Genomic DNA, 60,732 nt, shown 5'->3' with positions numbered 1-60,732 from the left:
GTTGAACATGAATGTTTTTCAGTGCCTGGGTGTTTATGTGCATGTCTTTATTATACGTATATAAAACATTCACCAGTCATCTAAGTACCCATAACACAAGCTACGCTTACTTTGGGGCTAGATGGCGATGTGTGTATTATCGTAGAATATTCAATTATTAATTTAACTAACCATACCAAAAATCACGTTGATTGGTTGCCTAACTAAGCAAGGACGGACAAAAAACCAACACTTTTGCGTTTATAATATCAGTGGGATAATATCAGTTAGGATTATAATATTAGTTGGGATGACCCTTTTACCAAGAGAGAGGTTTATCAAAAAGCGCAAAACTACATTTACAGCACGTTCATGAAGGACTGTTTACACGAAGGGCTGTTTCGACCCGGATTAATCGAGATTAGTTTGTTTGATGTTCTCATACAAACAATAATGGAGCTTAGTAGTTTGTTTATGGACACGTAGCTGTTGTCTTTAGCTTCAATGAAAATAAAATTAAAAACTGACTGTGCAAAGTAAATTTTTATTGCAAGAGATTTTTTACAACTCTCCCGGAGAATATTGCTTAAAACTACAATACTACAAGTAAGCCTTTAACTGACAATCTCAACTGGTGGTAAGTACTGATGCAGTCTGAGATGGTAGCGGACTAACCTTTTAGGGAGTATGGCAAATTAATTAAACCATCACTTGGTATATTATGAAAATTAAGCTTAATTTGCTGTAGTCCGCGAAAAGCAGGAGATTTGTATGGTGTAATTTATAATTTCTTCAACCCATATATTCCACACCAAACAGATCTTTCGGCAATTCTACGCACGTTTAGCTCCGAAACCGGAGTATCCTTAGTAGATGTTGACTTTTCAATTAAGTAAGGATTGAAGAAATTACACCATACATATTCTCCTGCTTTTCGCGGACTATAGCAAATTATTCTTAATTTTCATAATATATCATGGATTTCCGAAAAGTAACGCTTCTTCTATCCAATACCATTACGTGGGTCTACCTATCATCCCCACGTTGGGCAGATAGGTTGCTGCTCGCAGTAGATGGTAGAACTAGCAAAAAAGACGCTGTTGCATATTCTCTTAGATACCTCGTTTGACACCTTTGGGAAGAGGAGGGTTGGTGACCAATGTTTTCTGATCTACCGTCCTCACGCGGTATGACCCTTCAGGAGTTATTACTCTAAAACAATGATAAATATCCCACTGCTGGGTACCGGCCTCTATTCTTCCTCTGAATTCATAGCTGACTGTAAGGTAGTGATAAAAAAAATTAGCCAGTTAAGTTCGTTATGGTCTTTTCTCAGACGTTTGGAACCCTCGTAGCTTTAGGTTTAAGTTGGCGAATGAAGTTATCACCATTCCCTCACAATTATATAAACATATATGTAAATATATTTGTAAGTTATGTGCTTTTTAAACAATTTAAATATCTCTTGCTTCCTCGATGAAGGAAAAAATCGTGAGGAAACCTGCACACCGGAGAAATCTCCATAACTGGACAAACGTGGTGCACTACGGTCTTCACCCCTCCTCATTGTGGGGGGAGACCAGTGCTCTGTGATATGCATGAAGGCTTCATAAGTGCCTGTGATATGACTACATGAATAAAGAATATTTGAATTTGAATTCAATAGTATTTTAGTTGTTGAAATTAAATTAAACTTATTTCTGGTTAATTAGGGTATTTATTTTGTAACAATTCACGTAGTAATTGCACTGACACCGCGGATGCGTAAAAGCGGTCTGATCGACCCGCGGATAGTTGGGTAGAATGAACATCAAACAACTATTATTGTCATGGGTAGTCATAGTGAGCGGGATAACGATCTCCGTGGCGAGGGATTGGACAACGCAAACATAGACGGCCGATTGGCGCGGTGGGCAGCAACCCTTCTTCCTGAGCCCAAGTTCTTGGGTTCGATTCCCACAACTGAAAAATGTTTGTGTGGTAAACATGAAGGTTTTTCAGTGTCTGGGTGTTTATCTGTATTTTATAAGTATTTATTTTTATTATTCATCAGTCGCCCATAACACAAGCTACGCTTTCTTTGGGCTAGTTGGTTATGAGTGTATTGTTGTTATTGTTTTTCGTAGTTTATTTATTTTACTATCGGAGCACCCCGCTTCCATTTCATCTCTCACAAGATAGAAAAATGAATGTTAAAATATAAAATGTAAATTGTTGATGTTGGAAAAGAGCAACTGCTGAATTTCTTGCCGGCTTCTTCTCTGTAGAATCTGCCTTCCAAACCGGTGGTAGCGTCACTACAAACGTCTGTTTGTCTGTCTAGACTTGACGTTTCATAAGTGCTTATATTTGGCCTACTTGAAATAAATGAATTAAGAATTTTGAATTTTGAATAAACTCCAAACAGTACTTTAAACGTCACATGATTAATAGCAAGACGGATTTTAGCCTGGTCGAAAGCGATGACCTAAGTATTTATAACAAGTGGAATACAGTGTAAGACAGTTAATTTCAGACTTATATGCCTATTTGGGTTCAACGTGCAGGTCGCTTAGCAGCACGTCAAAGTTCCTATTAATTTATTACCAGCTTTGACCTACTTTATAAGCACTTTCGGAACGTCCAGTATGTCTGTTTGTAGTAAACATACACTATAAACAGACATACTTGACATTTCATGCTGCTAGTGTTCAGCGGCTCCCTGCGACGCGCTTGATGTCGTCTGTCCACCTGGTTAGAGGTCGACCAACGCTGAGCTTACCAATGCGGAACTGCAATCCGAGCATCTGGGGATCCCAACGTCCATCTGTCCTTCTAGCTAAGTGCCCCGCCCGTGGCAATTTCAGCTTTGCGACTCATTGAGCTATGTCGGTAATATATTTAGAAGTTAAAAACTCCAACATAGGCCGGGAATCAAACCCTGCACTTCCATATATAGACCAATGCTACCACCACTGTCAGGTTCACATAAACTTGACTAGCACTCTAGCGGGTTTTTTATCATTTTTTTATCATCATAACACCAACCCATTGCCAGCCCACTACAGAGCACGGGTCTCCCCACACAATGAGAAGGCCTTAGTCCACCACCCTAGCACAGTGCGGATTGGCGGACTCCACACACCTTTGAGAACATTATGTAGGACTCTCAGGCATGCCGGTTTCCTCACAATGTTTTCCTTCACTATTGAAGCAAGTGATATTTTAATTACTCGCCCCCCCGAAAGTGAAGTCGAGCTCCTACTCAATGCGCCATCACCGCTTTTAACGCTGGTCACATCCCTACAATGAAAGTGACTTGCCTAGGGCCATATTAGTTATTCATAACCACGCCTCTTCATCATACGGAAAATTGCTATCTATTTGAATATTAAATTGGGGCTGCGAAAATAGTCTGCTTTGACATAAATTATACATAGGTACATTTGATTTGATTAAAACTGCATCTAATGAATTAAAAATTTACCAGCGGAACCGCGCGACTTCGTCTGCGAATGAGCCGACTTAAAAAAAAATCGTATGTTGTCGCGGACTGTTTTATAGAACTTTAAAGAAGTTGTTTCTTTAAAGTTAAGTATATTCCGATATACTTACTACATACTTCCGTCGTTTGGCGTAACGTTTACTGCTCACGAATTCGCAGAATCTCTCAAAAAGGATATTATTTGCATTTTGCCCGAGATTCCAATATAAATGAATCCTAGCTAGATCGATATATATAAAAGAATTGCTCGTTTAAATATATAAGATATAAGACAAGATATCCGATAATACATTTCCCGCTACTTTAATTAATCTAGTGGTTGGTATGTTTCACTACAGATCACGAGTCCTCGGTTCTATTTCCGAGAGAGTTAATAAAAAAAGAAAAGACTGTATTAACCTAGAATTGAAAAATTGGCCTTGGAGGTGGTGATTGATCGTTAACCAGCTATTGTCATTCACATGTGAAAGCCGTTAAAACCCACCAACCAACATTGGATCAGCGTGATGGGTCTATTCTCATTACTATGAGAGGATGCGTGTGCCCAGCAGTGAGACATTGATGGGTAGATGATGGATATTTGAAGTATCTCTGTCTGTTTGTTTGTAATATAGCCCTACAACTTTTCCCAGTTGTAGAAAAATAGTTAGATACGACGTTTTACTAAATACTTACTTTTACTTTACTGTTCCATATCGTATCCGTATGGAACAGTCGCAAAATTTATAATTTTTGTTTGACGCACAAAGTTTACATTAATAAACCATTCACGATATTATTTGTGTATCAATTTTTAATCTTACCACGGGAACTATTTGAAAAATCGTTACAGAAAGTACATGTCCTTTTCCAAAACATACATTTTAAAGCTGTCTGCCCGCGGCTTAGCTCGTAAACAATTTAATTTTCCCTCGGGAACTACTTAAGGAATCGGAATAAAAGGCAGCCTATGTTCTTTTCCATGTCAAAGGCTACATGCTTGCCAAATTTCATCTATATCCGTTCAGCCGTTTATGCGTGGTTGAGTAACAAACATCCACACTTTCACAACTCGTAGTAGAATTAATAGGATAGTAGGATTACTCGAGTAAGTACAAAATTCAATAGCTACTCGAGTAGGTACAATAGCTAAGTTATAATTATTATAAGTGCACGGTGTATCCCTTTTCCGATTAGAATTGTAAATAATCAATTCGTGTAACAATCGATATAATGTCTGGGAGGGTGCAGCTGTCCGCAGCCTATTGAAGTCCTACTGCTGGACACAGGGCAGGCACAGAGCTGGCCTGTGTGTACATATTAATGTAAGTAAAAGTAAAAATGAGAAAATAAATATCGAAATTCGGTTTCAATTGTTGATTCGAAGAATCCGAACTAAGGTTATAAATGCGAAATTATATCTGATTGTTGGTTTATTAATTTATTTGTTTGTTTATTTGCTACATATTTTCGGTTCAACCACAGCGCTGATTTTTATGACTGGAACAGAGATAGCTTTTGTAACATTTTGTTACAAGTAGGACAAATACTTAACGCGCATAAAACCGGTGGAAATCAGCTTATACCTAATAATAATCATTTGCAAGAATGTTTGTACAATATCTAGATGTTAGTAAACTTTGAAGTCAGTTTAAAGGGCATAACAATCTAATTAGTCAATAGTCTTCAAATAGTTCATGTACAGAGATTAATTTTATATTGGGAAAATTACTTATATTAAAATACAAAATCAACATTTATTAAATGCCATCATCGCTTCTAAAAGCGATAAAAGTCCTTTTGTTTGTTTTGATAATAAATAACTTAAAATACTAATACAATAAAATGCGCATTTTAAATATATTATTGATTAAATTTCGGTATTTATGTATCCAATTATAAGATAAGATAAGATATATAGTGATATACCGCAAGACTTAATTGCTTAGCGGCACGTCTTTGTGGTCAGGGTGGTAACTAGCCACGACCAAAGCCTCCCACCAGACCAAACCAGAGAAAATTCAGAATTTATAAACTAATATATATATATATATACATATATATTATACGTGTATATATCAGTACTAATGTACGTGAGTAGGTCAGTCACGTACGTACGTACACATATTACATTTATGTAAATGTAATATCTGTTTTTTAAATTCAAATTAAAATGCATTTTTGGCACATTTTTCTGTTTTATTGGATGCAAACAAAGACGGAAGATTTAATTAAAAGTGTGCCTGGACTACGGAAACTTTTGTCGCACGTTTATTTGGCGTCGAAATCTGAAATGGTAAATGTGAAATGAACGGTTCGTAAGTTTTATTGACTTTACGTGCAGTTAACTGACGGCTTTATTTTTTTACCTTCCATACTTTCAGAATAGGTGCATACGGGATCGTCTGGCTAATACTTTTTATTTCCATCTCTACACATCCACCCATAAATTAAATTAAAGTGTCTTTTTTGGTATTTAAAAATAAAAACTTTTAATCTATTTGTACTAAATGAAAGTAGGTTTACACCATTTTTGAAGTAATAATTGACGGACCACCCAAATGGCCCACCTGATGATAGAAAACAGAGCAAGCCTTCGCAAGGCATGCAAAGAACAGCTACAAAGTGACGCACTGTGTCCACAAAACTGAAGCGTTGGATATAATCATAAAGTGCCTGTAATTAAACTGGCCACCACGCCATTCGGGACACAGCATAGAGAAATAAGCATAACGTATTACTTCCCTCTACGAGCTCATTCACAAAAAGTCTATAATGTCTTCTACTACAAAAACTATTTAACCTCCTACCCTACCTACTTACTCGTATGCATAAATTATCGGGGGTTTAAAAGATTTTATGAGGTAGATTGTAAAAAAGCTTACTAAGTTTACTACGATTCTAATTCAGTGGTAAGCGCTTTAATCTTATGAGTGTAGGTCCAAGGTTAGATCCCCGGTATGCGGTATTAAAATACAATGCCGCGTGAAAACTGATGTCAGTTCTACGCGACGTGCGTCGGAAAATAAAGAAGCGCTAAGAACGGAATACAGTAGGGTGGTATACGCCGGGCGTTGCACAAGGGAGGTGCGGCTGTCTTCCTAGGAGATACCGGAGCATCCCAATACGCGACGAGCATCGCCATCGAGGGGACTTTAATGGGTTAGAATTTCAATATAACCCACGATTTTCCTCCAGCACGGCTAGCACGGGCAAGAAACAATTATATTCCCTGGAAAAGGATAAAAATTCATCATCTCCCACAGCGTTATCAACTCTGAGAGCACTGGCACACAAGTGAAAATAATATCCACATAAATGTGTTATAATAAACTGGGGTTAACTTCTCCTACTCCATGATCCTTTGCTTTAGCTGGTGGACACGTTAATTATATCCCTTGTCAGGGGGGTAAAATCGGGGAATATAATTTATATTTCCTGCCTGTGCTAGCCCTGTAGGAAGCTGGGTATCTCCAGGAGATACCCAGTAATCGAAAAAAAAAAGGGTGGTAATCAGAAACAATGAATTCCCGCATTGCTAGTGTCAGAGTTCTGCAACAGACAGATCGACAATAGGATCGAGTCACTGGAACAAAAATTATACGAAGCCGTGCAATTGAATTGTGTGTTACAATTTTAATTTAAAAATTTCAATGCTATAGAAAATCAGTGGCCACTGCGAGCTGCATATCAAATTTTTAACCCTTATATTTCCATACCGAAAATGCTGCATTCTTCTGCCAGATTGGCAGATTATATCCACGAATAGCATTGTTGCGGCGCGGTTTTTGGGGTTTTGTACTTATTGTTATTACTAGATGTGCCCTACGGCTTCGCCCACGTAATTTAATTAGTCATATATGAGATGTTTAGATTTTTTCACAAACATTTTTTTAACTTACGTAATTTATTTTCAATGAAAAGTATACTATATTATTTTTCTTCTTCAAGAATATGTATGAAAAATTTCATGAAGATCAAAAAGAGAATGTCAATCTATTGTATACATTTGAAATGGAACCCCGTGTGGGCGCTGTAATAAGGTTGAGAGGCAGACTTATTACGGTCATCATTAAATATTCTCATTTAGAAAGTCGTTTATTTATAATAAGCTTTCTCCAGCAAATATATTTACAAAATCCTTAAAGATTTTGTAAATATATTTGTACTTTATTTTTCTCTTATACTTTCCGGGATTAGGTATATTTATATAGCTTCGCTCGTTAACAATTTTCGACTTTTCGACTTATTGCCCTTTTTCAATATTTTTAAAAGAAATTAATTACTTGAAGCGGTGATAGCGCAGTGGTTAGGACACCAGCTTCACAGTGGTTAGGTCACACAGGAGGTTGTTTTAAGCTCTTAAAAATATCACTTGCTTCCACGGTGAAGGAAAACATCTTTAGGTAACCTGCACGCCCGAGATTTCTCTATAATGTTCTCAAAGGCGTATGGAGTCCACCAATCCCCACTGGGCCAGCCCAGACCCTTCTGAGGGAGACCCATGCCTTGTAGAGGACTGGAATGGGTTGATATGACGATATACTAAAAACAATATATATAACTTATCACTACAACTATTCACCTAAATAAAGATATTCGTACCGTCAAACAACCGTCAACAATAACCGTCTTTTAACTCCCATTTTTCTCTCCGCTGGAGAAAAATTCCCGCTAGAGAAATGAAAATAATTATTACTAGGGAGTAATAATAATTTTCAATGCTATAGAAAATCAACTCAGGGGAGTACCTGTGTGAACTTCTTCTATTTGTGTTTCTATCTGGCAAACAAAACAGTAGCTGTTTCGAAACCGAATCACACAGGCGGAGATTTTTTATGTTTTTTGTTATTGCGCTTTAAATCTATGTTCTATTATTTATTTGCTAAAAAACTTTTAGTTTTGACATTACAAACGAACGCTTTAATGTTATTTATTTATAGAAATAGATACAAAAAATATCACGTCAAATATCGCTAAAAGCGGGCGGGCGAATTTTCAATCTGAAAACATTATTAATTTTGTCTCCCCTCTTTGATAAAGGATCCGTGCTTTGATGAATTGAGGAGAGGGTGTGCACCCCAGGTTGAAAATAAATATTTTGTATAGTGATAGTTATAGCAAAACATTTCATCGATCTAATCATGACGAGCTTTTGAAATGGGTATCGTATTAAAATTATAGGTGTATGAAACGGATGAAATTTAGCAATTAGTGTTAAAGCTTCGGCTTAACGGCGCTCGACTCGTTCCCCCGAGGGAGGCTGAAATGTTGACCTATCACCACTTTTTTGTAGCTTGCTTCCTAAATAATCTATACAAATATTATAAATACGAAAGTTTGAATGCACGTTTGTTACTCAGTTACGTCACAATGACTGAACGGATGGTGAAGTTTAGCACCGAGTTAAATTATAGTCTCTTATAACCCATTACCGGCCCACTACAGCGCACGGGTCTCCTCCCACAATGAGAAGGGGTTAGTCCACCACGCTGGGCCAGTGCGGATAGGTGGACTTCACACACAATTGAGAACATTATGGAGAACTCTCCCTTTATGTTAATAAAAGTGATATTTTAATTGCTTAAAAACTCACATGTGTGCTTCTATTGCATTGCTGGGATTTGAACTCGAAAACCTCTAAAGTTAAGTTGACGTCCTACCCACTGGGCTATCACCGCGTTGCCGTATAGATAGATATAAATAGATATTATTTAAAAAAAAAAAGTAAAATTAAAATCTAATGTAAGAATACAATACTTTTAAATACTTAAAAAATTTACAAATAATAATATTAATAATTCCAATATTATTTCAAAATATAAACGCTGAAATTTCAAAAACTAAATGAAATATTTCACAAAAACTATGTCTCCGCCCGGGATCGAACCGGGGACCTTCTGCGTGTTAGGCAGACGTGATAACCGCTACACCACGGAAACTTATGTCCTTTGGATGAATTTTAAGCATTGACTCTTAGTTCGACCTTAATTAGGGCATCGACTGTGTTTTGCAAGAATAACGCGACGTATCAAAAAGTGACACTGTTTTCCCTTCACCGTTGAAGCCAGTGATAGTTTAATTGCTTGTTACACATTACTTAGAAAAGAGGTACGTACGTCGAAGTCAAAGTCAAAGTGAAAGTCAAATATATATTCAAGTAGTAGACTTTTGATGCGTACGTTACACGAGAATTACACGTAGTGAGATGATGGCGATAACTATATTCGTAAACTTAAAGCTAAAGCTACGAGGGTTCCAAAGGATCTACGAAGAGGCCCACAACAAACTTAGCCGGGTGTTTTTTTTTACTATCACCTTTTCACATTGTCATGAGAAATTATTAGAAGAGTAACCTGGTTAGAGCAATCATTCACACCCAAGCATTATACTATAATAGGACTTTTGCTACTGGATGTTAGATTTGGACTGCAATCTCACCTGGTGGTAAGAGATGATGCTGTCTAAGTTATAGCGAGCTAATTTATCAGGGTATGGCAGTTATAAAGAACTCATACCACTAATCCTTTTCAACGCATCTGCGTACCGAAGCAATGAATCACGTGAGACTTCTTTATCGAAAGGGTCACGGCCATATATGGCCGTTGTATGTCGTTGTTTATATATTTATTATATATATATATGTATTTAAATAAACATATGTGTATATAAACATATATATATATATATATGTGTATATATATATACATATATATATATATATATATATATATACAACGCCAATACACACGTCGCCGTCTACCACAAAGTAAGCCTAAAGCTTATGTTATGGGCACTAAGATGGCTGATAAATATTTTTATGAATAATATATAAGCACCCAGGCACTGAAAATCATTCATGTTCATCACAAAAAAACATTATACAGTTATGGGAATCGAACCCACAGCCTAAGACTCAGTAAGCAGGGTCGGTGCCCACTGCACCATTCGGCCGTCGCCCAGATCAATCTAAGGTTGCCCTTGCCAAGCATCGAAACATGTAACTCCCTCTTCTAAGGCCACATCGCCTACCAATGCGCCAGTAAAGAATTTACAACCTCCGACTTACAGTATAGCTGTAAAAAAAATGTAATTCGCCATTCTGTGGTAACGGCCATCTTGGATTTGTAATTTGTCATATTTTATAGTATTCTACTACTAAAGCCCTTTCATTTTATACCCATATTGAGGGTGTTGTGGAAAATATGTAATCCACCTTTTTTTGGCGGCGGCCATCTTTTGCCGGTTTTCGTCAAATATAGCTAAGAAAACACCCTATTAACTCACCTTTCAAAAATAAATAGTAAAATCAAAATCGGTTCATCCGTTCGTGAAATACGTTGCCACAGACAGACACAATCAGGCACGTCTAACTTATAGCACCCCGAATTTTTTCGTGATTGGTTAAAAATTAATGACCTTGGCTAAAATTAGAAAATTGGTTGGTTATAGATTAACCGCTATGCACGCGATCATGTTGCTGGACAAAACTGCATAATCTTAACCCTTTTAATTTCACAGGATTCCGACGTTCTCTGCCCATCATGCCCGCCGAAGTGGTTGCGCAACAGCTTTGTGGAGCGACGTGCATCGGGTGACATCCGGTAAGTGCGTAGCTTTTAATCCCTACTGTGTTTTAATAGAATGTACAAAACAAACCGAACCTTATTTTATAGATCGTTACGGTATAATCTTGATTGTTAAGCTTCGGCGCACCTTAATTATTGAAAAAGGACTTTTGGTTTGGGGCGTGAATTTTGGGCATAGTTAATAAAAGTTAGTAAGTTTATTTTAGTTATTTTGGGCATGTTAGCTCCTTCGTCTTTAAAATTACAAAATTGTAATCTTAGTGAGTGTTAGTGTAATTGCAGTTCTTCAGCGGCTTCGTTGGTAAGTACCTACTATTATTTTATTTACCAACAAAATGCTAGAATAGTTTTATAATAATGTTATATTCAAGTTCTATCATTTATTGATTTTAATTTTTTTCAATTCTTAACAATCCTTAAAATAAAACAATATTAAAAATTTATAAGAAAAAACATCCACCCGCTTGCGGGGCATTTGAATGCCCAAGCAACCGGCAGTCAGGGCTCCAGAGTGAGGAACCTCCTTAGAATACGCACCGTTTCAAGGACTACTGCCTTCTGTATCCGACCCTCGATCTAATAACAAGCTTATTTCATAAGATGTTGGTCCAAGCTTTTCGCGAAACGACGATCGGAACAATAACGGTCTCAACATTCATGTTATATTATTGTTATTTATGTAAGAACTGGAGAGCGGTCCTCCACTGAAATCCTCCGAACTCAACACAAGGTATGCTAATTTTAGTGCATTTTTTCACAGACGAAGTTGCGAGGATCAGCTAGAACTCAATAGTTTTTAAGCTTGGTACAAATAATAAGCGTTACATATTTTTTTCCTTTTCAGATGTTTCATTTGTGCTGTGTGAATTGCACAAGAACTTTTCTCGACTCTAAAACGAGTGACGTTAGGTCCATTTTACTTTAACGACAACAAAGCTTGATATGATAACGATTCCCTAATTGCGAGCGAGCAAATCCTTTACGAAGGCAACTCAGTGTCTCAGATTTTTGAATGGAAGACTTATTCGTATTTTTCCGCGTATTTATGTCCCTATTGTGCTATGTTATTTGAAACGTGCATACTTGAAAGCTATTGTAAAATAAAGCTCCTTTGTACGTTTAGTATGACAAAAATAACGTCCTTTGAATGTACGTATTGCGGAGATATTCTGATATTTCCTTTCTTATAATAATTTACCAACGCGTTCAGGATTTTCAAAGCATGTAAACACTGAAGCTTTATAAACATTAGTGTATAAACGCTACTTACTATTGAATTGAAAGAATCGAGTATTGAAAGAAGTTTCTAGATAAAGATAATTGATGAACAGTAAAGTTCGGGCGATCGAGCTCCAAAGGGACTTCGGAACTCCAACATGTACCACCGCATGTAAAGCTTTCCTTAGAGCTGTTTGCTTTTTATGAATTCCTGGTAGTAGCTGGTACGTTATAAAAATATACAAACATATTTTTATAAAGGCTGTTTGCCCTCGTTCTTTATCTGCTTTATTACAGGTTTTTTTTTTAAATATCGTAGGAACCGTTTATTTACCAAGGATAAAAAGAAGCCAAAAATCAAGTTGGCAACTAAACAAAGTTAGGGCGTAAGGTAGGCTTATATGTTAATTGTGAACATATATGACTGAATGGCTATCCGCTTTACAAGATTCAGTAGTGTTCCGATGCGAATTCGCGCAGAAACCATTAGGGGTATGACAAACATACTCCCCAACAGGTTAGCCCACTACCATTTTGGTGAGATTGCAGTCTCTAACTTATAGTAAAATAAAATAATAGAAACCGCTTCTGTGAGTATTTTGGTAAGGGTCGAGTATATTAAATGATTAAATCACTTATTCAAAATTAATTATGCACTTTGCAATTTCTTGGTGCTATTTCAATTCCTCCACGTAGTCTCTGGAGGGCAAATCAGTCGTATGCACTGTTACAATGAGCCATGTACAATTAGGGCAGTAAAATTGTGGAATGATCTTCCACGTGGTATTCGTTACGCTAAATCACATAATATTTTTAAGAATATTATTAACTGGCACTGTCTTCGTATCCAACCATTACCCGCCTACTACATGGCACGGGTTTCCTCCCACAATAAGAAGGGGTTCAGGCTGTAGTCCACCACGCTGGCCCAGTGCGGATTGGTGGACTCCACACATCTTAGAGACAATTGTGTAGAACTCTCAGGCATTTCCTCACATAGTATTCCTTCACCGTTAATAAAAGTGATATTTTAATTGCTTAAAAACTCACATGTGTGCTTCTATTGCATTGCTGGGATTCAAACTCGAAAACCTCTAAAGTGAAGTTGACGTCCTACCCACTGGGCTATAACCGCGTTGCCGTATAGATAGATATAAATAGATATTATTTAAAAAAAAAAAGGAAAAGTTAAATCTAATGTAAGAATACAATTGGTTACAATACTTTTAAATACTTAAAAAATTTACAAATAATAATATTAATAATTCCAATATTATTTCAAAATATAAACACTGAAATTTCAAAAACTAAATGAAATATTTTCACAAAAACTATGTCTCCGCCCGGGATCGAACCGGGGACCTTCTGCGTGTTAGGCAGACGTGATAACCGCTACACCACGGAAACTTATGTCCTTTGGATGAATTTTAAGCATTGACTCTTAGTTCGACCTTAATTAGGGCATCGCCCTGACTGTGTTTTGCAAGAATAACGCGACGTATCAAAAAGTGACACTGAATTTGCATTTTCTAGGCATGCGCGCTACAACCTAGACCGCATAACTTCGCTTCTCAATAAGCATGATCTATCATTTATATACTCCGAGCTTAGGTATCACTGATTTATGTAGGTACATATATTTCCATGCATGCATGGGCAGGAGACACTTATGTCACCGGGGAAAGGATAAAAATGTATCTTCTCCCACAACTTTATCAAGTCTCTGAGCATTAATTAACGCATAAGTGGAAATAATATGCAAATTATGTATGTAATAGTAAACAGGAATAAACTACCCCTATTCCATGTTCCCGTGCTTTAGTTGGTGGAGACGTTAATTATATCCCCTGTCAGGGGATATAATCGGGGGATGTAATTTTTGTCTCTGGCCTATGCTAGCCGTGCAGGGGAATAATATGTATTTTATAATTCTACCAGTGCGGTTATCTACAGTTTCCGCTAGAGTTATTGTGAGCAGAGTAATACATGAAGCAAAAACTCGGTACCACCTTTTTACGAAAATTGCGCAGACACAGTGACATAAATTTTACCATACTTATAGTTTATATAGAGAAGGAGTGCAGAATGCAATTTTTTTTTTCATTATGCACTAAATTATTAAATAAATAAAAGAAAAACCATTAAACACACTACCGTGCAAAAGAATAGAAAAGAATATCTTTATTTACAAAATACAAGGTTTAAAGCTTTTACAAATCAAAAAAGTTTATTGCTATACATGGCTTGCAAAATCTAAGCAAAATTGTTAATTAACAATTATTTATTATAAAGTCAACATCTGAGGATGCTCCGGTTTCGGAGCGAAACGTACGTACGTATAAGGATTGAACAAATTACAAATTACACCATACAGATTCTATTGTTCGAGGAGTATATAGCAAATTAAGCTTAATTTTAATATATATATATCGTAGATTTTTGCAAAGTAACGCCTACTTCTATCCAATACTTCATGTATTCATGACTTCATGTATTTACTTCTTTCATGTATGTTCATATCTTATTTGTATTTATATGTAGAATATTCATTTATATATATTATAGGTATTTTTATATTTATATTTTATTTATATATTTCTATAATTTTTAAATCTTATTTATTGCACCACCTACCTCTTTTCTATGTTTTTTTCCTTTTACGCATTGGTTGCCTGGAAGAAATCGCTATGTAGCGATAAGGCCACCAAATTGTACTCTCTTGCTATGTATTTATGTCTCTGTAACTACTTTTTTTCTTTGGTATACAATAAGAGTGTATTCATTCATTCATAATAAAAGTGTATTCATTAATTCATTCATTCAATACACTGAATTCTGATGCATTTATTCTGGACAATGAATGCTCTATTTACGAGTACCTCTGTCGAGTTTCCCCAAATAATCGGTCCATATCGAAGTACTGATGATATTTATCATGATATGCTGTAAGAGCATCGATTTAATTTGTTACCATCGTAACCATGTATTTGACACATACACGCAAATATACTCTTTTTTAATATTATTTTGAATTATAATTTGTTTGAAAATGCCAGTGTTGTCTTGGCGGAATCTGCGATTAAAGAAGTATAGCCTTGCCTATTATAGAACCTTAATAATGTTAAAACTTATCAACATCACCTGCCTTCATCAGGGCATACAGGGATAAAAAAAAAGATATCCCTGCCACAAAGAGAACGGATTCAGGCAGTAGTCCACCACGCTGGCCCAGTGCGGATTGGTTAAAACTTAATTAAAATTAATTACATATTTTTATCGCGCACCGAATACTATTTGGCGACCACAAGTATACATAAAAATATTTTTATATCTATCTAACTATAAAAAAAATCATCAACTTGTCTGCTTGCGAGGTTTTGGAATACCCAAGCAACCGGCGGTTAGGGGCTCCAGAGTGAAGAGCCTCCTCAGAATACGCGCCTCATAGAATAGAATAGAATATCTTTGTTTGCCATATACACGTATTAAAACTGTGACATATATAAAAATAAATAGGTTACAAGTGCAAAATCATGCAAACAATATTACAGGAAACAGTAATTAAACTGTAAAATTTAAATCATGAATGTCAAAAGTCATAGCTCAAATGTAATATGTTATTTGTTGTGAAAAATTATAAACACATCGATTTGAAGTCGTTGCATTAACAGTATACAAGTGCTTATCTTTAAACCATTTATTGAGTTTTGGAGATGTTGACTTAATAAATGATTGTTAAGTCTTAATAAAGCGCATAAACGTGTGTAAGCGGTGTTAGCTCGGTTGGTAGGAGCTCGACTTCACTTTCGGGGGGCCGAGTTCGAATCCCAGCACGCACCTTTAAATTTTTTCTGTTTTTCTAAGTTATGTGTATTCGTTTTATGTAATTGAAATATTACTTGCTTCAACGGTGAAAGAAAACATCGCGACGAAACATGCATGCCTGAGAGTCCTACATAATGTTCTCAAAGGTGTGTGGAGTCCGCCAATTCGCACTGGGCCAGGGTGGCGGCCTTAACCTCTTCTCATTGTGGGAGGAGACCCGTGCCCTGTAGTGGGCCGGTAATAGGTTTATATGATGACGTCTAGAGCATGCCTGTTTCAATCAATTTGAAGCATAGGTGTTCAGCCTCATACGCTTGAAAACCGGCAACCACGCCCTTCAAAACGAGACACAGCATTGTAACAATGCTGCTTCGCGGCAGAAATAAGAATCACGAAAGCACTTCCCCGGACGAGCTCTATCACAAAAAGCTCGACTACAACGTAATATTTTATATATGTTTATTGTTTAACAGACATATCTCCTTTACGTCAAATATGGTCTGATAAACGTTGAGGATAGTTTTAAGCCCTGAATTCAGGTATAGTATACCTGAATAATGGGTGTGTTTTATTGTCATATCTTCGCATCTTAATTGAATGAATGGTATAAAACGCTTATGGGAGTGGTTCGGTATGCTTCAAAATGATTTTCTTGTTGTACCTCGAGTCTCGAGAGTGTAGGCAACAACACAGTTTCATCGTAACCAAGTGCGTAGTCTTAAATGGTGCAACCAGAACCAAGATTACATAGGTATCTACTGATTTTGAGACTGTTTAGATCGCGTACCTACCGAGAATAAAAAATTCAATATGAAAGCGAGACAAGAATAAGAAACTTCAAGGATTATAATATATAAAACATATATCACTGCAATATAATAAGAACTATCATACTCAATTTTCACTCCACAAGATATTTATAAACACGATTATTTACGAAGTAGCGATATTTATAGAGATAATTCAATAATTAGAGCACTAGGCAGGTTTCATTGACAGAATGTCTACCACATTCCTTAGTCGGCCTACTATACACCTACTTCAACTAAAAGATGAAGGATTTAACTTCTTTCGTATCCTTTCCTTTTGAATCCTGGAACGGGGGGCAAGCAAATAATCCTACATACCTAAATACCTATATAAAAGAGTTCAATGTAGCACAATAAACTCTTAAAGAGCATGTTGCCTACGAAAACAAGCGTGAGTGCAGCTTGTTTTACACTTCCTTCCTTCCCATTCCTCTAAATACTCTAGAATTCATCAATAAGTCTTATGTCGATGTCAGGTCTCACATTACTTTCTGTAGAATCGAGTGAGCAAAGCACGTTTTACGTGTTTTTATTTCTTCACTAATCGTCCGAAAACCAAATAATCCGCCCTGCGCGATTTAGTAATAAAAATACAAATTCCCCTTGCACTCCCTCGCGGGATAAGCCCTTCCATTTTACGAACAACATAGGCTTTCAATTGTAAACAACAACTGCAGTCAAAACAAATATTCCGCTCTCCAATATTTCAATTTGTTATCCTAGGTGTAAAAATAAAAGCAAAAACGATTTTGATTTTATGTTTTACAAAGGACACGAGGATTTATTAAAACCATCTATCTGGTCAAGTGTAATATACACACTCGTACAAGGTTCCGCATCTAATCCGAAGCGAAATCTTTAAGTTAAACTGAAATATAGCAAAATATCATCACAGAGTTCTAATGCCGTTTTTTTTTCTTCGGAAGAGAGATAAGGCTTAAGATGCTATTACTATAGGCATACTGTAAATAGAAGTAGTGCAGGAGACCTAATTAATCAACAATTATCATTTATTTTTCCAAAATAAATATGAAGATGTGACAAAATCGTCACGCAGCTAAGATTGTCATTTACATAGAATCCAATCCGGACTAATCTAGATTTAATGTAAATCATTGTTTTAACGAGTGTATAAAATAAATTTACTTAAGGATTAGAATTTTAACTATAAGTTTAGATTGTGTTTTTGCTCAAAATATTTACGTATTACGCGCGCATGTAGGTAATTCGTGAAATCAGACGGATTTAGTATAAAAGTAAATACAAAATTGCAAATTAATTGGGTTTAATAAACAATAAAAAATAAATATACTAAGACATTTAATGTGATATTATCAATAGATAATGATAAGATAAACGTCATGGAGTTTTTTTGCTGAGTGACTCAACTGGTTGTTTTCGCACGTTATACGGGACCCCTGTTCTTAAGAGTTAGGAGCTCGTAAAAATCGGAACGCTTTCCGGCACAAGTGCCCACTCGTGTTTTGATTCGAGTACCAATAAATCCTAGCAAAGATTAAATTTTCATTGGGAAACATACACGACGGGAGTTTTAATAACTGAACGTAGCCATAACATTTTATCCAGTTCACTAAGCAATAAAGTGCTTTTAAAATGCTCTTCAAAAAAACAAATATGAAAATGTTTTTTACTGAATATTATTGGCTTCCTTTTAGAAGTTCGGGCTGCGAGTTTATCTGACTACGGCAAAGGGTAATTTTTATCTTTGTCATTTATGTACCTACTTATGTATGGGTATGTATATTATAAACAAGAAAGTTTTAATGATTGCTTTTTATGAAAAGACTTTCGCCATACATTCTGAGTAAGTAACGTAGGCTGTACATTATTACAGTTAAATTATGATTTCACCTTGAAATAATAGTATTTGTAAAGCAAGTCGTAAGAAAATCTACTAAGGAGTTGATTTATCTACGTGCAATTAGTATATTATATAGTGTAACTAACGTCGATACTATGTATCACAAAAAATACTGGTCTTTAGTGGATATAAGCAAAAGTTTGCAAAGCTATTTAACGTAATGAATAATAAAAAATCACGCATTTTAAAACGAAAATAATTTATTACAATAAATTATGCTTTTCAATTATAATAAGTAGGCACAGAGTATTCATTATTCGCAGATAAATAATATACAGCTAGTGTTTAATTATAATTTGCTTAGACCAGTTCACCCTTATTGGTTTCTTTGCTAAAAGAGATAGCTCGTTATAGAGTAGGGGCTATACCCATCACATCACGATTCCCCAATGTGAGTTGTCGGCTTTCCATGCCCTTAGTACTATGATACTATTTTTAGAATATTATTATATTACATACGACATAACATTCACACCTCCAGTTATGAGAAATAAAAGCAACTTTTATACCTTTTTAACAAGCACGCTTTCATAACAGCCCACACCAATTCCGATAATATTATGCAGACATCACCATATTTACGAGTATATAACATCTGTGAATAGCGCAGATAACCTTTGCGAGACCAAATAATATTGGACCAAAAGTAATATTGGATTTACCGTTGCATATGTTAACACAGCTTAATAAAACGAATTTTTATAAGAAAAGGTTGATTGGAAGTAAACCGCAGAAAAAATTTTGGTAAATTGTAAAATGCGGTTGGGAAAAAGCAACTGCTGAGTTTCTTGCCTGCTGTCCTTGGAACATACTAGAATCTGTATTTCAAACCGGTGGTAGTGTTACTAAAATCAGATACACTAGGCGTTTTAAAAGTACCAACTTAAAATAAATTAATTTAATCGAAACCAACCTTTTTTCATGAATGTGAAGGGAGTGGCCCGATTACTGAAGTAAAGTGAGTTGACACAGAGAAAGCAATGCGTTGCGAGCTTCTCAGACAATTGTTTGTCCACACCTTGTATGACTCCGTATTAGCGTTGGAAGTTTTAGTTTTCTTATATGGCTCAGGTATGATCTTACTAGACAAGCAGTGCCTTATAGTATCGAACCAATTCCCTCCTCGGAGGAATTCATCTTCGAATTTATAGTATTAGTAGGTGCGGACTAATATTTGGTGGCATTATTTAAAGTATGATTATTATTGAGATTCTGTTATTTTGTCCTCCATCTATAATATAAATGAATCGCTGAATGTGTTGCTAGGCGCAAATCTCGAGAGCAACAGAACCAATTTCGCTAATTATTTTTTAAGTGCGAAGATGGTTCTTACGGAGAGGAAAATTTATAAAAAACGCTTATAAAGTCTACAAACAACATTTTTCTATACTCCCACACAAACGATTCGTAATAATAACTACAAGCAAATTTGAACTTTAATACCGTACCATAAAATTTAAGTGTTAGTGGAGAGGTTCCAGAAAGGCAAAAAGTTACGACGGGTAAAGAAATTTATTTGAATAAAGAAATATTTGACTTGCACTTTGAACAATAGAAGCAAAAATAAACTGGCAGTGCAATATACTAGACTACATAAAATAAATAATTCATTTAAAGGAAATTGTTTTGTTTGTTTTTACAATAAATTACCAGTTATAGCTTGGAGATGGCAAAGTTCAAAGTTTGAATTAATTGTAAGCTTATGGAAATGTCCTAATATAGTTAAGGCCTACGTCAACGAGAAAAATGTTTGGGTGTAAATTATTGCTCTAGCCAGGTTGCTTCTAAAATAGTTTTAAATAACAAAAAAAAAACAATCGTCTAAGTTTATTGTGGGCTTTTTCTTAGACCAGGTCGCGTTTGCCTATTGAATAAAGAAATATTTGACTTGACTTGGGGTGCCAGGTCGGGTAACCTTCGCGACTGCCTGAGTGCTGTGGGGGGTTGAGCCACATTCAGGCCGGTGCACCCTGGAAACATCAATTAACAATTTATCTTGTGGGATATTGTTGGTTGATGGCTAATGACCCGACAAAGTGGGGTCTCCGCGCGTTCCCCCAATGTCAAAAGGGATGCGCAGCGTATAGACCCTATAGGTGGAAGGACTGTCCAGGAATGTCAGGGCAGGGAAAAAATTGCAATTGCTTCGTTTATTATATATTGTTTGCTCTTGTTTATAAGCGTATTATCTATGGTCAAACCTTTACAAAAGCAAAATAAAAATAGTTTCATATACTAGCGACTTTGTCTGAAGAGTACGTCGTAAGCAGTCCTGCAACCCTGCACGCCACCGCAATCTGTGTTAATTGGCACGTTTTTAGCGAAATACAAATATCAGAAGCGATAATAGTATTTATATTATACACGAAATAGTTTAATTGTAAATAGATCATCCAGTTTAAAAGATTTTGACTGGGAATATATGCTGTAACTATATAAATTGCATTTGAAAGGGTTCAGTATTTCCCGCGTGTTGTGCAAACTGACTGACAGACAGACAAAAATGAAATAATATGAAATAAAGAAAAATGTTTATTATCTATATGTAAGCTTTTCCGTAACAAAATTAAAAAAAATATTAAATCTACAGGGATAATCTAATTTCAATTTTATTAAAAGTAAAAAAAAGTCAATGATATCCAAAAAAGTAAATTTCGTTTTAAACTTACCTTTTCCTGAGAATCACAAACCCAAAAAAAAGAATTATCCAATCCAGTCGTTCGGAATTTATAGGTGTACATATTTATCGGCGACTCATTTTTATTTTATAGATATATAGATTTCATAGTAGATCTACATACTTCAACATCATCATATCGACCCATACCATACCATACATACATACATACCCACCGGCCACTACAGGGCACGGGTCTCCTCCCACAATGAGAAGGGGTTAAGGCCGTAGTCCATCACGCAGGCCCAGTGCGGATTAGTGTTTTCAATTGATTGAATAAAAGAGCAACGGTAGAGTTTCTTGCCAGTGGTCTTCTCTGATGAAGACACCATTGCGAACTGGTAGTCGAGTCATTTAAAGGTAACAAGTAATATGAGCTATAGAGAAGCCTAATATACAGTATTAGAGTCGGTCCAGTTGTTTTATTTTACTCCTTGGGGAGACACGGTTATAGAGTACATACCCACAACAGTATATATAAAATTAATACTTTAATAGTATGTCATAATTAAAGAATAATAATATTCATGAGAATAAATACTTACCGCTAAGAAAATAGGTATTTAGTGTCTATAATACTATTAATTAATGAAAGATCTAAGTGCCATCCTGAACATTAATAGAATTGAAGTTAATACCTGTTCTACCATCCATCGCCCCTATTTTTTTAGCACACGTTTAGTACCTACGCTACACGACGTGTACCTAATAAAGTGACGGGAGTAACATGATTTTAATTTTGCATGCATTCGCAATTTTGTTGTTAGGTCGGTATCTAATTTCTTTGGTTTTTGGTTCCATAGATAAGTCTAAGAGAAAGTACACAATGTACCTGTAAAAGCTCGTGAAGTTTTATTTTTGTTTTACATTTACACGTTGTATATGACAGGTGGCTCCCTTTTTTCCTGACTCTTTAATGCAATGATTATTATAGTAAGATCCGCATTGCTGAGTGCTACATACACGAATGTTTAGCAGGTTAAGATTATTTTCTTCACCATATTAAATCTTTTTTGCTTTTTAGTATCAAACGAAACTTTCTTTGTTATTAAATGACATCTGCTATTTTTATGAATACATGTTTTGAAGTCCTCCTACCCTCCTCCTCTTCAAGAACCTCCCTGGCGCAACGCTGAGCGCTATGAGTTTTAGTAGTAGGTCCCAGGTTTGATGCCCGACAGTTTGGGAATTTATAATTTCTGTATTTTCTATGCTCTGGTTTGGTGAGAGGTTTTGGCCGTGGCTAGTTAGTAGCCGCTAAACGATTTAGTGTTCCGGTGCGATGTCACGTAGAAACTAATTAGGGGTATGACTACCACACACCTTAACAGGTTATTTAAATTATTTAATTTTTTAACAAATTACCAGATGAAATCCTTGAGATATGATCTGATGTTCATTATTTTTTAATAATATTATCTGTATATTATTTTATAATAATAGTAATAAGTATAGTAGTGATCGCCCAGCGGTCGAAATTCGACCTTAAATTATTTTAAATATAAGTTTGAACATTATTAAGTTTCTATTGTCAAAGAATTTACTTTTTATTCACAGAATTCACAAATGCACTGACAACTGACACTGTTAATTTGCCTATGTTTTTAAAAAGATTAGAATCCCAAAAAATGATTTAAAAACAGTATATATCAAAATGCGTGTGTGCCAAATACATGGCATTACGTAAAAAAGGGGCACAAAGTTTAAGCTCCACGTATTATTTTATAAATTATTCATAAAATATAGTAGTATATTTATTTATTTATTTTATCTACTCGGCGACATCCCTGGCACACTAGTGGTTCACCACAAAGTAAACTGTTTGTCACTTTTATAATGCTATGAAATAAATTACGTCAAAATTAGGCAACATATTGTCAGGAATAATTTCCCTTAAATATAAGTATAGATACACGGGTATTATGACTAGCCATTTTATTATGAAACGATTTTATAGATCTTAAGAAATTTACAAGGATTATAGTTAGTTAATAAAATATTTAAATATGACAACGTAAATACCCTATTAATTATTTTTTTTACAGTTGTTATTTTTAATTAAGTCTATACGAAATGTAAATTAATAATTTATATTTTTAATTGTATACAATTATCAAATATAAACTTAACCTGAATTAAATTATTCTATCTAATTATCTACAATAAATTGTGAACATTTTACTTTCATAAAATTATCTTTAAATTTTTTGACGGTCGATTGGCGCGGCGAGCAGCGACTTTGCCGTGGGTTCGATTCCCAAAACTGGAAAATGTTTGTGTGATTAACATGAATGTTTTTCCGTGTCTGGGTGCTATATGTATATTGTAAGTATTTATGTAATATACTCGTATATAATTGAAGTAAAACTTCGTTAGGCGCGACTTATTTTTTACATCAATAATAATTTGGATTTGTGTTAAGTATATGTCATATACTCCACGCTTGTTGACTTATACGCCAGCTAACGGCAAATATCAATTATCAATTAAGATTATTTATTGCCAATATTTTCAAACGGATCAATTGTGAACAGCAAAGAGAATAAAAATCAACATTTTTAAAAAAATATTTTAAATTTCAAAGTTTTTTGAAAATCTCTAAATATACTTGTTTATTTATTACTTTTGTAAGAAATAAATAATTAAATTTTCTGACGATTGCAACATTCTATAATATTCTTAATTAATTTTGCATATAAATTTGGCGCAGTGGGCAGCGAACCTGCTTTTTGAGTCGTGGCCCACATTCGATTCCCACAACTGGAAAATGTTTGTGTGACGAAGAGGAATGTTTTTTAGTGTCTGGGTGTTTATGTGTATATTACAAGTGTATTACAATTTTGTATATTATATTCATAGAAATATTCATCAGCTATCTTAGTTCCCATAACTCAAGCTACGCTTACTTTTGGGGCTAGGTGGCTATGTGCGTAATTACGTAGTATATTTATTCATTAGTTCCAATGACAAGGTTATATTTACACGTGCATCAATTTTGTAATCTCAATTATTCTGTTTAACAAATGAAAATACATATAAAATGTGAAAGTGATGTTAATGAATTTTAAATAGAATAGTAAATAAATTATTTAATATATTATGAGACTTAAATTCTATTTATTTATTCTTGAAAGTAATTGTTTTATAAATATAACCTAAAACAAACTAAATAAAATCTATAACGTCCTCGAAACCACCGCAGCGAAGCACAGTTCCTAAGACGCTGGCAGCGTTGCGCCTTTGGATGGCCAAACTAATTCGTTGGCCAAGGTAACTGCCCGCTCTAGGATCACCGGTAGACTCGATAACCCTTTTCGATAATTGAATAGAATAGTAAATGAAATAATAAATATAAAATAAAATGGCGGAGCCCCAGAAATATTTTACTCTTTCATCAATAAATAATACTAAGAGTTTTACTTCAATCGCGCGTAAAGGTTACACGCACACACTTTTTCATAAAATTATTTATCAGTTATAGTCTAGTCGATAAGTTGAAAATGTGCGATAGCTCATTGGATCCGGAATGACGCCTAGATAAATGTGCCAAAAGCGTGTCTTAGCACATAAAAAATTGCAAAAATTATAAACAATTAACGACGAAAAAAAAATACATTTCGTTTTTTGCCAATATTTCATAAACTATTAATATTTAAGAAATTTCAAAATATGATTCTGAAAAAGGAGGAAATTTCCAATAAGAAACTTTCAGCTCCCAGAACTCTTTCTCCATTATTTTTAATTTCAATTTAACGCTGAAAAAAGGTCTGCGCACGACATTTTTAGATTGCGCGCGCGGCTACAAAAGCGTGTTTGTAAATTAATTTATTTAAAGTATAAAATATATATTTTTTTTATTTGAAAAAATTATGGTGTATTTTGAACACTATTAATAATTTATTCCCGTTAGAAATTTTTCAATAAAATAAACAATGGTTAACTATCAAAATTTTCTCGAACTTCCGTCTTAATTGTAAGTGAAAAAAAAAGTTTAAATAATAGTTGTAAAAAAATTTCGGTTCGTCGATTCTTTCTAACATACATTCTCATTCTAACAAGATCGTGCCATAAAAGTAAAATACTTGAACAAAAACAAGTAAAATACAAGAAATGTTGTAAAAAAAATTTTTTTTTGTCTTGTTCATCATATTATCGTTTTTTTTTGATAATACAAAATAGTAATCGATTTTCAAAAAAAGATTTTCCCGCCATGTTGTTGAAAAATGTATATCCCGTAATGGAGCAGCGTGGTTGGAGAGTAACTTATTAAATCAAAAGGTTCAGTGACCTCATTGTAAAATGTCAGGGGTATAAAAAGAACGGTTACGGAGCTACGCCATTTCCGTAGCGCTCGTAGCAACGACCTACGATGTCGTAATTGCTCTATGAAAACGATTATTTTCATTTATATAACGCACCTTCTCCTATGGTACCACACCTGTTGATCTTCTAGCACAGCGTTATATTTAGTAGGTATTGGGGAATATGCTAGTACTTATTATTACAATTACATATTACAATTATTCATGACGTGATATAGCTCTGATGATAGGCAGATATCACCATATTAATATTCAGCGTTACGGCGGCTTTAGATTATTTAAATCAGACACATTCTTTATTTTGTGCTAAACACCCCTTTTACTATATAAGAATGAGATGTTGATAACAAATAAGCAACCCTTGTTGTTTTAATTTTAAGTCTACTAATGTTGTTATCTCCATCAACTCAATTCTATGTATATAATTTTCATTTAATGTACGCCTTGAAAGTGTCATCTTTCATTTCATTGAAGAACAATTTGACTTAGACTTTTAACTTTGATCTTAGGGACAATTTAATCGCATCTTAAGTCTTTTCGGGTCTAATGAGTTTTGATATAGAGTATCCCTACATGGGGTGCCAGGTCGGGTAACCTCCTTGACTGCCTGAGTGCTGTGGGGGGTTGAGCAGCATTCAAGCCGGTGCACCCTGGAAACATCGGTCAACAATTTCTCTTCAGGGATATTGTTTTCCGATGGATAATGACCCAACAAGATGGGGTCTCCAGGAATGTCAGGGTAGCGAATGATTTGCAATAACTCAGTGTCGGACTGCTCTTGTTTATAAGCGTATTATTGTAAAATAGTCTCCTATACTAGCGGATGCCCACGATTTTGTCTGCGTTCAATTTCTTATCTTACAATCAGAAATAGAAAAGCTGACAAAGTAAAAATTGGATCGTCGCATCATACGCTGCCCTGCCACCCTGCTTGCCACCGCTCTCTATCTCAAATAAATATAAGAAGCGATAAAGGTATTTGTTTTGTTACGAACTAATTTAATTAAGATTCTCCAATGTAAATTGTTTTATCACCCCCGGTTTCTATTGGCCAATGGCCAATGTTTATTATAGCCAAAATATTAAATAAATAAAAAATGTAATAAAAAAAATGTATAGGGAATAGAATTATACTTTATTAAATTTAATTTTAATACTAAGTTTTTAATGAAAAGAAATTTTATCGTAAGGTCCGCATCGCTAAATGCTACATACACTAATGCTATGCTGTTAGCAGCAATTAGCAGGTTAACAAATTTCTTTAATTTCTTTACGATGTATATATAATTAGTTAATACATTTATAATTCATCAGGTTGGACAAATTTACAGCAAGCAGATCAAGAATACATGTTTTTTTTTTTTAAAGGATGGCAGGCGTAGTGTGTAAGTTCAAACTACACTTGTCGTGCTTTAAAAAAATTAAATATAAATTCATCAGTATGAAGAAATATGGAGCAAGGAGATCTTCAGATGCTAAACTTCAATGGGCCCCACATATAAATAATTTAACGAACAGACCTAGATATAGTATAGTATATAATAGTGATGGTATATAGAGTATAGTGATAGTATAGATATCTTCAGTGATAACATACCTAGTGTTAAGCTTAAGTTAAGAAAAAGGTTATTGCTTAAGTAATTTTAAGTCCACAATATTTTGTTTTTTTTTTTGTTTTTCTTTTCTTAGTAATTTATATTTTTTTTATTTGTTTCTTTTAGCTATTTGCAGTAGCCTTATGTACCCAACGGATTTGCATGCTATGTTCGCATCGAGAAGGCACAATTGTATACACATGCCAAATAGTCCTATAGTTTATATTATAGTAAGCAGTTGATTGTCAGTTTTGCGAACTATAAAAAAAGACCAAGCTCTGCAGCATACACAGTTAAAAAGATACGTCGTATAACATATATAGAAACTGCCAGGCTTCTGTATTTTAAAACATTATGTCCTATTATGGGGTAATGTTGCTCATATTAATTCTAATTTTGTACTGCAGTAGAGGGCTGATGGTGCAATATAAATATATAAGAGGCACAAGAAAATTTCATTTATTTACATAATATAACAAAATTACTGTAACAATCTAAATATTGGAAGTAAAAATAAAATTGTAATCAAAGGATTCAGTGCTCTCATTAGTCATAATAAAATGTGAGAAAATTTGACAAAAAACGGTTACGGGAGTAGGTACGTTATTTCTGTAGCGCTCGTAGCTTACAATTTGTTTTTTTCTTACAGTTGATTACAATTTGTACATATTACAATTTATGACGACATATAACGCCGATGATATGCAGATATCAACATATTTATAATTCATCTGCGAAAAATACGGATATCCTTTGCGGAGCCGATTAAACGCTTTGTGTAACAATGACATCAAACACAATCACATCGCGGTCACTTTGCGACTGACAAAAAGCTACTCCGCTTTAATCACAAAATAATTGGTTAATTGTTAAATGCGGTTAGAAAAGGGAAATTGTTGAGCTTCTTGCCAGCCTCTCCTCGATAAAATCTCTCATTTACATTTAATGTACGCATCAAAAGTGCCATCTATTTGTCCATTCGAATAAAGAAAAATTTTACTTAGACTTTGACTTTAGTAACTTTGACTCTAGTCACTTCAATGTATATTATATGCATTCGAATAAAGAACAATTTGATTAAGACTTTTAACTTTGACTTTGGTGAAAATTTAATTACATATTTAGTCTTTTTGGGTCAAATGAGTCTTGATATAGAGTATAACTAAATGGGCTGCCAGGCCTGGCAACCTCCACGACTGCTCTAGTGTTGTAGGGGGTTGAGCAGCATTCAAAAAATTCAAAATTTAAAATTAATTTATTTCAAGTAGGCCTAATATAAGCACTTTTGAAACGTCAAGTCTGTCTGTGTGTAGTGACTCTACCACCGGTTCGGAAGGCAGATTCTACCGAGAAGAAGCCGGCAAGAAACTCAGCAGTTGCTCTTTTCCAACATTAACAATTCAGGCCGATTCACCCTAGAAACATCGGTTAGCAATTTATCTTGTGGGATATTGTTAGCCGATAATCTATGGACGAACCTTTATAAAAATAGTCTCATATACTAGCGGATGGCCACGATTTTGTCTGCGTTGGATGTCGCAGCCTTTTAATATTCCCTCATTTCGTAAATGTATCATAGGTATAAATGTTTCGTAGGTATCGGGTGGCGGCTTTAGTAGGGGGAATTTTTCGTTATATTCGAGAGACTTGATATTCACACCTCCACTTAAGATAAAAATAAGCAACAAAGTCCTTTTTAACAAGGCCGCCTACATAACAGCCCACACCCGCTACAACCTTGAGTTCTTACTCTAGTTTTATATAATTCATATTTCGAAGGAGTTTTTTTTTTATATACGCTACAAGTTAGCCCTCGATTGAAAACCCACCAGGTGGTCAGTGACAATGTCTTACATGGTAGCTGGCTAACCTGTTAGGGAGTATAGCAGTTATATTAATATACTTATACCTCTAATTGGTTTCTACGCGACATCGTACCGGAACCCTTAACTTTTTAGCGACAAGTCTTTATCGGTTTGGTGGTAACTAGCAGCGTCTGAAGCCTCCCACCATACGAGATCATAGTAAATTTAGAAATCGTAAATTCCCAAAATGCCCCTCCCAGAAATCGAATCCGGAATCTTTAACTTAAAACGAGTATAGACCCATCATGTTGCCACTATCAGACGGCCGATTGGTACACCGGTGAGCGCTAGTGAATATTTTATAAATAATCAAATCAATGCCTCCCAACTAGTATTGGAGCAGCATGGTGTTTCATTTCCATAGTTAACGTTCAAAAAAAAAAACTATTACTTGTCTACGCCGTTTATGTAGAGCTCGTAGCAACGACTACGATTTCAATATGTATGTGACGCGCATTCCCTTGCGGCACTACACCTGTTGCCATCTAGCCCCAAAGTAAGCGTACCTTGCCATTGGGTACTAAGATGACTGATGAACATTTTTAAAATATTTACTATATACATTATTTGAGTAAAAGTGCATCTATTTGTCTATTTTCTTTTATCTTTGGCTTTAGTGACAATTTTAATAATATTTTTAGTATTTTTCGGTGAAAAACTTGCGATTGCTCAGTGCCGCACTGCTCTTGTATGTAAGCGCAGTGTCAGCATACCTCTACAAAAGCAAAACAAAAATAAACTCATATACAAGCAGATGCCTGCGCAATTCAAATGTCTCGACAGTTAGAAGTGCTTTTGCCACGTTGTACCCAGCTCTGTCCTGCAAATTCTGTCAGCCTTCATATCGCAGTTTTGCATAATAGAGTTGTAAACATCCATCTATCTCTTCGCCCTTAAAAAACTTTCGCATACGCATATTTACCTTTTTATGCAATTACAAAAACAGACAGTTTTCTCAACTCTTTCAGCGCACTCATTCACAACTGTCATTTTCTCACAGAAGTGAATAAAAAATCACTAAAGTAATTCTTAATGAAAAATTAATTAATCTAATACAAAATTAACAAATGGCTGATTGAATTTGGTATTGGCATGCTTATCTTTTGGGAAGAGTGAGGCAAGGATTGCAATACTAAAGAAATACTAAATTAAATTTGCCATGTGAAGAATTTGGATTAGAATAAATTACTAACTTTACGCTTTAGTGGCGATCATTAAAATTTATTCACAAACCTTTTTGCTGAAATGGACAATTAGAAATTTTGCACAGTTCTAGTCACGTTTGTCAGCAAGCTCTTATAAAAAGTGATCACCCAAAGAAAACTTGCCTCTCCGAACAACAAAGAATCCACAAAGTTTTATTTATAGCGAGTTGAAGGTGAAATAAAACACACAATGAACTACTAACGCAACATTCGCGGACTTTTTTTATTGTTATTCAAAGTTAGTTTCGACATATTTAAGCTATTTTAATTTCATCATAATGATAGGTGACATGTTGGTCATTAACAAGTAATAGCAAGGTACGGTTTCGTAAAATCTCAACAATGAGGTAGGGTCCCCGCCACACCGGAGATGATGCTTTTCTTAATCTACTACTATAATTTACGTATACAAACTCACCGACTTTATATTGCAATGGCCTTTGGCGATTAATATACATGATATTATACACACTGTAATTGTTTATTTGGAAAGTATCGCAATAAAAATTAATGACACAATCGTGCGCTACAAAAAAATCGGCACCCAAAAGTCCATCACCCACTAAGCTTATTTTATTTTCATCAAAAATGTGAAATTTTTGACTTATATAGTAGGATCCGGTTTTGAATTTTAAATTGACCCATCCGAGACTTCTCATGGGGTCTTCTTTAAGGTCAACTCCATATAGAGTTAAGCTATTGCCGAATATTTTTGTAGCTGCACTTTCAATAGCAGTGTTCTTAATATAACTTATTGAACAACTCGTATCTAACAGAAACAACAGTGGTGTAGTACTAACTGAGGCAGTAATTTCAACGTATGGTAAATGTAGTCGCCTTATGTTCATATTCATTGCGTAATCCCTATATAACACCTACGCTTCAAAGTCAAAATAAAACGTCTATGTACACGAATAGTAACAAAACCGGGTTCGAAATTTGTGTACTGCTATCTAATTTACTCTAAAAATCACTATAGTCCCAATAATAAAGTCAAAATATGTTTAAATATGTCTGCACTAACTCATACACTTTCTTCTATTACGATATTTAGTTCGGGAAAGTTATAACACTCCGGGAATCAAGATCAAAAACCAATCGCACTGAACTACAATACAAGCCAGTAGCAGCTTTGAACCCGAGGCGGCATCCGTCTTAATTAGTGTTCAAATGAGGCAGTCTTTCACATCACGACACTTTAGTATTAAGCCCAATAAATTATAGGCTATAACTAAAATCAAAGAACTGACTTTTAAAGCACATCAGTTTAGGCTTTTAGAAATTCTTCGTACTAAACCGCTTCCACAGTGTTTTGTGATACTTCTAAGTTGCAAAACTTAAGAAAAATGGCAATTATTTTTACAATCAATATCTTTGTTAACGGGAGATACAACCTGTTCGAGCACTTGAACGTTAATGGCTGACTGAAGAAAATATCAGATGTAATATCTGTCCGGGAATTTTACGTCATAATACATGTATATTTGCACCTATCAAATAAGGTGCAAAGGAGCGTGGCTGAGACGGACTTGCGCTTTTAATGATGTGTGGGCGGTTCTGATTTCAATGAGTAAAAGGAAGATATTTATAAAATTTTTTCCTCTACTTTTATAAAATATTGAATCCCCATGTGAGTTATGCAAGTACTCACAAATGATACTTTATTTTTACTCAATTCTAAAGCTTACGCAATTTCTTTTTGCAATTAAATCGACTTAACAGTCTGGAGTTATGCAATCAATGTTTTATTTATTTAAATTGTAAAGGGCATAGTTTTTTTTTCTAAATAGTTATCGTCAACTTTTTTATTTATATTGTTACAATAAACTTATAACTGACTTAATAAGGTGCTGACTGCCTCATTTGAACACTAATTAAGACGGATGCCGCCTCGGGTTCAAAGCTGCTACTGGCTTGTATTGTAGTTCAGTGCGATTGGTTTTTGATCTTGATTCCCGGAGTGTTATAACTTTCCTGAACTAAATATCGTAATAGAAGAAAGTGTATGAGTTAGTGCAGACATATTTAAACATATTTTGACTTTATTATTGGGACTATAGTGATTTTTAGGTACTGTAAAGGTTAGACCCGCGTTGAATGGTACCAAGAATGATGGCTGCAATTCCACGCTGAACAGCCAGGGTGATCCTTGACGCAAAAAATAAATAAAAATTATCTTTATATATATATTTCTTGTGCGCTTGTGTACGTCACTGAACTTCTCCTAGACGGCTGGACCGATTTTGATGTAATTTTTTGAGTGAGTTCAAGGGGATTCGAGGATGGTTTAAATTCACAATTTGGTCCACTGGAAACAGTTTAAAAAAAAAATTATCCGCGGTACGAAGTTCGCCGGGACAGCTAGTAATATATACATTACGAAAACACACACATCGATATCTAGCCCCAAAATAAGCGTAGCTGTATTATGGGTACTAAAATAACAGACAAATATTTAGGAATATTTATTTAATAACATGTCTTTGCCGGTATGGGGATAACTAACCTCAGTGGGCGGTCTCAGGTCAGGCCCCGTGGTCTGAGCTGGTGGGAGGTTAAGGCTGAGCCTAGTTAGTTAGGTTAGCTTCATTTACCGGTGGCCTGAATATATCTAACCAATGTATCATAAAGTCTGCACCATTACTTAGACACCATAGTAAGACGCTTATAATATGCGCCACCAGGAAAATTAGACAGATTACTGACGTAGAAACAGCAAGACTTGTTTACTTTGCGTACTTTCATACTGTGATGTCTTACGGGATCTTAGTATCGGGCAAAACTGCTGATATTGAAACTATTTTTATATTGCAGAAAAGAGCTGTACAGTCAATATTTAGACTTAAAGAAATAGGTATACTTACAGTAGCCTCGCATTATATTTATAATAATATAATCGCTATTAAACAAAACATAAGTAATTATAAACAAAAAGTCGATATAAACAGTCGTCTAACTAGAAACGGGCATAAATTATTGCATGTTATATCTGCATATCGTCTGAGAAAAGTACAGAAATCCTTTGTTGGGGTGGGTATATGTTTTTATAAGATGATACCTAAGGTAATATTAGATCTGCCTTTACCTAAGTTTTAACAATATACACGATTGATGAATTCCTTAACAACAAAGCTGCTTGGAAGCAGGCCACTCCGCTCTCATCTCTCACAAAACAGAAAAATTCTAAAGATTGTTAAACTTTAAAATTATGTTGGAAAAGAGCAATCTGCTGAGTTTCTTGCCGGCTCTTCTCAGTGGAATCTGACTGACTTGACGTTTCAAAAGTACTTATTAATTAGGCCTACTTGATATAAATGTTTTTTTTTTGAATTTACATAAAATAACTAATTCATTTAACGGAAATTGTAAGCAACTTTACTATAATATGTTTAACTTTACTATAATTGTTGTTGATGTACTTGTTTTTCCGTACGAATATCTATCTCGTGATTTAAGGAATATATTGATTGTAATATTTATTAATAAATATCTTGTAGTGTTGTGTACGGAGGAACACATTGCAAATTACTGTTTGTATTTTTGGCCTAGTCAAGATATATTATTGTTTTTTATCCATAAATCCTAAATGTCTAACGCTAATAATACGAATATAAATTCGTCACTAGAAGACTGCATGAAGAGAAAAAGAACCCCAGAAACATTGCAAGAGAAGGCATATCAAAAAATGTGTATTCCGCGGTGCTGCGATTGGATTCTAGTTATTTTGTTTTGAGAAAGGAACCCACTCAAACTTATGTTATGTTTAGTGTGCACCAGTGTAGTTTGGAAATAAAACTGAACACTACAATAAGACAGCCTTTGCAGACAGCTGTTTAAATATATATGTTTTCTTCGTCTTTTGTGTAGCTTGTATTGTGTCCATGTATGTATGTGCAATAAAGTTCAATTGGTGGTGCTGCAAACAGTTTCGAGGTTTTTAAAGACTTTTGGCGTTTGGATGCCACAAACAATTAATATGGACAGAAAACCAGTGCGACCTCGTGAGTAGTCATACTATATAACCAAAGATCCCTAAAATTTTGCTTAATGTTTACTCACCCTTACCTATTATGATGATAATAATTGACAATTTGTACATGTATTATATTTTTATTTTAATAAAATTGTATATAATGTAGAAGTAATCTTTAATTTCTTGTACTCCTGTGCAATTTATGTTTTTGCTAATTTGTTTTATTTCATTTCGCCGCTGCGTCAAGCAAAATTGCCAAAGGCTTACAATAAGTTCTAACAATGGCAGCGTTCAAAAGTTTTTTGTTTGTATTTTCGTCTGTGCTAAGATGATCCAATTGCTTTATATCAATTTAATAATCTTTGATATAATATAATACGAACAAAATTCGTCAATAGAAGACAAATAGAAGAAAAATCGCTAGAAAACTGATATCGAAAATGTGATTGAATCTGCTAAAATTATGTTTTGTTTCTTTATAATCAACCAAAAACGTTTACATTACTTCATTACGGGAATGCCCGAAGCCGAAGAGACAAGTTCTACGGCTTTTTCTATAGAGATATATTTAGATTTTATTTCATTAAAATTTCATCTTATTTATAACAACTCAGACATAGTATATCGAAGTATATCCATACTTAATTCTCTATTGCTATACCAACGGTGGACTTGTTATGCTTTTAAGGTTATGTATCAAAACAACACAAAAATAAACAATCTCCATGCAGAATTTCTATATAATACTTACTTAACTTAACTTGGAATTTGAACGGTAAGAAAAGATTTCATAAAAATCAACACCCAAGGGGTTTAAATAGAGGTTTAAAGTTTCTATAAAAGTTTGCCATATTTCAAGTTATATCCTTGAAACACGGTAACACTTTGGCTTAGCTGGTAAATTAAAATAAAGCCTTTTTACCACAGTTTTTGTACATTCCACCCTCAATGGGGTCATATAGGAAATGATGTTTGGAACCCTCGTAGCTTTATTTTTGAGTTTACCAATGCAGTTATCGTCATCAATTCACTTCTTTGTACGTATTTTATATGTAATGCACGTGCCTATTTGAAGTATTATATTTATATATTAATCAGCAATCCTTTTAAGTTATTAAAATGTCACTTGCTTCAACGGTGAAGAAAACATAGTGTTCTCAAAGGTGTTCGAACTTAAAGTATACAAATCCGGACTGTGCCAGCGACATGAACTTCGGCCATAGATAGATGAAACGCTCGCCATGCCGTGGGCCAGTTATGGGATATGATGACGATGAATCCCTTGAGAGTGTTTTTATTATATTCCAAAGCTTTAATAAAACCTTGCTGGCTGTTAGCGTTAGAGGAATCTTTGACATCGTTTTGCTGTTGAGAAAAGTTTATTTAATCGTGCAGCAGATACTCGTAACTATTAATTCAGAAACATGTTCAAGAATCTGATTTTCAAACGTTTGGACAAAGTCTCTCACCAGACCAAACCAGAGACAGTTCGAAAATTGTAAATTCTCAAATCGTCCATGCCGGGAATTGAACATGGAACCGGCGCTCGATTCCACAGCACTCATCGCCGGCATTCCGGGGAAGGTATTCCCAGCTTCTACTATAATTGTAACTAATCATGCTTCTACATTGTTGTAACCTATCATATGCAACTCCTCACAATCATCGTTAGTACGCGTCGCAGTGAATGCAGTATTCACGAAACACATGTTTTTATTTTTTTATAAGATCCCCATATTGTATAGATATATAAATAATCAGTTTCTTATGAAATAATTAAGGCTGCGCTACATTAAACAGTCAAAACCGGGAGAGCGTACAAAGAAGACATACTACTAACCTACAACAATAACGATATTGTCTTTTGTGCTCAATGTTTTTGTTATTCTTTTTGAATTTACTTTAAGGTACCAATATTTTTACATGATAATAATTGCGATCATTCATGTCGTGTCTATCAAAATGTGCAGAATATAAAATTATTTTTTTATATGTAATGCAATGTAGTAATCTTGTAGAAATTTATTCTTTGGAATGTTTGTTTTTGCTCATTTATTTTATTTTACTTCGGCGCCGCGTCAAGCCAAATTTCAGACTAAGACAAGTGCAGTATTCACGAAACGCATGTTTTAATATTTTTATAAGATCTCCATATTGTATATATGTACAAATATACAGGATCTTATGAAAACGTTAAAGCTGCGTTACATTCAACAGTCAAAACCGGGAGGACGTACTGAGAAGAGAAACTACTACGATCCGCAAACAATACTATCCCGTGATTGTCCTTAGCAAGGTAAGGAAGGTTATTCATGTAAATGAGGAACAGAAAAGGTCCTAAAATAGTCCCCTGAGGGACCTCTATTTTCACAAATTACCCGTTAGACCGCTTTCCATTAACGTCAATTTTTGTATTCTATTGTTTAAATAGAAAATCATTTAATCGAGAGTTATGCCCCGAATTCCATAGTGGTGTAATTTTGTGACTAATGTCTCATGCTGAACATAATCAAAAGCCTTTTAGACAAATCACAGAAGACACCAAATGCGGCAGGTCAGAAGACATTTACAATCACTCCTCTACTACAGGAAACGGGCAGCAGTGTCCTCTATACTACTAATAATAAGTGCTGCAATCATCAATCCGTCTGTAAAAATGGGCAAACCCTCCCGTTGGGAGATTTTGACCTTTATCTTTAGTAATTAATTATTTTTTATTTTATATTATTTTTTAGTAATTAATTAATTATTTTTCGTTAGTTTGCAAGGTGTTTGTAATTAACAAGTAAAGTGTCTGTGTTTAATGTCATGTTAACCCTCATATATGTGCATAATACTATCCTTTTCGTATCATGCACATGAAAAGAAAAAAATAATAAATATTAAAGTAATTAAGTAGGAGTACGATTTTATTAAGTTTTAATCGTAAGAGCATAATTGTAATAGTGGAAAGAATTTACCGTAAGTGTTGTTGTATAATAATAAACAACAGTGATTTATATCCACGGGGTTCTAGTGGGTATTCTGGTAAGCCAGGAGTCCCACAGACTCTTCCGGAAGTGATGAAGATTGTTCTTTGCTTCCGGAGGGGAACTGTGCGTAAAAGCATTAGTTAAAGAAAAAAAAAATTACACCCGACATTATTATTAAAGTACACGAGAATGCGTTTATAATAGTGATCAGAGTAATTTGATTGAGAGTGAGATGAAGTAAGCTCGGTGAGTTATATCATGGACAACTGTGGCAAACTGCGTATATATACTTGGTGATTTAAATGCGAATCGTTCCGAGCGATTCCATCGAGAGCTATGTCAGTTTTGCTTGGATGAAAAGTAAGCATATATATACTCGTATTTTAATAATAATAATAGTTATTAATTTTAATGTTATTATATCTTGTAGTATTTTCTACGCAGGACATACATCTCAAAGGAATGTTTGTATTTTTGGCCTAGCCAAGATGATCTTATTTTTTTTTATCCATAATATTGTCTTGTCTACGCCAGATATACAAACAAAAATACGTCACTAGAAGACTGCATGAAGAGCAAAAGAACTCCAAAAACAATGCAAGAAAACTTATATCAAAGATGTGTGTTCCGCGCCGCTGCGATTGGATTCTAGTTATTTTGTTGTTAGACTATACAATAATCCACTCAAACTTATATTATGTTTTGGTGAGTCCAAGTGTAGTTTGGAAATAAAACTGAACCCTGTAATAAGACCGCCTTCGCAGACAACCGTTTATATATATATATATATATATATAAATGTATAAATCGATATATATATATCTATTCTTCTTCTTTTGTGTATCTTTTATTGTCTCAATGTAAGGGCAATAAAGTTAAATAGGTGGCTGTAAACAGGTCCAAGGTTTTTAAAGACTTTTGGCGTTTGGAAATACAATTTGAACTAGTTATAAATGCTTTGGTGCAAAAAATGTTGCGCGGTCAGCTAAAACTTATTCAAAAGCATAGTAGTAGTTGATGCCGCAAACAATTAGTATAAACAGAAAACCAGTGCGACCTCATGAGCGGTCATACTATAATATCAAAGTTCCCTAAAATTTTGCTCAATTTTTACTTACTCTGTAGCTATTATAATGAGAATTACTTATTAATAATTTGTATTACATCTTTATTTTAATAAAAAAGTTAATGTGGACGTACCCTATTGAAGTCACGGGCTAGAAAAATAAAGCCGTGTAGCATCATTGGAATAGCATGCTACAACTGCCAACCTGTCCAGTGTGTATCGAAGGCAGCTCTATGTCGCCAGCTCCAAGCCATTTTTGGCAACTATCTGGCATGGCAAGTGTAACTACGAACACGCGGGCGAAGCTGCAGGTTTCGCTAGTTATCATAATAATGTAAATGTATTATTGAACACTAGTGGACCCGCGCTACTTCGTCAGCGAATGAGTCGAGTTAAACCAATAGTACGAGTACATCCAATGTAAATGATTCCTAGATTCCGATATAAATGAATCCTAGCTAGATCGATTTATCGCCCCCGAAACCCCCGTCTACTTAATTTTATAAAAAACGTTGGATCCGATTCCGAGATTCCAATTCCAAGAATGGCTCGTTTAAAGACATAAGATAAATTCATCAATCGATTTTATCTTTTGTATTCGAATTACGTGGTATTTGTTTCTAGTACGAATATCTATCTGTTGATTTAAGCAATATATTCATTTAAATATTTATAAATTGTAATGTTATTATATAACTTGTAATGTTGCGTATACAGGAACTACATCGCAAGGGAATGTTCGTATTTCTTGCACATCCAAGGTGATGATATTGTTTTTGATCAATATTGTCATCATGGGTGTGTCGAAAATGCAAACACAAGTTCGTCACTAGAAGACTGCATGAAGAGGAAAAGAACCCCAGAAAAATTGCAAGAAAACGTTTATCAAAAAATGTGTGTTTCGTGGTGCTGCGATTGTATTCTAGTTATTTTGTTTTTAGACTAACTAAACGGAGACCAACACAAGCTTATATTGTATTCGCGTGGGTCCCGGTATAGTTTGAAAACAAAACTGAATACAGTAACGTTTGTCTATAAGACATTGCTTTTACCTTTGCACACAGATGTTTATATATATATATACTAGCGGACCCTCGCGACTTTTTCCGCGATGAGTCAACTTCAAAAAATAGTCGTATGTTGTCACGGGCTGTTTTCTACAACTTTAAAGAAACAATTCCGATAATTACGATATACTTACAACAAACGTTTTCGCAACATTTCTCATTAACGATAGTATTAGTCATTGGTCGTAGCCTGTTATTATATAGACTTAATTGATACTGTCCATCCATCCATCCATCCATACATCCATCTTGACAAACTTTCGCATTTATCATATTAGTAGGAATGCACGCATGCATTTGATCGAAGAGTTATGTCCTTTATCTCTGACAATATTTATGAGATCTTCGTTAAAGTTAGACAATACATGCTTGATACGCTTTCAATACGCTTTCAAATAAAAAAATAATTATCAAAATTGGTTCAAATTTAACGGAGGTATGGGAAGAGACGTTGTGTTGGTTACGACAACGGAATTGATTTTGATTTCATTGTATTTTCATTGTTCTTGCTTTATTATTTAACAAAAATTCATCAATCGAGGTCTCCAACAGCAATCCCTGGAATATAACTAGATAATTAATATTATAAATAATTGTGTTTTAAACAGTTTTTGTCTTTGAATTAAATTTTGGTGCGGTTGATTTAAAATTATGCTTATTTTTATTCATGAGCAGGCCTAATCTGTAGTATTTTGTTGATAAATTTCAGATCAAGTTAATGTTCCGAAAATAGTTTACAAAATTAGGGTTAACTTTTTTAGATGTGGTCAGTAGCTACATGTAGTGTTCTCCCTTCGGCAGTACATATACTATAATTATAACGATTGATAGCTTCCTGATATAACTAACTTTTCTTTTACTTCAGTGTGCATTATTCTACTAGTCAAGCCCTTTCATTTGATACCCATATTGAGGGAGTTGTGAAAAATATGTAATCCGCAATTTTGTGGTAGCGGCCATCTTGACCCAATTTTCATCTTCACCTTCTTAATATTTGACTTACTTAAAATGGTTATATCACGTAACTACTGTGACCATGTGCCTATGAATACCGGTGCATTTTGATTTTGTGTTACATTAGGCATAGAAAAAGTAATTTTTTCGACTTAAATCTGGTAACTTAAGTTAGTGCATAATAGGTATGGGGTGCCATGTCGGGTTACCTCCACGAGAGTCTCGAATGCCTTTGAGCAGCATTCAGGCCGGTGCACCCTGGAAACATCGGTTAACAATTACTTCTATAAGATATTGTTAGCCGGTGGCTAAAGACCCGACTTTAAATACAGTTGTACGGATTCCTTGTGGAAATTGACTGTCAATATCTACCATTGTACATATCTACTTGAATGAATACGTGAAAGAGATCGATTTTATTTAAATTAACATTATCATCATCATAGCTTCATATTACCGGCGGTACGGGCACGGGTCTCCTCTCGCAGCGAGAAGGTACAACATATGCAGGTTGCCTCACGATGTTTTCCTTCACCGTCAAAACATATGATATTTTATTGCTTAAAAGAAACAAAACTTAAAAAATATTTTAAAGTGAGAACATAATTATATTTCTTTTTGAACCGTCATCTAGTTACTTTTAGAAATTACACATTTCAATACAAGTATGTAGAAATGATCATTTCCTTTGCCAATTCATTTTATTTTACTCCGGCGCCGCGTCAAGCCGAATTTCAGACTAAGACAAGTGCAGTATTCACGAAACGCATGTTTTAATTATTTTATAAGATCCCCATGTTGTATATATCCCTATCCCTACTGATATTATAAATGTCAATGTAAGTTTGTTTGTTACGCTTTCACGCAAAAACTACTTAACCGTTCCTCATGAACTTTGTACACATAGTCTTGGAAGTGTTAGAAGTAATATAGGATACTTTTTATCCCGACATTAAGCTCGGTTCCTTTGGGAGAGGGGATGAAAGTGTTTGACGATTTTACATCATAACTCCGACAAATTATAACAGATTTAAATAATTATTTTTGTACTATAGAGCAACCTCTATAGTACAAAAATAATTGTGTTAATAATATGTGTTTAATTTTGCCCAATCCTTGTGTAGATCTGATGAATGTGGTTGGAGATAGAGGACAGAACTCTTCAGCGGACAGCAGCAAACCCCTCATTTAAGGCTTAGCGATACTGAATACCTTAATTTTTTTTGGAACTACAACTAAATTGAATGCCACATCAAAAAATAAAATCAAACGCAGACGAAGTCGCGGGCAATAGCTAGTATGTATATAAATAAACGAGGTCTTATGAAATAGATAAAGCTGCGTACATTCAACGGTCAAAACCGGGAGGACGTACTGAAACTACTACGATTCCGATCATGTCTTTTGGGCTCAATGTTTAAGTTATTCTTTTTGTATTTACTTTAAGGTACTTATATTGTATGTCCTTGTATTTTGATATGATAGTAATTGCGTACATTCTTGTCGGTTCTTTTAAAATTTGCAGATTACTATATTCATTGTTTATACATCATAAACCTTTAACAGTCCACTGCTGAACTAAAGACCTCACAACGGGAGGGTTTGCCCGTAATCACCGAGTTGCGCATACGGTTAGGTGAACTCAGTAACTCGTAGTAGTAGCTGGTACTGGTATCAAATTTTACCTTAACCTTTAGTACAGCAGTAGTTTACTTGGCTTTTGATCTATTGATTATCATAATTAATTATTTTTTGTTAGTTTGCGAGGGGTTTGTAATTCAATGTTTTGTAACTAAAGTGTCTGTGTTTAATTATCGTGAGCTATGTCAGTTTGCTTGGATCAAAAGTGGGCGTGTCTATTTTCATTAATTCAAATGTTTATCTTCTGTACTTCGTGGTATTTGTTTTTCCGTACGAATATATAATAGTAGTTATTAATTTAAATGTTATTATATCTTGTAGTATTTTCTACGCAGGAACTACATCGCAAAGGAATGTTTGTATTTTTGGCCTAGCCGAGATAATCTTATTGTTTTTTATTCATAATATTGTCTTGATTATGTCAGATATACAAACAAAAATACGTCACTGGAAGACTGCATGAAGAGCAAAAGAACCCCAGAAACAATGCCAGAAAACGTATATCAAAGATGTGTGTTCCGCGCCGCTGCGATTGGATTCTAGTTATTTTGTTGTTAGACTATGTCGCCAGCTCCAAGCAACTTTTTGTCCTGGCATGGCAAGTGTAACTACGAACACGCGGGCGAAGCTGCAGGTTTAGCTAGTTATCATAATAATGTAAATGTATTATTGAACACCAGTGGGCCCGCGCTACTTCGTCAGCGAATGAATCGAGTTAAACAAATAGTACGAGTACGTCCAATATAAATGATTCCGAGATTCCGATATAAATGAATCCTAGCTAGATCGATTTATCGCCCCCGTCTACTTAATTTTATGAAAATCGTTGGATCCGATTCCGAGATTCCAATTCCAAGAATTGCTCGTTTAAAGACATAAGATAAATTCAAGAATATCTATCTGTTGATTTAAACAATATATTCATTTTAATGTTTATAAATTGTAATGTTATTATATAACTTGTAATGTTGTATACGCAGGGACTACATCACAAGGGAATGTTCGTATTTCTTGCACATCCAAGGTGATGATATTGTTTTTGATCAATATTGTCATCATGAGTGTGTCGAAAATGCAAACATAAAATGCAAACATAATGTTATTATATCTTGTAGTATTTTCTACGCAGGAACTACATCGCAAAGGAATGTTTGTATTTTTGGCCTAGCCGAGATAATCTTATTGTTTTTTATCCATAATATTGTCTTGGATATGTCAGATATACAAACAAAAATACGTCACTGGAAGACTGCATGAAGAGGAAAAGAACCCCAGAAAAATTGCAAGAAAACGTTTATCAAAAAATATGTGTTTCGTGGCGCTGCGATTGTATTCTAGTTATTTTGTTTTTAGACTAAACGGAGACAGACACAAGCTTATATTGTATTCGCGTGGGTCCCGGTATAGTTTGAAAACAAAACTGAATACAGTTAGTTTAGTCTATGAGACATTGTTTTTACCTTTGCACACAGCTGTTTATATATATATATACTAGGGGACCCTCGCGACGAGTCAACTTCAAAAAATGGTCGTATGTTGTCGCGGACTGTTTTTTAGAACTTTAAAGAAACAATTCCGATAATTACGATATACTTACTACATACTTCCGTCGTATGGAGTAACGTTTACCGTTCACGCATCGCACGCATTGGAATCTATGAAAAAGGCTATTTTTTGCCGTTTTCGCAACATTTCTTATTAACGATAGTAGTCGTCATTGGTCGTAGCCTGTTATTGTATAGCCTTAAATGATACTTTCCATCCATCCATCCATACATCCATCTTGACAAACTTTCGCATTTAGGTATAATATTAGCAGGATGGCACGCATGCATTCGATCGAAGAGTTATGTCCTTTATCTCCGACAATATTTATGAGATCTTCATTAAAGTTAGACAATACATGCTTGGAGGTATGAGAAGAGACGTTGTGTTGGTTACGACAACGGAATTGATTTTCATTTCTTTTCTTTTCATTGTTCTTGCTTTATTATTTAACAAAAATTCATCAATCGAGGTCTCAAACAGCAATCCCTGGAATATTACTAGATAATTAATATTATAAATAATTGTGTTTTAAACATTTTTCGTCTTTGAATTAAATTTTGGTGCGGTTGATTTAAAATTATGCTTATTTTTATTCATGAGCAGGCCTAATCTGTAGTATTTTGTTGGTTAATTTCAGGTCAAGTTAATGTTCCGAAAATAGTTTACAAAATTAGGTTTAACTTTTTTAGATGAGGTCAGTAGCTACATGTAGTGTTCTCCCTTCTGCAGTACATATACTATAATTGCAACGATTGATAGCTTCCTGATATAACTCACTTTTATTTTACTTCAGTGTGCATTATTCTACTAGTCAAGCCCTTTCATTTGATACCCATATTGAGGGAGTTGTGAAAAATATGTAATCCGCAATTTTGTGGTAGCGGCCATCTTGACCCAATTTTTATCTTCACCTTCTTAATATTTGACTTACTTAAAATGGTTATATCACGTAACTACTGTGACCATGTGCCTATGAATACCGGTGCATTTTGATTTTGTGTTACATTAGGCATAGAAAAAGTAATTTTTTCGACTTAAATCTGGTAACTTAAGTTAGTACATAATAGGTATGGGGTGCCATGTCGGGTTACCTCCACGAGAGTCTCGAATGCCTTTGAGCAGCATTCAGGCCGGTGCACCCTGGAAACATCGGTTAACAATTACTTCTATAAGATATTGTTAGCCGGTGGCTAAAGACCCGACTTTAAATACAGTTGTACGGATTCCTTGTGGAAATTGACTGTCAATATCTACCATTGTACATATCTACTTGAATGAATACGTGAAAGAGATCGATTTTATTTAAATTAACATTATCATCATCATAGCTTCATATTACCGGCGGTACGGGCACGGGTCTCCTCTCGCAGCGAGAAGGTACAACATATGCAGGTTGCCTCACGATGTTTTCCTTCACCGTCAAAACATATGATATTTTATTGCTTAAAAGAAACAAAACTTAAAAAATATTTTAAAGTGAGAACATAATTATATTTCTTTTTGAACCGTCATCTAGTTACTTTTAGAAATTACACATTTCAATACAAGTATGTAGAAATGATCATTTCCTTTGCCAATTCATTTTATTTTACTCCGGCGCCGCGTCAAGCCGAATTTCAGACTAAGACAAGTGCAGTATTCACGAAACGCATGTTTTAATTATTTTATAAGATCCCCATGTTGTATATATCCCTATCCCTACTGATATTATAAATGTCAATGTAAGTTTGTTTGTTACGCTTTCACGCAAAAACTACTTAACCGTTCCTCATGAACTTTGTACACATAGTCTTGGAAGTGTTAGAAGTAATATAGGATACTTTTTATCCCGACATTAAGCTCGGTTCCTTTGGGAGAGGGGATGAAAGTGTTTGACGATTTTACATCATAACTCCGACAAATTATAACAGATTTAAATAATTATTTTTGTACTATAGAGCAACCTCTATAGTACAAAAATAATTGTGTTAATAATATGTGTTTAATTTTGCCCAATCCTTGTGTAGATCTGATGAATCTGGTTGGAGATAGAGGACAGAACTCTTCAGCGGACAGCAGCAAACCCCTCATTTAAGGCTTAGCGATACTGAATACTTTAATTTTTTTTGGAACTACAACTAAATTGAATGCCACATCAAAAAATCAAATCAAACGCAGACGAAGTCGCGGGCAATAGCTAGTATGTATATAAATAAACGAGGTCTTATGAAATAGATAAAGCTGCGTACATTCAACGGTCAAAACCGGGAGGACGTACTGAAACTACTACGATTCCGATCATGTCTTTTGGGCTCAATGTTTAAGTTATTCTTTTTGTATTTACTTTAAGGTACTTATATTGTATGTCCTTGTATTTTGATATGATAGTAATTGCGTACATTCTTGTCGGTTCTTTTAAAATTTGCAGATTACTATATTCATTGTTTATACATCATAAACCTTTAACAGTCCACTGCTGAACTAAAGACCTCACAACGGGAGGGTTTGCCCGTAATCACCGAGTTGCGCATACGGTTAGGTGAACTCAGTAACTCGTAGTAGTAGCTGGTACTGGTATCAAATTTTACCTTTAACTTTAGTACAGCAGTAGAGTGTTCTTGGTTTGATCTATTGATTATCATAATTAATTAATTTTTGTTAGTTTGCGAGGGGTTCGTAATTCAATGCTTTGTAACTAAAGTCTCTGTGTTTAATTATCGTGAGCTATGTCAGTTTGCTTGGATCAAAAGTGGGCGTGTCTATTTTCATTAATTCAAATGTTTATCTTCTGTACTTCGTGGTATTTGTTTTTCCGTACGAATATATAATAGTAGTTATTAATTTTAATGTTATTATATCTTGTAGTATTTTCTACGCAGGAACTACATCGCAAAGGAATGTTTGTATTTTTGGCCTAGCCGAGATAATCTTATTGTTTTTTATTCATAATATTTTCTTGATTATGTCAGATATACAAACAAAAATACGTCACTGGAAGACTGCATGAAGAGCAAAAGAACCCCAGAAACAATGCCAGAAAACGTATATCAAAGATGTGTGTTCCGCGCCGCTGCGATTGGATTCTAGTTATTTTGTTGTTAGACTATGTCGCCAGCTCCAAGCAACTTTTTGTCCTGGCATGGCAAGTGTAACTACGAACACGCGGGCGAAGCTGCAGGTTTAGCTAGTTATCATAATAATGTAAATGTATTATTGAACACCAGTGGGCCCGCGCTACTTCGTCAGCGAATGAATCGAGTTAAACAAATAGTACGAGTACGTCCAATATAAATGATTCCGAGATTCCGATATAAATGAATCCTAGCTAGATCGATTTATCGCCCCCGTCTACTTAATTTTATGAAAATCGTTGGATCCGATTCCGAGATTCCAATTCCAAGAATTGCTCGTTTAAAGACATAAGATAAATTCAAGAATATCTATCTGTTGATTTAAACAATATATTCATTTTAATATTTATAAATTGTAATGTTATTATATAACTTGTAATGTTGTATACGCAGGGACTACATCACAAGGGAATGTTCGTATTTCTTGCACATCCAAGGTGATGATATTGTTTTTGATCAATATTGTCATCATGAGTGTGTCGAAAATGCAAACATAAAATGCAAACATAATGTTATTATATCTTGTAGTATTTTCTACGCAGGAACTACATCGCAAAGGAATGTTTGTATTTTTGGCCTAGCCGAGATAATCTTATTGTTTTTTATCCATAATATTGTCTTGGATATGTCAGATATACAAACAAAAATACGTCACTGGAAGACTGCATGAAGAGGAAAAGAACCCCAGAAAAATTGCAAGAAAACTTTTATCAAAAAATATGTGTTTCGTGGCGCTGCGATTGTATTCTAGTTATTTTGTTTTTAGACTAAACGGAGACAGACACAAGCTTATATTGTATTCGCGTGGGTCCCGGTATAGTTTGAAAACAAAACTGAATACAGTTAGTTTAGTCTATGAGACATTGTTTTTACCTTTGCACACAGCTGTTTATATATATATATACTAGGGGACCCTCGCGACGAGTCAACTTCAAAAAATGGTCGTATGTTGTCGCGGACTGTTTTTTAGAACTTTAAAGAAACAATTCCGATAATTACGATATACTTACTACATACTTCCGTCGTATGGAGTAACGTTTACCGTTCACGCATCGCACGCATTGGAATCTATGAAAAAGGCTATTTTTTGCCGTTTTCGCAACATTTCTTATTAACGATAGTAGTCGTCATTGGTCGTAGCCTGTTATTGTATAGCCTTAAATGATACTTTCCATCCATCCATCCATACATCCATCTTGACAAACTTTCGCATTTAGGTATAATATTAGCAGGATGGCACGCATGCATTCGATCGAAGAGTTATGTCCTTTATCTCCGACAATATTTATGAGATCTTCATTAAAGTTAGACAATACATGCTTGGAGGTATGAGAAGAGACGTTGTGTTGGTTACGACAACGGAATTGATTTTCATTTCTTTTCTTTTCATTGTTCTTGCTTTATTATTTAACAAAAATTCATCAATCGAGGTCTCAAACAGCAATCCCTGGAATATTACTAGATAATTAATATTATAAATAATTGTGTTTTAAACATTTTTCGTCTTTGAATTAAATTTTGGTGCGGTTGATTTAAAATTATGCTTATTTTTATTCATGAGCAGGCCTAATCTGTAGTATTTTGTTGGTTAATTTCAGGTCAAGTTAATGTTCCGAAAATAGTTTACAAAATTAGGTTTAACTTTTTTAGATGAGGTCAGTAGCTACATGTAGTGTTCTCCCTTCTGCAGTACATATACTATAATTGCAACGATTGATAGCTTCCTGATATAACTCACTTTTATTTTACTTCAGTGTGCATTATTCTACTAGTCAAGCCCTTTCATTTGATACCCATATTGAGGGAGTTGTGAAAAATATGTAATCCGCAATTTTGTGGTAGCGGCCATCTTGACCCAATTTTTATCTTCACCTTCTTAATATTTGACTTACTTAAAATGGTTATATCACGTAACTACTGTGACCATGTGCCTATGAATACCGGTGCATTTTGATTTTGTGTTACATTAGGCATAGAAAAAGTAATTTTTTCGACTTAAATCTGGTAACTTAAGTTAGTACATAATAGGTATGGGGTGCCATGTCGGGTTACCTCCACGAGAGTCTCGAATGCCTTTGAGCAGCATTCAGGCCGGTGCACCCTGGAAACATCGGTTAACAATTACTTCTATAAGATATTGTTAGCCGGTGGCTAAAGACCCGACTTTAAATACAGTTGTACGGATTCCTTGTGGAAATTGACTGTCAATATCTACCATTGTACATATCTACTTGAATGAATACGTGAAAGAGATCGATTTTATTTAAATTAACATTATCATCATCATAGCTTCATATTACCGGCGGTACGGGCACGGGTCTCCTCTCGCAGCGAGAAGGTACAACATATGCAGGTTGCCTCACGATGTTTTCCTTCACCGTCAAAACATATGATATTTTATTGCTTAAAAGAAACAAAACTTAAAAAATATTTTAAAGTGAGAACATAATTATATTTCTTTTTGAACCGTCATCTAGTTACTTTTAGAAATTACACATTTCAATACAAGTACCTATGTAGAAATGATCATTTCCTTTGCAATGTATGGTTTTGCCCATTTATTTAATTTTACTTCGGCGCCGCGTCAAGCCGAATTTCAGACTAAGAAAAGTGCAGTATTCACGAAACGCATGTTTTGATTATTTTATAAGATCCCCATGTTGTATATATCCCTATCCCTACTAATATTATAAATGTCAATGTAAGTTTGTTTGTTACGCTTTCACGCAAAAACTACTTAACCGTTCCTCATGAACTTTGTACACATAGTCTTGGAAGTGTTAGAAGTAATATAGGATACTTTTTATCCCGACATTAAGCTCGGTTCCTTTGGGAGAGGGGATGAAAGTGTTTGACGATTTTACATCATAACTCCGACAAATTATAACAGATTTAAATAATTATTTTTGTACTATAGAGCAACCTCTATAGTACAAAAATAATTGTGTTAATAATATGTGTTTAATTTTGCCCAATCCTTGTGTAGATCTGATGAATCTGGTTGGAGATAGAGGACAGAACTCTTCAGCGGACAGCAGCAAACCCCTCATTTAAGGCTTAGCGATACTGAATACTTTAATTTTTTTTGGAACTACAACTAAATTGAATGCCACATCAAAAAATAAAATCAAACGCAGACGAAGTCGCGGGCAATAGCTAGTATGTATATAAATAAACGAGGTCTTATGAAATAGATAAAGCTGCGTACATTCAACGGTCAAAACCGGGAGGACGTACTGAAACTACTACGATTCCGATCATGTCTTTTGGGCTCAATGTTTAAGTTATTCTTTTTGTATTTACTTTAAGGTACTTATATTGTATGTCCTTGTATTTTGATATGATAGTAATTGCGTACATTCTTGTCGGTTCTTTTAAAATTTGCAGATTACTATATTCATTGTTTATACATCATAAACCTTTAACAGTCCACTGCTGAACTAAAGACCTCACAACGGGAGGGTTTGCCCGTATTCACCGAGTTGCGCATACGGTTAGGTGAACTCAGTAACTCGTAGTAGTAGCTGGTACTGGTATCAAATTTTACCTTTAACTTTAGTACAGCAGTAGAGTGTTCTTGGTTTGATCTATTGATTATCATAATTAATTAATTTTTGTTAGTTTGCGAGGGGTTCGTAATTCAATGCTTTGTAACTAAAGTCTCTGTGTTTAATTATCGTGAGCTATGTCAGTTTGCTTGGATCAAAAGTGGGCGTGTCTATTTTCATTAATTCAAATGTTTATCTTCTGTACTTCGTGGTATTTGTTTTTCCGTACGAATATATAATAGTAGTTATTAATTTTAATGTTATTATATCTTGTAGTATTTTCTACGCAGGAACTACATCGCAAAGGAATGTTTGTATTTTTGGCCTAGCCGAGATAATCTTATTGTTTTTTATCCATAATATTGTCTTGGATATGTCAGATATACAAACAAAAATACGTCACTGGAAGACTGCATGAAGAGGAAAAGAACCCCAGAAAAATTGCAAGAAAACTTTTATCAAAAAATATGTGTTTCGTGGCGCTGCGATTGTATTCTAGTTATTTTGTTTTTAGACTAAACGGAGACAGACACAAGCTTATATTGTATTCGCGTGGGTCCCGGTATAGTTTGAAAACAAAACTGAATACAGTTAGTTTAGTCTATGAGACATTGTTTTTACCTTTGCACACAGCTGTTTATATATATATATACTAGGGGACCCTCGCGACGAGTCAACTTCAAAAAATGGTCGTATGTTGTCGCGGACTGTTTTTTAGAACTTTAAAGAAACAATTCCGATAATTACGATATACTTACTACATACTTCCGTCGTATGGAGTAACGTTTACCGTTCACGCATCGCACGCATTGGAATCTATGAAAAAGGCTATTTTTTGCCGTTTTCGCAACATTTCTTATTAACGATAGTAGTCGTCATTGGTCGTAGCCTGTTATTGTATAGCCTTAAATGATACTTTCCATCCATCCATCCATACATCCATCTTGACAAACTTTCGCATTTAGGTATAATATTAGCAGGATGGCACGCATGCATTCGATCGAAGAGTTATGTCCTTTATCTCCGACAATATTTATGAGATCTTCATTAAAGTTAGACAATACATGCTTGGAGGTATGAGAAGAGACGTTGTGTTGGTTACGACAACGGAATTGATTTTCATTTCTTTTCTTTTCATTGTTCTTGCTTTATTATTTAACAAAAATTCATCAATCGAGGTCTCAAACAGCAATCCCTGGAATATTACTAGATAATTAATATTATAAATAATTGTGTTTTAAACATTTTTCGTCTTTGAATTAAATTTTGGTGCGGTTGATTTAAAATTATGCTTATTTTTATTCATGAGCAGGCCTAATCTGTAGTATTTTGTTGGTTAATTTCAGGTCAAGTTAATGTTCCGAAAATAGTTTACAAAATTAGGTTTAACTTTTTTAGATGAGGTCAGTAGCTACATGTAGTGTTCTCCCTTCTGCAGTACATATACTATAATTGCAACGATTGATAGCTTCCTGATATAACTCACTTTTATTTTACTTCAGTGTGCATTATTCTACTAGTCAAGCCCTTTCATTTGATACCCATATTGAGGGAGTTGTGAAAAATATGTAATCCGCAATTTTGTGGTAGCGGCCATCTTGACCCAATTTTTATCTTCACCTTCTTAATATTTGACTTACTTAAAATGGTTATATCACGTAACTACTGTGACCATGTGCCTATGAATACCGGTGCATTTTGATTTTGTGTTACATTAGGCATAGAAAAAGTAATTTTTTCGACTTAAATCTGGTAACTTAAGTTAGTACATAATAGGTATGGGGTGCCATGTCGGGTTACCTCCACGAGAGTCTCGAATGCCTTTGAGCAGCATTCAGGCCGGTGCACCCTGGAAACATCGGTTAACAATTACTTCTATAAGATATTGTTAGCCGGTGGCTAAAGACCCGACTTTAAATACAGTTGTACGGATTCCTTGTGGAAATTGACTGTCAATATCTACCATTGTACATATCTACTTGAATGAATACGTGAAAGAGATCGATTTTATTTAAATTAACATTATCATCATCATAGCTTCATATTACCGGCGGTACGGGCACGGGTCTCCTCTCGCAGCGAGAAGGTACAACATATGCAGGTTGCCTCACGATGTTTTCCTTCACCGTCAAAACATATGATATTTTATTGCTTAAAAGAAACAAAACTTAAAAAATATTTTAAAGTGAGAACATAATTATATTTCTTTTTGAACCGTCATCTAGTTACTTTTAGAAATTACACATTTCAATACAAGTACCTATGTAGAAATGATCATTTCCTTTGCAATGTATGGTTTTGCCCATTTATTTAATTTTACTTCGGCGCCGCGTCAAGCCGAATTTCAGACTAAGAAAAGTGCAGTATTCACGAAACGCATGTTTTGATTATTTTATAAGATCCCCATGTTGTATATATCCCTATCCCTACTAATATTATAAATGTCAATGTAAGTTTGTTTGTTACGCTTTCACGCAAAAACTACTTAACCGTTCCTCATGAACTTTGTACACATAGTCTTGGAAGTGTTAGAAGTAATATAGGATACTTTTTATCCCGACATTAAGCTCGGTTCCTTTGGGAGAGGGGATGAAAGTGTTTGACGATTTTACATCATAACTCCGACAAATTATAACAGATTTAAATAATTATTTTTGTACTATAGAGCAACCTCTATAGTACAAAAATAATTGTGTTAATAATATGTGTTTAATTTTGCCCAATCCTTGTGTAGATCTGATGAATCTGGTTGGAGATAGAGGACAGAACTCTTCAGCGGACAGCAGCAAACCCCTCATTTAAGGCTTAGCGATACTGAATACTTTAATTTTTTTTGGAACTACAACTAAATTGAATGCCACATCAAAAAATAAAATCAAACGCAGACGAAGTCGCGGGCAATAGCTAGTATGTATATAAATAAACGAGGTCTTATGAAATAGATAAAGCTGCGTACATTCAACGGTCAAAACCGGGAGGACGTACTGAAACTACTACGATTCCGATCATGTCTTTTGGGCTCAATGTTTAAGTTATTCTTTTTGTATTTACTTTAAGGTACTTATATTGTATGTCCTTGTATTTTGATATGATAGTAATTGCGTACATTCTTGTCGGTTCTTTTAAAATTTGCAGATTACTATATTCATTGTTTATACATCATAAACCTTTAACAGTCCACTGCTGAACTAAAGACCTCACAACGGGAGGGTTTGCCCGTATTCACCGAGTTGCGCATACGGTTAGGTGAACTCAGTAACTCGTAGTAGTAGCTGGTACTGGTATCAAATTTTACCTTTAACTTTAGTACAGCAGTAGAGTGTTCTTGGTTTGATCTATTGATTATCATAATTAATTAATTTTTGTTAGTTTGCGAGGGGTTCGTAATTCAATGCTTTGTAACTAAAGTCTCTGTGTTTAATTATCGTGAGCTATGTCAGTTTGCTTGGATCAAAAGTGGGCGTGTCTATTTTCATTAATTCAAATGTTTATCTTCTGTACTTCGTGGTATTTGTTTTTCCGTACGAATATATAATAGTAGTTATTAATTTTAATGTTATTATATCTTGTAGTATTTTCTACGCAGGAACTACATCGCAAAGGAATGTTTGTATTTTTGGCCTAGCCGAGATAATCTTATTGTTTTTTATTCATAATATTGTCTTGATTATGTCAGATATACAAACAAAAATACGTCACTGGAAGACTGCATGAAGAGCAAAAGAACCCCAGAAACAATGCCAGAAAACGTATATCAAAGATGTGTGTTCCGCGCCGCTGCGATTGGATTCTAGTTATTTTGTTGTTAGACTATGTCGCCAGCTCCAAGCAACTTTTTGTCCTGGCATGGCAAGTGTAACTACGAACACGCGGGCGAAGCTGCAGGTTTAGCTAGTTATCATAATAATGTAAATGTATTATTGAACACCAGTGGGCCCGCGCTACTTCGTCAGCGAATGAATCGAGTTAAACAAATAGTACGAGTACGTCCAATATAAATGATTCCGAGATTCCGATATAAATGAATCCTAGCTAGATCGATTTATCGCCCCCGTCTACTTAATTTTATGAAAATCGTTGGATCCGATTCCGAGATTCCAATTCCAAGAATTGCTCGTTTAAAGACATAAGATAAATTCAAGAATATCTATCTGTTGATTTAAACAATATATTCATTTTAATATTTATAAATTGTAATGTTGCATACGCAGGGACTACACCACAAGGGAATGTTCGTATTTCTTTCACATTCAAGGTGATGATATTGTTTTTGATCAATATTGTCATCATGAGTGTGTCGAAAGCGGTAGCAGTAACTGGTAGTAGTAGCTGGTACTGGTATCAAATTTTACCTTTAACTTTAGTACAGCAGTAGAGTGTTCTTGGCTTTTGATCTATTAATTATCATAATTAATTAATTTTTGTTTGTTTGCGAGGGGTTTGTAGTTTAATGCTTTGTAACTAAAGTGTCTGTGTTTAATTATCGAGAGCTATGTCAGTTTGCTTGGATTCATTTGGTTTATTCAAATGTTATCTTCTGTACTACGTGGTATTTGTTTTTCCGTACAAATATATAATAATAGTTATTAATTTCAATGTTATTATATCTTGTAGTATTTTCTACGCAGGAACTAAATCGCAAAGGAATGTTTGTATTTTTGGCCTAGCCGAGATAATCTTATTGTTTTTTATCCATAATATTGCCTTGGTTACGCCTGATATACAAACAAAAATACGTCACTAGAAGACTGCATGAAGAGCAAAAGAACCCCAGAAACAATGCAAGAAAACGTATATCAAAAAATGTGTGTTTTAAATTAAAGTCTCAGGTCATTATTATAACCAGCAGCAGCAGTTAGCTAAGGTAAATTTCTGTACCTTGCCCTCTGTCCAGTAAACAGCACCAATCTAATTCAGAGGGCTTTTGTATAAAATCTTGGCCTTTTCTATACAATACACTGTCGTGGTCCCCACAGGTAGCTGAGGTGAGTCGAAAAATCTTTGCTTCGATTGGGTACTTAAATCGTTGGAAATGTTTCCTTCCTATTTAAACTAAAATTTCCCTCGCTAATGTTATCCTGACCTTACCGAAGAACTTCTTAATAAGCTCGAGCGCTTTCAAAATTTAGACATCCGTTTTGTGTTTGGACTGCGTAAATTTGATCGCATATCGTAGTACCGAGCTAGACTAAACTGGTTGCCTATCCGTCGGGATCGTTTTCGCTTTATTTCTGACTCTTCTTCTCATCCCAACTTTTGATCCGGCCTTGGGATTACCAAGGCTCCGGTCTTGGAAATCCCTTTGTAATCCGGATGTAAATCAGTAAATGGATGGGATTTACTGATTTGTAAAACGAAGTTCTTCGGTAATTCTTTCACCTGTAAGGCAATTGTGCTCTGGAACAATCTGTCTGATGAAATCCATGGAAGCAGTTCCCTTCCGCTATTTGAGAGTCGTCTGACGGACTACTTACTCTCTTTGAGTGATGGAATTTGAAGTAGATTCTTTATATTTCTTTCTTTTAAATTATGTATTAAATCTACTCATATATATTATTTTTGTTATATATTTATATGTATTATGTATATTTTATATTTATACACAATGAAATACACCATTCCGGACTGTGCCAGCGTCGTGAACTTCGGCCATAGAGAGAGGAGACGCTCGCCCTGCCGTGGGCCAGTTATGGGATAATATGATGACGATAAATCCCTAGAGAGGGTGTTTATTATATCCCAAAGCTTTAATAGATACCTACGGAAACCTAGCTGGTTTTTTGCGTTAGAGGTATCTTTTACATCGTTTTCCTGTTGAGAAAACTTTATTTAATAATATAGTCAGAAACACGTCCAAGAATTATTATCTTATTTTCGCTGTACAGAACTTCATGGATTTGATAATAGGTAAGTTGTTGGAGCCTCATTGTGCAATACTCAGGCTGGTATGTCCCTCACTTCTAATATTAATATTGTGGCAATCCCCTCATTCATTTTACAATTTGTTATATTTTATATACATAAATTATTTTTCAAATATGTATTGATTATGCACCGCCATAATTTAAGCTGCTTTAAATTTATCTCTTAAATCTCTTGGGCCCATTTTATATATTGCTCGAACAGCCCTCTTCTGAAAAACAAAACTAGAATCAATAACAGCAGCATTACCACTTAAAAATATGCCGTAGGACATAATGCTGAGAAAGTAACTAAAATACTACTAATATTATAAATGTCAATGTAAGTTTGTTTGTTACGCTTTCACGCAAAAACTACTTAACCGTTCCTCATGAACTTTGTACACATAGTCTTGGAAGTGTTAGAAGTAATATAGGATACTTTTTATCCCGACATTAAGCTCGGTTCCTTTGGGAGAGGGGATGAAAGTGTTTGACGATTTTACATCATAACTCCGACAAATTATAACAGATTTAAATAATTATTTTTGTACTATAGAGCAACCTCTATAGTACAAAAATAATTGTGTTAATAATATGTGTTTAATTTTGCCCAATCCTTGTGTAGATCTGATGAATGTGGTTGGAGATAGAGGACAGAACTCTTCAGCGGACAGCAGCAAACCCCTCATTTAAGGCTTAGCGATACTGAATACTTTAATTTTTTTTGGAACTACAACTAAATTGAATGCCACATCAAAAAATAAAATCAAACGCAGACGAAGTCGCGGGCAATAGCTAGTATGTATATAAATAAACGAGGTCTTATGAAATAGATAAAGCTGCGTACATTCAACGGTCAAAACCGGGAGGACGTACTGAAACTACTACGATTCCGATCATGTCTTTTGGGCTCAATGTTTAAGTTATTCTTTTTGTATTTACTTTAAGGTACTTATATTGTACGTCCTTGTATTTTGATATGATAGTAATTGCGTTTATTCTAGTCGGTTCTTTTAAAATTTGCAGATTACTATATTCATTGTTTATACATCATAAACCTTTAACAGTCCACTGCTGAACTAAAGACCTCACAACGGGAGGGTTTGCCCGTAATCACCGAGTTGCGCATACGGTTAGGTGAACTCAGTAACTCGTAGTAGTAGCTGGTACTGGTATCAAATTTTACCTTTAACTTTAGTACAGCAGTAGAGTGTTCTTGGTTTGATCTATTGATTATCATAATTAATTAATTTTTGTTAGTTTGCGAGGGGTTCGTAATTCAATGCTTTGTAACTAAAGTCTCTGTGTTTAATTATCGTGAGCTATGTCAGTTTGCTTGGATCAAAAGTGGGCGTGTCTATTTTCATTAATTCAAATGTTTATCTTCTGTACTTCGTGGTATTTGTTTTTCCGTACGAATATATAATAGTAGTTATTAATTTTAATGTTATTATATCTTGTAGTATTTTCTACGCAGGAACTACATCGCAAAGGAATGTTTGTATTTTTGGCCTAGCCGAGATAATCTTATTGTTTTTTATTCATAATATTGTCTTGATTATGTCAGATATACAAACAAAAATACGTCACTGGAAGACTGCATGAAGAGCAAAAGAACCCCAGAAACAATGCCAGAAAACGTATATCAAAGATGTGTGTTCCGCGCCGCTGCGATTGGATTCTAGTTATTTTGTTGTTAGACTATGTCGCCAGCTCCAAGCAACTTTTTGTCCTGGCATGGCAAGTGTAACTACGAACACGCGGGCGAAGCTGCAGGTTTAGCTAGTTATCATAATAATGTAAATGTATTATTGAACACAAGTGGGCCCGCGCTACTTCGTCAGCGAATGAATCGAGTTAAACAAATAGTACGAGTACGTCCAATATAAATGATTCCGAGATTCCGATATAAATGAATCCTAGCTAGATCGATTTATCGCCCCCGTCTACTTAATTTTATGAAAATCGTTGGATCCGATTCCGAGATTCCAATTCCAAGAATTGCTCGTTTAAAGACATAAGATAAATTCAAGAATATCTATCTGTTGATTTAAACAATATATTCATTTTAATATTTATAAATTGTAATGTTATTATATAACTTGTAATGTTGCATACGCAGGGACTACACCACAAGGGAATGTTCGTATTTCTTTCACATTCAAGGTGATGATATTGTTTTTGATCAATATTGTCATCATGAGTGTGTCGAAAATGCAAACATAAATTCGTCACTAGAAGACTGCATGAAGAGGAAAAGAACTCCAGAAAAATTGCAAGAAAACGTTTATCAAAAAATATGTGTTTCGTGGCGCTGCGATTGTATTCTAGTTATTTTGTTTTAAGACTAAACGGAGACAAACACAAGCTTATATTGTATTCGCGTGGGTCCCGGTATAGTTTGAAAACAAAACTGAATACAGTAAGTTTAGTCTATAAGTTTTTACCTTTGCACACAGCTGTTTATATATATATATACTAGCGGACCCTCGCAACTTCGCCCGCGATGAGTCAATTTCAAAAAATTCTCGTATGTTGTCGCGGACTGTTTTTTAGAACTTTAAAGAAACAATTCCGATAATTACGATATACTTACTACATACTTCCGTCGTATGGAGTAACGTTTACCGTTCACGCATCGCACGCATTGGAATCTATGAAAAAGGCTATTTTTTGCCGTTTTCGCAACATTTCTTATTAACGATAGTAGTCATTGGTCGTAGCCTGTTATTATATAGCCCTAATTGATACTTTCCATCCATCCATCCATCCATCTTGACAAACTTTCGCATTTATAATATTAGTAGGATGGCACGCATGCATTCGATCGAAGAGTTATGTCCTTTATCTCCGACAATATTTATGAGATCTTCATTAAAGTTAGACAATACATGCTTGGAGGTATGAGAAGAGACGTTGTGTTGGTTACGACAACGGAATTGATTTTCATTTCATTGTTCTTGCTTTGTTATTTAAAAAAAATTCATCAATCGAGGTCTCAAACAGCAATCGCTGGAATATTACTAGATAATTAATATTATAAATAATTGTGTTTTAAACAGTTTTCGTCTTTGAATTAAATTTTGGTGCGGTTGATTTAAAATTATGCTTATTTTTATTCATGAGCAGGCCTAATCTGTAGTATTTTGTTGGTTAATTTCAGGTCAAGTTAATGTTCCGAAAATAGTTTACAAAATTAGGTTTAACTTTTTTAGATGAGGTCAGTAGCTACATGTAGTGTTCTCCCTTCTGCAGTACATATACTATAATTGCAACGATTGATAGCTTCCTGATATAACTAACTTTTCTTTTACTTCAGTGTGCATTATTCTACTAGTCAAGCCCTTTCATTTGATACCCATATTGAGGGAGTTGTGAAAAATATGTAATCCGCAATTTTGTGGTAGCGGCCATCTTGACCCAATTTTTATCTTCACCTTCTTAATATTTGACTTACTTAAAATGGTTATATCACGTAACTACTGTGACCATGTGCCTATGAATACCGGTGCATTTTGATTTTGTGTTACATTAGGCATAGAAAAAGTAATTTTTTCGACTTAAATCTGGTAACTTAAGTTAGTGCATAATAGGTATGGGGTGCCATGTCGGGTTACCTCCACGAGAGTCTCGAATGCCTTTGAGCAGCATTCAGGCCGGTGCACCCTGGAAACATCGGTTAACAATTACTTCTATAAGATATTGTTAGCCGGTGGCTAAAGACCCGACTTTAAATACAGTTGTACGGATTCCTTGTGGAAATTGACTGTCAATATCTACCATTGTACATATCTACTTGAATGAATACGTGAAAGAGATCGATTTTATTTAAATTAACATTATCATCATCATAGCTTCATATTACCGGCGGTACGGGCACGGGTCTCCTCTCGCAGCGAGAAGGTACAACATATGCAGGTTGCCTCACGATGTTTTCCTTCACCGTCAAAACATATGATATTTTATTGCTTAAAAGAAACAAAACTTAAAAAATATTTTAAAGTGAGAACATAATTATATTTCTTTTTGAACCGTCATCTAGTTACTTTTAGAAATTACACATTTCAATACAAGTATGTAGAAATGATCATTTCCTTTGCCAATTCATTTTATTTTACTCCGGCGCCGCGTCAAGCCGAATTTCAGACTAAGACAAGTGCAGTATTCACGAAACGCATGTTTTAATTATTTTATAAGATCCCCATGTTGTATATATCCCTATCCCTACTGATATTATAAATGTCAATGTAAGTTTGTTTGTTACGCTTTCACGCAAAAACTACTTAACCGTTCCTCATGAACTTTGTACACATAGTCTTGGAAGTGTTAGAAGTAATATAGGATACTTTTTATCCCGACATTAAGCTCGGTTCCTTTGGGAGAGGGGATGAAAGTGTTTGACGATTTTACATCATAACTCCGACAAATTATAACAGATTTAAATAATTATTTTTGTACTATAGAGCAACCTCTATAGTACAAAAATAATTGTGTTAATAATATGTGTTTAATTTTGCCCAA

The 60,732-nt window shown here is 34.7% G+C and overlaps 2 non-coding genes across 2 annotated transcripts; both read right to left on the bottom strand.

Annotated features, from left to right (window-relative positions):
- Window positions 1-9,311: 9,311 nt before the first annotated feature.
- Trnav-aac lies at window positions 9,312-9,384 on the bottom strand. The gene has a single exon. It is a non-coding gene; the product is annotated as a tRNA-Val (tRNA).
- A 4,199-nt stretch (window positions 9,385-13,583) lies between these two features.
- Trnav-aac lies at window positions 13,584-13,656 on the bottom strand. The gene has a single exon. It is a non-coding gene; the product is annotated as a tRNA-Val (tRNA).
- Window positions 13,657-60,732: the final 47,076 nt, after the last annotated feature.

This window comes from Pararge aegeria, chromosome Z (genome assembly GCF_905163445.1).
Source record: "Pararge aegeria chromosome Z, ilParAegt1.1, whole genome shotgun sequence".
Lineage (NCBI taxonomy): Eukaryota > Metazoa > Arthropoda > Insecta > Lepidoptera > Nymphalidae > Pararge > Pararge aegeria.
This window is presented reverse-complemented; position numbering and strand designations above follow the sequence as displayed.